This window comes from Myotis nattereri (genome assembly GCF_964212035.1).
Source record: "Myotis nattereri genome assembly, chromosome: 12".
In the NCBI taxonomy this organism is placed as follows: Eukaryota; Metazoa; Chordata; class Mammalia; order Chiroptera; family Vespertilionidae; genus Myotis; species Myotis nattereri.
This window is the reverse complement of record NC_138087.1, coordinates 65,490,090-65,562,178: the sequence shown is the minus strand read 5'-3', so window position 1 is coordinate 65,562,178 and position 72,089 is coordinate 65,490,090. Positions and strand designations below refer to the sequence as shown.

Genomic DNA, 72,089 nt, shown 5'->3' with positions numbered 1-72,089 from the left:
CCAGACCAGAACTTGGCTGGAGATCCTGGCTGGAGATCCTGGCTAGGCTGCTGATCAACTGAACACTGTCTCCGTGTCCTTCCTTCTTCGCCGACTCCGTCTACGCCTTTGGGAACCCCTGGACCTGCTGGGGTTGGACCCTGGCAACAAATGTGGGGGGTGAAGGGGAGGAGGACAAGCAAGGTAATGACCAGAGGCCGATAAAATATACACATTATGAATATTTTCTCCCTGCCTGTTGCTTTCTCAACAGCATCTTTTAACAAACAGAAGTTTTAAATTTTGATAAAGTCCAATTTATCTTTTTTTGTGTGTGGTTTGTGCTTTTTTGTCTTTTCTAAGAAATTTTTGTCTAGACCATGGGTGCAAAATTTTTCTCCTATATTTTCTTTTAGAGGATTTATAGCTTTGGCTTTTGCATTTATAGTTTGGCTCTTACATTAATTCTATGATCCATTTTGGGTTAATTTTTGAGTATAGTGTGAGATAAAGGTTGATGTATATACAGTGTAAGGGAAGGAATTTCAATAGCATAATTTATCACAAAGACTATTCTTTCCTTATTGGAGTTACCTTGGCACCTTAACAAAAAATCACTTGACCATACATGTGAAGTTCTATTTCTGAACTCTCTCTCTCGTATTTCATTTGTTTATTATTATTTGTATTTGATGATACTGCTGATGTAATCATCTGGGCAGCTAGACTTTCTTTCAGAAGTTGTTACAAATCCTATAGCTGTGAGCTGCTTCCCTGGCTTGGGGCCTTGTCCTCCTGGCTGGGGGAACAGTGATGAGTCTCCAAATTTGGGTGTGTCTCCAAATTTCTGTTTGACTCCAACTTTGGGAAAAGGTAGCCATTGCAGGGGACACCTGGTTAGGGAGATGCTGGTGGGAATTTTGCTTTGTCAGATAGCACATATTCCGTCCTCCCTCCACCCCCAGGCCTTGCCCAACGACACAGCTAGTTCAGTGACTGGCCAGGTCAGAGCTAGAGTTGTGCAGCCTCGGCCGAGCCCTCACCCTCTAGATTTCTCATCAACAATGAAGCAGCAGCGTTTCCGCGGCTTTTCCCTCTTCCAGCCACAGCCTCTCACGTTAATAGAGGGGCTCCCAAGGAACAACAACCCACCCCATCTCTGTATTGGGTAGTAATAATGGGACCCTCGGGATTTTGTCTCCTACCAATAACCATAATACTCACCAGCTGGAGTGCTAATGCTTCACCTCCCAGCAGCAGTTTTCAATTTGGTACAAAATGAATCGTAGCTGGTCCATTTGTTAAATACGTATGAGATTGGGACCTTCTCTATATTTGGATATTATTTTTGTTTATTTCAATGGTTATCGGCTGGAAGGGACCTTGTAAATGTGTGTTTAAGCAACCCCTTTTCCCAGAAGGGTGATATATTTTTAACTTATTTCTTAACTTTCTTGAACATTCTATTTTTAAAGTGATCTTAGGTCAGCTGAGCTCATCACTTGAGTGTTGTTTTCCCCCAGTCGCATAATTTCTTTAATCCCATATTCAATAGGAAGTTCAATGTTCTTTCCAATATGTTTGCAAATTCCTGGGAACTTTATTGACTCCTGGTCATTTCTGGCTCTGAGTTCAAGTTCCAGCTCTGTAAACACTCTTGGTCTCACATCCCACCTCCTGAAGCTGTTTTCTCTTCTGAACTCCATAGCTCAGCTCCTGTTCTGCAGTTCTTTGCCCAGCAACTGCCCCACAAAATTTCCTACAGGCACTTTTTTTTTATGGTCAATGTGTATGAAGGTTTGAGGTGATGGGGGATGGGGAGTTATATAGTCAACTTCCTGGACCCATCCCTCTCCCTGCTTCTGAAGGTCCTGGGTCCTTTCTTCTTAGAATCCCTCTCCCAGACCACTTCTGTTTATTCTCCTGAGCATAATAATGGCAACAACATTAATAATCATGATAATAAACATGAATAGAATTTACTGTGTTCTAGGCACCTCTAAAATACTTTACATATATCAATCACTTCATCTTCACCACAATCCCATGAAGAAGCTATTACAATTAGCCACACTTTACAGATAAAAAAAAAAACCCAAAACTGAATCCCATTTAATTTGCTCTGTTTAAAATGAGCCATTACAGTTGACAGAGGCTTTGAATTTTTGTGTATTTCTTCTCTTTTCCCACTAGTTTCTGGGAAGTAAGTTGAGCAATGTGGAGATTCATTTCCCCAAAGACAGGAATGATGCCAGTTCATTTTAAAGGCAAAAACAGACATAGTCAGTGAAGTTTTAGATAACTGTAAGATGTCAGCTGGGGTCACCGGACTCACAAGACTCAGTATACTCTGAAGTCCCCATTTTACAGTATAAGTTGTAGAAATCAATGGCCTTCCCCAGGTTTTTGCAAATGTTTGGGGAACCTACCTGCTCATGGTCACCTCTAAGATCATATTTCTGCTGAACACGTTTAGATTATGGACCATCTCTGACATGACACAGTTACTTTCCTCCCCCCGCCCTCCCCCCTTACACACGTGCTCTTTATTTGAGGAGCAAATGATGCTGAGAACTTGGAGAGATGGAGGAGTTTATGTCAAAACAATACTAAACTCAAATTCCAGTCTTGGAGATCCTCTTAAAGTCTCTCCCCACTGGGGATTTTACTGCATCACTGGCCTCTACCTTTGCTCTCTTTTTATCTTGCTTCTGTCATCTCCTCCGAGGAGTCTAAAATATCTCTTCTGTTCTCATAAAGCAATTGAACTCCCTCTTTGCTCTGCACTTCAGGGCCAGGTTTTACAACCTGAGAACCAACTTTGTTTATCTAAATGGACAATGAAATATTTTTTGAATCAAAGAGTGCTTCCATCCTAAGATAAACTTGGAGGCCACTTGTTGAGATCATTAAAAATATCTATATTAGACTTTCCTCTTATGTTATGTTAAAAGGAGATTTGATAGCTTCCGGCAAACGGACAACTCTTGAGGCCCAGCAGGACGTCCTTTGCCTGCTCTAGGCAGCCTAGCCCACAGGCAGGGGAGGTATATCCACGGTGCTCTATCAGGTCAGGGAAATGACGAGACCTTGGCATGAGGTCTAAGTGGGCGGGGAGAGCAGTGGAGCATTTATATAACATACAGCTTTTGACTTCCTGTATTATAAAGCTAAAAGGTTATAGTCAATAATAATATAATGCAATATGTAATGTGTTTGTGAATATATATTAGTGTTCTGAAACTAGATATAACTAAAAGAGCTATTTTTGTGAGACTGAAAGAAAAGCCTAGAAAAGTTCTATGTCTGTACATTGTTCAGTGTATCACATACACTGTATGTATAAACCCTATTCAGCACATTATATAGGTAGGAAAGACTTGGGTAATTTAAAAATAACATTGGAAAATTTGGTTAGCCATTTGGAAGAAAATAAAATTGGAGTCATTTTGCACTTGCTAGAAGAATATATACTTGAATATTTATATAAACTTGAAAAAAAAGAAACATTTTTTAAAAAAAGAAATCTTTTCTAATCATGATATTAAAGACACTAAAATAGATTTGATTGCCACATCAAAGCAATGCTCTAGGGGTGGTAGGAGCCTGAAAGGAATGAGCCTCATCTGGGGATGGGAAAATGTAAAAGCTGAAGGCATGGCCTCAGGACCAGATGGGCTCCCACAAGGTCAAGTTCCAAAGGAAGAGAACTGAGACAAAATTCACAAATACCAACAGGTCAGTACTCCTTCTTGCACAAGTGCATACACACCACACACACCACACACACACACCACACACACACACCACACACCACACACCACGCACCACACACACACACACACACACCACACACACGCACACACACATGCACCACACACACACACACACACCACACACACACCACACACACACACGCACCACACACACACACACACACACACACCACACACACACACACACACACACACACTACTGAAGGGCCAAACATAGGGCATCAGTGTCCGTTTTTAAGTACCAGAGGCAGAATATCAAAGGAACCCAAAGACACAAAGAGGGGAGTAACGGAGAAGCCACTCACACCGCTGGAGAGCCGGACAGAAGACCCGGAGAAGCATCCCAGGAGCAGCAGGAGCTTGCAGATGGCACATGCCCGTACTTTTCACAGAAAAGAGAGAGCATGTGACCTCTGTGGGGGGAAAATAAAGGGCGGAGTAAATAAGTCAACTGAGATAAAACCAGGGAGCCAGGAGAGCTAAGAAAGCCAAATAGCAATGAACAAGTACATAGCCTAGAAATAGTAACCAGAGCATGCTTTATGCTGTGGTCAATTTAATGTGTGATGTAAAAAGCAAGTGTAAAAAATCACATACACTTCAGATGAACACACAAGGAAATCAAAGCAATTGGAAGAAGGAAGACAGGCAGCGAAGAGCCAGCACCTCCTTTAGAATGACGCTGTTGGTTGTTGAGCGAATGGTCGATCCCAACCCCCTTTTCCCTTGCTCAAGGGATGAAAAAACTATACTCAGTACAGGATGGGACAAAAACAGGTGTACAGTGCTAGGCTTTTCCTTCAGACTCACTAAAATAGCTCTTCTAGTTATGTCTATTTTCAGAACACTAATATATATTCACAAGTATTTCATTATTAATTCAATAATCAGTAAATAATAATACAAGAATAAACTCTGTGATTTGTATACTCACAGCTGTAAACTTACCTTTGCCCCCACCCAGTATTCCTACCTCCTCGGAAAGATATACATTTTCTGACTGGAAACCATGTTGAAACTACTTTAAGTGAGAAAAACAAGTTACAGAACTGTACAGAAAAAAATATTACTGTGTGTTATGGGCTGAATATGTGCCTCCCTCCATTCAAATGTTAACATCCTAATCCCTGGAAATCTAATACGATTAGTGTCTTTATAAGAAAAGGAAACTGGGGGAAGGACACCCACAGGGAGACCATGTGATAATGGGTAGAATATGGCCACCTGCAAGACAAGGAGAAGAGAGGCCTCAGAAGAAACTCACCCTGCCGACACCTTGATCTGACTTCCAGTGTCCCGAATTGTGAGGAAATAAATTTCTGTTAATTCACCTCGTCTGTGCTACTTTATTATGGCAGGCCCAGCAAACGAATACAGCATGTGTGTGCAATCAAATAAAACTGAACATTTTTTTTTTTTTATCAAACTCTTGCTGCGTTTATTTCCGGAGGGGTGGTTCTATAAGGGATTTTTAACTATACATTTTATTTTACACACTTTTAGTTAAACATATTACACTAAGTTCAATTTCTTTCTTAATGGAAATAAGAAATTTAAAAAGTTAGGTAGCATCGCCCTAGCCCAGTGGTCGGCAAACTCATTAGTCAACAGAACCAAATATCAACAGTACAATGACTGAAATTTCTTTTGAGAGCCAAATTTTTTAAACTTAAACTATATAGGTAGGTCCATTGTTATTAACTTAATTAGGGTACTCCTAAGGCTTAGGAAGAGCCACACTCAAGGGGCCAAAGAGCCACATCTGGCTCGCGAGCCACAGTTTGCTGACCACTGCAAGCCGGTTTGGCTCAGTGGATAGAGTGTTGGCCTGCGGACCGAATGGTCCTGGCTTAGATTCTGGTCAAGGGCATGTACCTCGGTTGCAGGCTCCTGGCCCTGGTCAGGGGCATGAGGGAAGCAACCAATCGATGTGTTTCTCTCACATCAGTGTTTCTCTCTGTCTCTCCCTTTCCCTTATATTCTCTCTAAAAGTCAATGGAGAAATATCTTCGGGTGAAAATTATAAAAAAATAAAATAAATAAAAATCAGGTAGCGTAAAAGAATGAAAAAAGTTAAAGTGCATACTAACCAACACATCTCTGCATGTGGTCACGAATTTGCCTCTGAGCTGTCAATGATGAACTCATACGTCTTGTTGATTATACAGTTCACCATGTCCATGAGATTAAAGCCCCGATCAATGGTTAAGAGGGAGACACCTAATGTTGATAGTGGTATCAGTCAAGAATCTCCACGTGTCCTCCCAGAGACAACACTGCAGGCATTCTTATCACTCCAAGTATGGCTGGGTCCGTGATGGCTGTTTTTCTACCAGCCCTCCGTATCACAGGAAGTGCAAGCAAAGGCATTTTTATGGGGCCAGCATCAAATTGTACCCTCCAGTTAGTTACACATCACCTGGCCTGCTTTACTTGTTTACATTCCTGTCTGCTCTCTGTGGATGTTTAAATTTGTGACCCCAGTCCTGGCTGGTGTGCTCAGTGGTTAGAGCGTTGGTCCACCATGCACCAAAGGATCCCAGGTTTGATTCCCGTTCAAGAGCACATACCTGGGTTGCAGGTTCGCTCCCCATCCCTGATCAGGACAAGTGTGAGAGGCAACCAGTTTATGTGTCTCTCTCACACCGATGTTTCTCTCTCTCCCTCTCCCTCCCGCTCCCTCCTTCCCTCCCACTCTCTCTGAAAAAGCAATGGAAAAAATATCCTCAGGTGAGGATTAACAACAACAAAACAACAGATTTGTGACCCCAGTGTAAACATGGATAGAGGCGGGCCTTATGGAGTGAGACCTTCTTCTTTCTTCTGTCCCTGATCAGCTGTAGGAAAACTCCACATCATCTACCTAGTAGTTTGATCTGGGGGTAAGAATTGAGGATGAGATACGTAGAGAAAAGAGTGTGGGTTTTTTTATTACCTAACATATACTGAGCACTTACGATACAGTATGTGAGTCAATTGTGTTAAAAGTGAATTTCATTTATTATTTCATTGAAGCATTACAACAACCCTGTGAGGTACATTCTATTATAGTCTTCATTTAACAAAGGGGGCAGCTGAGCCCGAATGATGTTAAGAACCCACATTGTCTGGCTCTAAACTGATGTTCTCTTAATCACAACACCTTGCATAAGAAGGCCTGGCTTCAAGTACTAGTGTGGCTACTTGCTTAGATGAATGATATCGTTTCCTGCCTCTGAGCCTAATTTTCCTCCTTGATAGAGAGAGGGGCTTCACCTCAGTGCCCTCCAAACACAGGCCTCTAGTGTAGCCATGCCAGGCTTGGGCCCACACCATCATTTTGGTGAGCAACCTGCATGGAAGACTTTACCAACAGATGTGGCCTTGGCTTCAGCACAGGATTTGGCTTAGCTGCGAGAAGGCACTTCTCTCCCGAGGGTAGAAGTAGTTGCCAGGGAAACTGTGGTGCCTCCTCTGCAATATCTGCCCAGGAGGATGACCCCTCCATGGCCAGGCTACGTTGCAAGATCTTGGAGTTCTTCTAGGGCCCTGCCTGCCCCCTCTTCCCTTCCCATCCCTACTTTTCCCTCTACTTCTCATCGCTGTCCTGCCCCGGTGACAGCGGATGCTGAAATGCCTGCAGCTCCAGGCATTGGGACCAGTGCTTCTGCGATCGGGAGAACGCCTATGAAAGGGCCACTTGCCAATGCTGCTTTCCATCCGAGACCTGGCTCCCTAAGAAGATGAGTGTCATCCTCACTCCGCCTGTGCTCCATAGCGCTACACAACCTACTTGGCCCTACTGAGCCACGCTTTTTCTAAAAGCTACTTTCTAAACAGTACTCCAGGGCAGGCCTCCCTCGGAGAAAGGGCTGTAGTGGATCTTCTTAGCCCAGCATCACTTCCACCTGCAATTTCTCTCCAGTGCATGACAAAAACTACCTGGGAAGGGAATGGAATTAAGGAGACAGCAATGGATGTTCCCCAAATCCAGGGATCTGTGTGCAGCATTTTAGGACAGGAGAAGTCCCAGAGATGAGGCAAGGAGAGTGGTGCACATTCATTTCAAGTCCATGCTGGGGCAGAGGGGTTGAGACTCTGTAGAAAGAAAGTAACAGGGTGGCATCAGCAGGTGAGTGGATTAGAAAACTGTGGTACATCTACACAACGGAATACTACGCTGCTGTAAAAAAGAAGGAGTTCTTACCATTTGCAACAGCATGGATGGAACTGGAGAGCATTATGCTAAGCGAAATAAGCCAGTCGGAGAAAGATAAATATCACATGATCTCACTCATTTGTGGAATATAATGAACAACATAAACCGATGAACAAAAACAGATCCAGAGACAGAGAAGCATTGATCAGACCATCAAACCTCAGAGGGGAGGCAGGGGAGGGTGGGGGCAAGGGGGAGAGATCAACCAAAGGACTTGTATGCATGCATATAAGCCTAACCAATGGACACAGACATCAGGGGGGTGAGGGCATGAGTGTGTGTGTGGGGGGGGGCAATGGGGGGATAAGGGCACATATGTAATGTCTTAATCAATAAAGAAAAAAAATTAAAAAAGAAAGAAAGTAACAGGGCGGAAGTCACTGAACTCCCCATGCCCAGGGGCAACCTTGATAGATTCCCTCAGATGTTCAGATGGGAAATTAAGGCCCAAAGAAGAGAATAGACCTGTGAACCAGTGGCAACCCTGGCTTCCCAAATGTTATTTCCAGGTCATTTCCACAGCAGCCCTTATCACATCTGGAAGCTGCCTCCTCCTCCTCCGAATGCACCATCTGTCTCCAACCGCAGGGCTTAGAAAAGGCCAGCGCCTGTGGATCCGGGTAGCATTCTTGTTTCCAGCCTTGATCTCTGGGATATGCATAGGCCGGGCCTTTCAGGACCTAAGTTGCACTTTCTTTACTTGCCCTTTTTATTTTTTACTTTCTTATTACTATTGCTTTGTGAGCAACCTTTTAAAAAATGTATTGAAATGTAACAAATATACTGTCAAATGCACGGATCTCAAATGTGCAGCTCAAGATCAAGATACAGCACTAACCGGTTTGGCTCAGCGGATAGAGTGTCGGCCGGCGGACTCAGGGGTCCCAGGTTCGATTCCAGTCAAGGGCATGTACCTTGGTTGTGGGCACATCCCCAGTGGGGGATGTGCAGGAGGCGGCTGGTTGATGTTTCTCTCTCATCGATGTTTCTAGCTCTCTATCCCTCTCCCTTCCTCTCTGAAAAAATCAAATATATATATGTATATATCAAGATACAGTACGTTTTCAACAACCTTGAAAGTTTCCTTTGGCCTCGTCAAATACTCAAAAAGTAAGCACTATTCTGATCCCCATCACTGTAGATCGTTACCCCTTTAATTTCATATTGCCAGATTAAAAAATGGAGAGCTATCAGAAGTTAGATCACAGCCTATACAGTTTAGTTAAATTACTGAGCACCAACTTTTAAAAATAATTTAGTCGCCGAAACCGGTTTGGCTCAGTGGATAGAGTGTCGGCCTACGGACTAAAAGGTTCCAGGTTCGATTCCGGTCAAGGGCATGTACCTTGGTTGTGGGCACATCCCCAGTGGGGGATGTGCAGGAGGCGGCTGGTTGATGTTTCTCTCTCATCGATGTTTCTAGCTCTCTATCTCTCTCCCTTCCTCTCTGTGGAAAATCAATAAAAAAATATGTTTAAAAATAAAAATAAAAATAATTTAGTGGTTATTATACATTTTTGTAAACACAGGCGACTTTACTCTTTGCTCAGCTAACTTTTAGGATTCCCACTGACTACGGCTGGAGGGTCAAATCCTTTGCTGACTCTGCAACTCTCCGCCCACATTTCTAGTCTTATCTTCCACTCTCCCACCCGTGATGCTATCCCTCCTCCAAGCTGGACTTCATTCTTCTCCATGGACACACCCAGCCTTATCACCCCTCTGGACTTTTTGCTCAATGGCAGCCTCCTGTGCCTGAAATGCCACCCACCCGCTTCTTCACATCTCTAAACCATTCATACTTTCCAAGGCATAGCTTACAAGTCCCGCCTCCCTGAGGCCTCTCTGTAAATGGGAAGTGAGCTCTCACCCACTACTGAGCTCCCATCGTAGCCTGTCCATTCTTTTCTTAAAGCCGTCGCCCTTCCCACCTTGCAGCAGACTTATCTAGTAACCTTCCACCTGGACTGTGGTCTGTGAGGCAGGGTCCATGTCACATGAAGCGTCTTTGATTTCCCACAGCACCTAGAATCCATTGACGAGGAATGAAGCGAGGACGCCGCAGGACAGAGCATGAGGAATATACTGAGTGAACACCATGCTGGAGACGCTGAGGCATGAAACTTAAGAAGGAAGCACGGAGATGGAAGAGAACAGAGCTACTCAAGGGAACATGATGGTGGGGTGGAAATCAGTTACTTTAAAGACTCAGTGAGGGCACATAGGTAAGGATGAAAAGGAAGAAAGAAATAAGTACTTAAGTTGTGGGAAAGAGCTGCAGGCTGCCCATCCTCTCCTCAAATTCTCATTCCTATAAGACCCAAGTACGAGGCAAAGTCCTTGCTTTGCTGGTGATTTCATGGGGGAGGGGGGTGGTCAGTTGGGGGAGGAAGTACTTGTTTAGTAAGCTTAAATCCATATGCAACCTTAATTCCTCTTTCATTTGATATAACATATTTACATGTAACATAATATATCACCCCTAATCCAGGATTTGACATCTTGGGGGGCCTTATTCTCCCTATCACAGTTAGCCAACAAAGTGGGTCTGCCATGGAGAAAGAATCCTTATCCTTATTTTTCTTCTACTATTTTCATCCAGTAGAAAAACCTATGGATCCAAAAGAGAAAAATCAACACAGATTCAAGATGGGTTCAAGATGGGTGACGAAGCAGAATAGCTCTGGGCTCCTGGATCAGAATGGAATTCATCCCCAAATGCTGAGAATATAGAAACGAGATTCCATATTGCCCATGGAGAATTTTGAGGACCTATGGAGAATAGTCAGCCTGTTAGAAGACTAGAAATGGGCAAAACAATGCACTAACTTAAAAAGGGAGAATGTAGATTCCCTCACCTATAGGTGAATGAGTTCAACATTGCTTCTGAAATAATTTTGAATGAAACATGGGAAAGAATGGTTTACATACACCTAATAGGGTTTATTGTGAACATGGGTTCACTGAGAACAAGTCACACCAGACAAGCCTTCTTTCCTCTGATTACATGGTTTCCTTCTGGTGTGTCTAGAAGGGAGATAGACAATGCGCACCACCGGCTAGGAGGGCCTCATGGAGCTTCCCTAAGCCGAGACAGTAGTGGTTCCCCTGCCGCAATCAGTGTTGTGCTGGAGATGGCTCACAGGAGCTGACTGGGCAAATCTCTTCCCAACTCCGTCTACATTCAGTGACATCACATTGGTAGTTTGAAATCTGCCGATTTGGAAGTAGTTATGCCATGGAAATAAGCAAACACTACAAATCAGGGATTTTTTTTTCCCCTAGGGATTTGGCTGTTAAACATTTACCAGCACAACACTGCCTGTACTCTAAGTATCTAGTGCAGTGCCAAGACACAGCGGGTGCTCAATAACTGTTATCTGACCCTGACCGGTTTGGCTCAGTGGATAGAGCGTCAGCCTGTGGACGGATAGGTCCCAGGTTCGATTCCAGTCAAGGGCATGTACCTTGGTTGCGGGCACATTACCAATAGGAGGTGTGCAGGAGGCAGCTGATGGATGTTTCTCTCTCATCGATGTTTCTAACTCTCTATCCCTCTCCCTTCCTCTCTGTAAAAAATCAAATATATATATAAAATAACTGTTGTCTGAAGGAATAACTGTTTATATATATATATAACTGTTTATATATATATAAAATAACTGTTGTCTGAAGGAATAAGTAACTTAAATAAGAAATCTGACCAAGTCTCCCATAATATGATGGTGGTCAAGAAAGAGAAATTTTAACTGGATGCCAGTGCAACAAAAATCAAAAGGAAAAAGAAAAATGGAAGGAAGGAAGGGAAGAAAAAGAAACCTATGTCAAGTTGACAGGCATTTTCTAAAAGTGGATTAAAGAGCTCTGCCTTTTTCCTGTGAGCCTTGAGTAATTTTTTTATCAACATGAGAGAATGAGGATGTTGTATGATGCAAAGAACCCTTCTCCATCTGGAAGGATGAGCTGAACTGAGCAAGATGGAATTTTACAGGGACAAATAGAAAGTCCTGTTCGTGGATTAAGTGAGAACTAAAATAATAAAACAAACTATGCAAGTACAGGATGGGGGTGGGGGTGGAAGAACATTGCAGTGTGAGATGTGAAAAATGAGTCTAATGTCTCCACATTGGTCAGATGATGCGTGAAAGCCCTGTACCAAGATTCAATTGAATATTCTAAGAAGAGCAATTAGAGTGATAGGAGACACAAAAGTTGTCATGAGAGGCATGATAGGAGAAACTTGGAGGTCTTCATTGGAGAAATATTTGGGTGACTATTACATAGCCAAGACCATCGCCTTGCTCAACTCCAAGGAGGCACCATTGACATTTTAGTCTAGATCAGTGGTCAAACTCATTAGTCAACAGAGCCAAATATCAACAGTACAACGATTGAAATTTCTTTTGAGAGCCAAATTTTTTAAACTTAAACTATATAGGTAGGTCCATTGTTATTAACTTAATTAGGGTACTCCTAAGGCTTAGAAAGAGCCACACTCAAGGGGCCAAAGAGCCGCATGTGGCTCGCGAGCCGCAGTTTGCCGACCACGGGTCTAGGTGAACTGCAATACCCAGAGCGCTGCAGTGCATATCTGCACAACCAGAAGAGCCACTCCTGCATGTGCACAAGGGATTCCAATTCCAAACAGTAGAAACCCCCGAGAGTTCTATTTGAGCTCAATTTCAGCAAGAGCCTCGGAACTCCTGAAGAGGATTCTCTCTTGCCTTGGATAGATTCAAAGCAGAGGCTGGGTGACCAGATGTCTTGGGCGCGCAATAGGGGATTCTGACAAGAGAAAAGCAAAAGGAGGGTGTCATTTGGATGAACTGTAATATGTTTGCAATTCTGAGAGCCACTAATCCCAGGGATTAGTGAGCTAATCCCCAGGATTAGGGAACTAATACCTGTGCTATGCATTGTATTAGATACTTTAGATATATGATTTGATCTTCAAAACCACCCTAAAAAAGTGGATGCTATTATCCTTAATTTGCAGGTGAAGAAATTGATACTCAGAGATTATTTGTCCATGGTCAGCCACTTATTAAATAGCTCAGCCAGGATTTAAACCTGGGAGTATGTCGCCTCTTCATTCTTCCTGCATCACTGGAGACTGGGAGGAAAGCTCACCACTCCACTCACCCCGGGACTATTGGGGAGCAGGGTGGCCAGTGTCAATACCAATATTAGGATCAGGGCACTTGTGGGAGGAGGCTCACTGAACGGAATGTGGGTGGAGCTGTGGGTGCTAATGACTGGCCACGCCTGACAGGTAAGGTTTCATACCAGAGCTAGCCCTGCTGGCCAGGCCCTTAGTCTGCTCCTCCCCGTGTGCTGTCCTCATACGTACATCACGCCCTGAAGAAAATGAAGATGCTCAGAGAAGCCCAGTTCCTGACTGAATGTTGCTCTTTGGATTAACAACTGTGAGTCAGGAGTCCCCTTATCTTGCCTCTTCACCTAAGATCCTGAAACTCAGGTCCTGATGGTGACTCCGTAGGCTCTGAATCAGCCCCGGGATTGTTTGCGTGGAGCCACAGACAGACTGGAACGACCCAGGAACTACCACGTAGCTGTCAGACCAGGAAGGCTGATCTTTGACTCATCCGTTCATTACACAACTAATGGGCACTGCAGCACTGGGGTGTGCCCCGTGCGTCACCACAGGGCAGAGCCACACCGCTCCACGGCTGGAAGAGCTTGCCTGGCTGGCTCCTGAAGCATCCGATGTTGTTGACTTAGAAGAATCCATGCCTTTTCCATTATCTAATGAGCTATGGCAAGACCGGCATTCCTGTTTGCTAGTAATTCTTCAGGGTGAGAATTTGGTGTGGGCTGATGTTGTGTCTTGGCCAATTACTTTGAATTTCTCTGGAGCCACCCCTGTTGACATGAGCTGTACTCACAGCTAGGACTAAAGTCTGCTTCCGAACAGAAGGCAAACACCTGTCCTCACAGTGAGCACAGCTGAAAGTATAGGCAGGTACTCAGATCTCACTCTCGGTCAGGCTCTCAGAGCACCCGTCATTTTGGTCTTGCTATTTTTCTGTCTCGGTTATCTCCCTGCCATCCAGGTACTCTAGTATTCTGTTGCTCTCTCTCTCTCTTTTTTTTTTAATCCTCCAAGGATATTTTTTCCATTGATTTCTAAAGAGAGTGGAAGGGAGGGGAAGGGAGAGAGAGAGAAACACCCACGTTCAGTGTGAGACACATCAATTGGTTGCCTCCCACACGTGCCCCTGCCAGGGCTGGGGAATCTGCAACCAAGATACATGCCCTTGACTGGGAATCAAACCCCAAACATTTCGGTCCGTGGGCTGACGTTCTAACCACTTAGCAAAACTGGCCAGGGCCCCTCTTTGTTCTTTTCATGTCAGTAAATTTACCACAGAATCAGAAAAATTGGCACTGCAGATAAAGAAATAAAGCACAGGAAGGCTCATCCTACATCAAATAGCAAGTGAAATGCTCTTTCCATCCAAGTACCATGCCCCCTTAATGTGTGGCAGGACTGATGGGAAGGAAATTGGTAAAAGGCAGTGAATATCTTTATTTTTCTAGAAGACTCTAATATTGCCTTGGAATTCACCAAGCTCAGAACTCTACAGATTTGGCAGAATGGGACATTGAGAATGACGGAAAGGGGCTCTAGCACATGCTGAGTGACAGCCGCTCCTTCAGATCATTCCAGCGATGACCCTAAAGCGGAGGGGCAGGTTGGGTTTAATTCTCTGTGGACAGCCCATGTCTCCTCAAGTGACCCAGTGTGGCCGCACCGGGAGGTCTGTCTCTTCTACAGGAGCCAATTGCTGTGAGTCATCTTTCTGTACCCGCTCAAGGTACAGTGCTTGGGCACTCAGTGTGGGAACAGCTGAATGAGGCTGGTGCTCTGACTCTGGCCTCAGGGCTCTGAGTGTGCTCTCTGCTGGACCCCTCCTCTTCGAGTGGCTGTATTCATACAGACGTGGTCACCAACGGGGGTTGTAAAGGTTCTCTGGCTAGAGGACTCCCTTCCTGCTTGAGGTCAGAGCCAAAGATGACTTCATTCGCACAACACTCTGGCATTTCCTGTGCAAGATGATTAAAGGCCTGTATGGCAGTTGGAACGTTTAATCACTTTTGGCTCAATATCTCCTATTACATGGTATCAACCCTCTCATCCTCCATCATCCATCAGAAAGGCAGACTAGTTGGTGAATAGTTTGAGTTCTTCAGCAGCAATCCACAAGGGATATAGTGAGGTGCTATCTATGTCATTCTATTGAAGAAATCAGGGCAATGTTTGATGGATGGAGATGTCACCTACCCATATCCATTTTCAATCCAGACAGGCTGCTGGCTGCACACTGGTTATCTCATATCTAGGGCTGCTGAGAATTCCAAAGGCGGCTTCTTCCTCTTAGAGCCATCCTGAATGGAAACCTCCTGAAAGAAAGAGATTAAAAATAAAATTCACCATATGCATGAGCATAGCTGTAGAATTAATTCCTAGAAGTGGAACTTTTAGGTCAAAAGGCATGTGAGCTGTCGTCTTCATACTGAAAATTGTACCAATTTATACTTCCACCAGCAATGTGGGAGAGTGCTTGTTTTCCTATACCCTTGTAAACTGTGCCAATTTTATCGGTGAGAAAATAAAATACAATTTTTTACTTAGCTGTGAAAAAAAATCCATGCTAAGTTTTCTGTGAGTTCCTTGATAATCAGGCTCAGCCAGACTACAAGGGCTAAATTAGCCTGTGGGTGGGAATTCTGAAAACAGTGGAGAGTTCACATGCAAGAATCCCTGGTTGATTTATCATCTGTAAAAGGAATATAATCATTCCAACCTCATGAGGTTGTTGAGAGGAATAGAGGCTCATGGATCTGGCACGATTAGATAGTCAAATGTTACTTCTCTCCTTTCCCATTAAACAGAGTGAGAAGCTAAGCCTGAGAAATGTTACTTACAGAAGTAGCTTGCTTTGCAGAAGTGCAATTTTTGAGGCTCTCACAACAGAGGAAGTTTAGGAAATGCCAAAGTCAAACTCGAATCCACACAGATGAGGCACTATCATGTGGCATCCGGAAAGATTTGAGTTTGATAATTCTTCCAGTCAAATACCAGAAAAATAATTCATAGTGACTTGTAATACAATAGAAATTGTATTAGAAAACCACGTGAGCCTGGCCTGATGTGGTTCAGCAGTTGAGCATCAGTTCAGGAACCAAGAGGTCACTGGTTCAATTCCTAGTCAGGGCACATGCCTAGATTGTAGGCTCCATCCCCAGTAGGGGATGTGCAGGAGGCACCTAATAGATGATATTCCTCTTTCATCAATGTTTCTATCTCTCTATCCCTCTCCTTCTCTCTCAAAAAAAAAATCAATAAGAACATATTTTTTAAAAAATAGAGAGCCCTGGCCAGTTTGGCTCAGTGGATAAAGCATCAGCCTGTGAAACGAAGGGTCCTTAGTTCAATTTCCGTCAAGGGCATGTACCTGAGTGGCAGGCTTGATCCTCGGCCCCAGTCAGGCCCGTGCAAGAGTCAACCAATTGATGTGTCTCTCTCACATCAATGTTTCTCTCTCTTGGTCTCTCCCCGCCCCTTCCACTCTCGCTAAAAAAACCCACAACAAACTATGTGAGTTTTCCCCCAACATTCAAACCAGGAAAGAGACTAACCCTGTGACAGCTCTTCACCAAGAACTCAGTCTCGAGGGCTCTGAAAGTGAGATACTCTGCTACCCAGTGGACATACATGTATAGACATGCAGTACTGTTCCCTTATATGGCTCACTTTCAAGTCAGTGTCTCCATGGATACCTTAGTGATGGAGTCCAGATTACCTGGTTATGCCACAGGTGACAAGAAAACTAGGAAAGAGGGTTTCTTGGTTTTTAACTTCGGGGGTCAGTGAGATTTATCAGATGATAAATTCCTAAGACATAGTAAGGATGCTCAAAAATTGCTGGACAGCCAGGAAAAGTGATGAATATCTACAGCGTTGTCAACTGATTTATCTAACACATACAGCCTTCTTGCATATGTGCGGGCGATCTGTACTCTTTCTCTAGTTCTATCTGGATTCTGTCTTTCTATCCTGTAACCTATATATTATATTTAAAAGATAACCAGATCACCACAAACCTCCATATAAATTTGGAAGGGAATCGAAAAAAAAGCAATTAATTATGACACAACAAGGAAAAAATAACAGTGTATAGTATAGCCTTCGGCCCACAATTCATCACATGGTCTTCTTTCCTCCACCATCCATTCCCTGCTTCTTTCTCCCTGGGAGTTAGTATGTTGGCTGGATGATGCTATACATGCTTTTCATTGAAAACATTACTTAACAAAGAAGTACTGGGATATTGTGAAATAACTAATATGTATATATTGGTCTCTGCCCCTGCTTTTGACACAGAAGTCTTAAAACCTTTGTAAATTCCTAAGCACAGTGGGATTGCCCAAGCCAGTTTGGCTCAGTGGATAGTGTCAGCCTGCAGACTGAAGGGTCCCGGGTTTGATTCCAGTCAAGGGCACATACCTCAGTTGCAGGCTCCAAGGCCTGGGAGGCAACCAATGGCTGTGTCTCACATAGATATCTCTGTCTCTCTCCCACCTTTGCACTCTCTCTAAAAATCAATAGGGCGGAGGATTCCCCAAGTGAGGATTAGAAACAAAAAACAGTGGGAGCACTTTTATCTAATGAGGGGACTCTGGGCGGGCTCCTGGATAGAGGGTGGTCATCAGAAAGACCAAGGCATAATTAGAAGCTTGGCATTTTCATCCCTCCCTCCCTCCATTCTCCAGAGAAGGGAGCGGGGAGAGGGGTTGGTAACTGGCCATGCCTATGTGAGGAAGCCACCCTAAAATCCCAAGAGTATGCGGTCTTGAGGGCTTCCAGATTGTTGAGCACATCCACCTACCAGGAAGGTGACTCACCCCAATTCTACAAGGACAGGAGCTCCTACTCTTGGGACCCTGCCACACCTCGCCCTATATATCTTTTCATCCATAGCCTTCGTCATATCCTTTAATAAACTGGTGAATGTAAGTAAAGTGTTACTCCGAGCTCTATGAGCCCCTCTAGCAAGTTAATGGAACCCAAGGAGGAGGTTGTGGAAGCCTCTGATTTATAGTGATTCACAGGAGACAACCTGGCCTCGCAATTGGCATCTCTCTGAAGTGGGGAGGGATCAGCCTGGTAGGACTGAACCCTTAACCCGTGGGATTGAGTTGAATTAAATTGTAGGACTCCCAGCTGGTGTCTCAGAGAACTGCTGGATGCCAGGAAACCTTCACAGAAAACACAGGAGGAAGAACTGGTTCTTTCCCCTTACAGAGGTAGAAGTTGTGTCCTGGGTTTCAGACATACCTCCTCCCTACCTCCATTGTGTAACAGCAGCCCAAGTTCTCCTTGATAATCAGGACCAACCATTCTAGTCGACACCACAACCCACTTTGGCCTGCTCTTCAAGTGGGATGGGGAGCCCCAGTGGCCAAGTGACGGTTTCAGCTTCTGCTTCGGTGTCATCCTTTTTGTGTCGCTGGTGGAAACATTCCTCTAAACCAGCAGAGCTCATAGTTGTGGAAATGAGCTCCAACATTTTCCTAAGTGGGTCATCAGATGCAATAGTGAAAGATGCCTCACCCACCGTTTCATCTTTTCCTTGCTGTCGGTCCTGCTCAGTCCTGGCAGGATAGAGGGTGGTCATCAGAAGGACCAAGGCATAATTAGAAGCTTGGCATTTTCATCCCTCCCACATATGCAAGAAGGCTGCACGTGTTAGACAAACCAGTGGACCACGCTGCAGATACATTGCAGGCCATGCAGTAAAAGGGTCAAGCCAGCATGCTCTAATGCGGTAGACAAATCAAAAGAGGTCTGCCAAGCAGGGTGCCTCTTTCTTAAAGGCAGGAGTTGCATCTGCCTCCTCCTTTGAAGGAGATATCCAACTGGGATTGATACCTTAATGAAGTGGTCGCCCCTATATTTTCTTGGGATACACCTCTTACGTTAGGCACATATGCATCTTACCCATGAAGGTATCTAAAGCACCTGCTGCCTGGCTGGTGTGGCTCAGTGGTTGATCGTTGACCTACAAACTAGGAGGTATCTCTCCCTCTCCATTTTTCTCTCAAATCAATAAAAATATTTTTTTAAAAAAGCACCTGCTACATCCTGGCCTCTAAGTCCTATTAGTCTGATATCATCAATGGGCCAACTACATGTCCATATATGACATTCTGGGCTAAGGATCACCCTGGGGCTTCAGAGGGGAGGAAGGTCATTGCAGGCCAGTAAGAAGAGCAGGTGTTCAGTCATGAGAAGTTTGCCATGCCCTATAGATAGGTCAAAAAGATTTCTCTCTGATAATCCCTTTTAATTAGGCAAGGCCCCTAACTGGAATTGTTCTATGTAGTTGAGTGTGGGCGGGGGTGGAGCAGAAGTTTCTCTTGAGCCTGCAGGGTCTCGGTTACCTTTAGCTCAAAACAATCCACATACCACAGAGGCATATCTTGGGGTGACTCATTCTGAACTCCCATAATATCATTGTGGGTTCCCCCACAAAAAGGGAGGAAGAGTACCTGTATCAGTGAGATTTGGGGTACTTTGAATCACATGAATCCTTCCCAAATTCAATGCTTAGGGACCTACATCTTTCTGGTCAATGCCATAACTTTTGCAATAGTCCCGATGAAGCTATAAAGTCAACTAAAGTTTTAATTGAACATCTGGCAGAATCAAACTTTGAATATTAGGTCGCTGCAGGGAAAGCCAAGCTGGTCATCAAATCTAAGAGTGACTAGGTGGTGGGAACAGGGAGATAACATCAACAGCACTGAGAGCCCGTCATGCTCAGGAAGGAACTGAGGGACGTCCTGGAGAGGTGAGGGAAAGGTTGGGAGTCAGGGGAAGTCCGCTGTGATCCCGACGTGGACTTTCCCTGAGTCTCAATCTCCTGGGACTTTGAGAGGTCAGACCCTCATAAAGACAGACAAGAGGCTCCAGTATTGCTGCTAGTCCTGTGATGGCCTGATTTTCTTTCCTTTGTCAATACTTGTTCTTTCTGGCTGGTGAGCATTAAATTTATCCTGGAAACTCACAAATTTCACCAGGACACTCTATGTGAGTGTGTCTTTTCATTACACCCACCGGGGACTAGGGAGTCCTTTATATCAAAATCATCGACTTTAGTTTTCTTCTATCGCCTCCTTTCTCTTCCTGGAACTATTATAATTAAGCTATTAAGTCTCCACCTAATGGATCCACTGTGTCTGGTATCTGTGCATTTTTCTTCATATTTAGTTCTGTTTTGCTCAGAGCTATTGGGATGCTCCCTCCCTCCCTCCGCCAACACTAATTTGGTTTTCAGAAGTAATCATCCTCTTTAACTTCTACATTGAATTTTTAAATTTAGAAGTCATGCTCTTCAGTGCCATAATTTCATTTTTTGTGCTCTACTTCTGTCTTCTTAAACGTTCTCATTATGTTCTTCCCGCTCATTATATTTTAATTGAATTTCTCTTCTGTGTCTCCCCTTATTTCTCCCTCAACTTACTCTCATCTTCTGGCCATTGAGTTTGGTCTCTTTCCTGAAAATGACCTGTTCCCTTTGTTTGTCATCTCTCTTGCCTGATAATCTGGTGGCAAGTCAGCGGTTGGAACTTCTCAGGCAGTGGTGGGCTGGCTGCGGCTGTCATATGGGCCAGTGGCAACTGGGACAGGAAGCAGGGGCTTTCCTGTGGAGGCTTTTGGGGGCGAGGTCTCTGTTCTCAGAGGCAAGAAAGTGAAACCTTCTAGTGCTGCTGGCATCAGTGGGACGATGTCCGTTTCCCAAGAGATGGGCCCAGCAAACAGGCAAAGCGGCCAGATTTGGATTCTCGCCGTGTCTCAACTTCCTTTCGTGGCTGAGTTGTCCTAGCTGGGAGGACTGAGATCTGAAGAGTCTATACAGGTTGTCGTTTCCCCAGAATTCCCTAAGGATGGGCAGTGCAGATCTGCTGGCCCCAATCAGTGGGGACCCTGAGGGCAGGGACTGTGTCCTACAGGCACTCTGCAGTTTTGACTCAATCTCATCACACAGCCACGGTACTCCCCTTCACACACACCCCTCCCCCTTGGGCTAACCTATGGAAACAGAGTAAAAAATTTCAGTTCCAGTTACCCTGGTGACAAAGTTCCAAACTGCCGTTTCTAAGAGAAAAAAAACTTGTTTTCTTCCCATCACTTTTATTTTTCCAACATTTTCACAAAAAATGATTTCTGACAAATCAATAGCTAAATACTATTTAAGAGAAATGCTTGTGCTAACTTTTCAACCAGCTTTCCTCTGTCTCCGCTTCCCCTGTTACCAGAAGAGATGTTCGCCAACCAGCATCTGTCGTCCCATCTGGCCTGCTCTGCAGATTCCTTTGTGTTGTCGCAACCTCTGGTGATTACACTTCCTTGGGCCACTCTGTGGTTCCTGATCCAAATTCCAACGTGCAGAGGAGGAGGATTCTCCTCATGCCACCAAGCCATGCTCAGGGCCAGCTGGGTGGCCAAGAATTCAACTCATTTCCGACCCTCTCCACTGGAGAGCGCGTCAGATCCCACAGGCTGGCTCAGGGCTCAGGGCTCCGGCCTCCAAGACGGCCCCTCCCCCACTCAGATGCTGATGGCAAGTCCGGGTTGTCACCTGTGCTGTTGACTGATCCGCTATGGATGGGGGTTGGTACTGCACCCTAAATCGGCTCGTAGAGCTCAGAGAAACATCTTATGCACTAGATGATTGGCTGCTGACAAAAGGATGTGAGCCAGGAAGGCCGGATGGAAGAATCACGTAGGGCAAGGCCTGGGGAGAATATCTCGGAGCTGCCGTGCCCTCTCCAGAGGTGCTTCTTTCCCCAAATCTCCACGTGTTCGCCAGCCGGGAAGCTGCCTGAATCCCATCCTTTGGGTTTGTGTGGAGGCGTTATTACATAGGCACCGTTGATTAAGTCATTGTCCACTGGGGATGGATTCCACCTCTCGCCCTTCTCCTATCCCCAGAGGTCATGCAGTTTCCACCCCCCTAGTCACATGCTAGGCTCTCCTGGCATGTAGCCTCCATCACCGGTGCAGTCCAAAAGCCACCTCATTAGCATCACAACAGGCATCTTGACCGCCCTCATCCTTTAGGAATTTCTAAGGGCTTTTGGAGCTCTGTGCCAAAAAGGGGACAGATACTAAATACATGTTTCTTAATCATAAATCACACCGTCACAGCCACTTCACCTAGAAATCAAAAAATAGTCCTAAAAGCTGAGCCTCAACTATCCTGCTCCCAAGGTCACCACCTGCACTACACGGCCCTTGATTGTGCAAAATGCATTCCCTTGTGTGCTAACCTTCAGCATAATGTTCCTCAAGATGTGCTAGAAAGTGCTTGCATCAGAATCTTAGGAAAACTTACAAAGGTTTAGAATTCTTGGTTTTACCACATGGTAGTGGAGCACTGTCGTTGGCGTTTCAGACAGTTCTCATTCATCTTGGCTGGTGTGGCTCAGTGGGCTAAGCATTGTCCCATGTACCAAAAGGTCACCAGTTTGCTTACTGGTCAGGGCACATGCCTGGGCTTCCGCCTCCATCCCCAGTAGGGGACATGCAGGAGGCAGCCCATCAATGTTTCTCTATCATCAAAGTTTCTCCCCCTTCCTCTCTCTCTCTAAAATGAATAAAAACGTGTTTTAAAAAAAAGATCAAAGAACTAAAATAAGTCTAATTCATAGGACTGTTTGGGAGCCACGGGAGCTACAAAGCCATGCAGAAGAAAATTCCCTTTCAGGTGACCAGTTCTAGAAAGACCTCAACCCCTCACACTCACTATTCAGTGTCCAGAGTCAGAGAACCTCAGAAATTATCTTTGAATTATCCCAAACCAGCTGTCTATTAAAAGAATAGTTGGCCTTACCTGGTTTGGTTCAGTGGATAGAGCGTCGGCCTGTGGACTGAATGGTCCCAAGTTCGATTCTGGTCAAGGACACATGCCTGGGTTGCAGTCTCGATACCCAGTAGGGGGCGTGCAGGAGGCAGCCGATCAATGGTTCTCTCTCATCATTGATGTTTCGATCGCTCTCTCCCTTCCCTCTCTCTGAAATTAATAAAAGTATATTTAAAAAAAGAATAGTTGGACACAGCCCAGCCAGGTAAAATTCTTCGAATGTTGCCCGTGCCACAGGTGCATCTCACTCCACACATGTGTGCAATGCCCTGCTGTGAACACCAAGCTCTCTCAGCCTTCAGATTCTGTGGACTATTCTTGCAGGAGTGCAGGCCTGTACAGTGAAGTCTTGCAACTGCTTGCTAGGCCTTGCAACTCAGCCCATTGGCTCTAGCATTCTGGACAGCATTACATGGGCCACAAAGGCACTACTTATAATCCGACTGAGTTTTCTCCTCAAACACTATTTACCCTGAAGTACCCAGGGATGAGGATCAGTTGCTCTAAAAAAGATCATGCAAACCCTCTCCACCAGACTGTGAACAATTCTTTTCTTCAGGCCTTGAAGTAAGAAGAGAGACTTTGTTCAGGGGGTAACCAAGCTTTCATTTTCACTTCGTGACCACAGCCTTGCACTTAGATCATTTTAGGAACATAAACCTGTTACTGAGAATGTGGCTTTTCATGTGCATTAACGCCTTTAATTCTCACACCAACCCTGACACATAGATAACACTGGGGGCACAGAGAGGTACAGGAAGCAAATGTTGATGCTGGAAAGCGCAGCCAAGCGCTCTGGCTCCGCGGCCTGCACTCCTCTGTGATTAGCTATAGGCATTAGATTAGTGATAAAGGCCTGCTTATCTTTATTTGTTCATTAATTGATTCAGGAGAATGGACTCGAGTCAGGTCCTAAGCTACGTGCTTGGGGCATAAAGGTGAGTGTTACTGACCGCCCTGCCCTTGATATTCCCAGTCTAATAATGAACAATTAAAGGGGCAATTAAAATAATTAGTGTTAAGTGCCAGGGAGGAAGTGAGGGGTGAGGCTGTGGAGGCACAGATGCGGCGGGGGGAGGGGGTCGGTATATACAGCCATGGGAAGATAAATCATGGAGTTGGCATCTGAATCGAGTCCCCAGGGTGAGGTGAGGGTCAGTTAGAGGAATAAGGGGATCTGGCTGAGGAAGCAACATGCACAAAGACCCAGAGCAGGAAAGGGAGGGAAGTTTACTATGAAGAGAGTTTATGTGAGTGTGTTTAGGGAGATGGCAAGAGATGAGGCTAAAGGGGTTGGCAGGAACCTAACCTAAATGGCCTCTCTGTTGTGAGAAAAGCTTAGGCTTTACCCTGAAAGTATTATCAAGCCATTGAAGTATTTTGAGTAGAGGTTTTCTTTATAGCAAGAAGATACTGGTGGCCACGGGAGGGATGGTCTTGCCTGCAACTGTTACCAAACTCAAGGGGTTCCCCATTTGATGTGTTCTATTCAAAAGCCAGACGTGGTTGTCACAGGGTAGTTTATTTACTTGCAGCAAGTAAAGGAAATAGTAGATTCACATCCAGTGAATGAATTCAGACAATATATCCCACGAAGCTTCAGAAGGAAATGAACTGTTTTCATCCATGTAAACATGGTCTTGTGGTATTTACCAATCTTCTCCATCAAATGATATACGTAAAGCATTTTACCTTCAACTAGCTTTATAGTAACTTACATTCTTGTTCTGCACGTTTAAATCTGGCTTCCTAGAACAATGTTTAAGAGTTGGAAGATGGATAGTTATTTAAAAACCTGTTTTGTTGTTTTTTAATTTTGGGGCTCATGTAACAAGTGGTAAAGCTGTTGGAGGCAGAACTTGAGATGTGGTCCAGTGGTGTGAGGTTCAACACTGGGGGCTGACGTATCAGGGGCCACTCCCAGCTCTGTGGGCAGCTGTCTGCGCACCCTTGGGATCACACCTTTCACAGTGGCCATCTCACCTGCTTTACTTTTAAGGGCGAGGGCTCTTCGAAATGTGCCTAGCTCTAAAATTCTAAGACTTACACTCAACTTTGTGTTAATCATTTCTTAAACATTAGGGTTTAACAAACTATAAAGGAGGAGCTTGATGCCTGGGTCAAGGTGTCGAGGTGGTGCCATGGCCAGACCCCTCTCGCTCTCCCCACACCCCTTCCCTGGGGCTGGCTCTCCAGCTAAGCGTATTCTTCTCTCAGACAGGTGGTAAAATAGGCCTGGCAGTGCCTCAGACTAGAAGCCTGGCCCTGGTCAGTGTGTGGGTGCCGCTTAGTCTACCTGGCATTTAGGTCTTCAGCTGCAATGCCATTCCATTCCTTCCTCTGGATCTGCGTTCCTACCTATTGGAGCTGAGCTCCGGCTGAGTCCTGGTGAGGGGGATGGGGGTGGGGAGCAGAGGTACCAATGGGTCTTTTCTAAATGTTTTATGGGCTAGTGCTTCTCAGGTCTGTCTGCACAGTAAACAATGAGCAGAATGATTAAACCAGAATCTCTGTGGGCAATTCTAACAGGCAACCATGTTAGAATGCTGTCCAAAAGCTGGACTTTGAGCCATCAGTCTGCCTGTAGCACTGGGAAAATGAAGATTTCAAAACCCACACCTCACAGAATTGTTCTAGTAATTCCGACGCAAATGGTGGAACATGTTAACATTATTTGTAAAAATACAAAAGGAAAGAGGAAACAAAAATGCAGTACTGCTCATGTTTTGATTGTATTCAAATTTTTATTTTTTGAACAAAAAAACATAAGGACAATGATCTTAAATAATAAGACATGGTATAGTCTAGATACTTTTAAAAAGACAGTTTATTAAATTTGGATTTCTACAGTTCTGTTGTGATGCTCTCTTCGACATTAATATTTATTTTTTTACCATTTTATCACCACTCTAAACTCGCTAAACAAAAAATCACTCTGTCTGCTCCCACGAAGCTTCACTTTAAAGAAATCCTCCACTCCCACATCAAACACACACAGAACAGTCATGATGTATTTACAGAACACAGGAAGTCTGTCCAGCCATTTTGGTTTTGTTGTTCCCTTACCCATGCTGACATCAGCAAAAAGCTAAGTAATAAGCATGATTTCGCTTCAGCAGGCCAAGGGTGGCATCAACCAAACTTCATGAATCAACCAACAAGTTACAAACATGGTCAGCAAAAGTCAACTTGTACAACAGTGATTTACAAGCATACACACGGAGTGGGTCACAACTAGACTGGCTTTCCCTGTGCAACTTTCCTCAGGGAACAGTACTACCCATTTCACATAGAAAGGGTGATGCATCAAAGCCTTTGTTCATGAAGAAGATGCCCTTCAAAACAAACTCATCATAAGGCAAAAGGAAAAAGAAAAAGAATGAAGTAGTTTGGCCCAGAGAGAGGCTTGCATACAACGTGTATACACAGTATATACACATTTATAGATATATTACAATTTAAACTATGTATATAGTCATTTGACAATTAAATGAATTGGCTCAGTGCAGTGAAAACGTGTTCATTTTCTACAAACTGTAGTTATTGCTAATATGCTACACATGATAGTTGGACATGGAAACTGAGTAACTTAGAATTAAAGCTGCCATATTGTCAGTGTCAGCCCCGCAGCAGGCGTTCATACGGACAACATGCCATCCCTGCCTAAAGGAAAAGCAAATATTCCACTACCAAAAAAAAAAAAAAAAGAAAGAAAGAAAGAAAAAGAAAAAGGCTTATGCACTGTCCCTTACATATTTGCCTATTTTTTAAAAAGCAAAAAACAAGTCCAGTTCACCACAAGCTAAGCACAACCTGACAAGCAAGTTTAGCGGCCTGAAGGGAGGGGAGAGGGAAATACGGCATGCATTTACAAGGAGCACTGTTCTAGTCTATTTTGTCATACAAACTGGAATACAAAAATCCAATTTAAATAAGACTAGACTAACTGTAATAGTAAAAAACCAAAAAAAAAAAAATAATAATAAAATAAAGCAGAAAACCAACCACACGCACAGTAGACTTGGTTGATACTGATTATTTAAGAGTAAAAGTCATCCTGTCCCCTCTTATACCCCACTGCAATTTATTTATTGATGGCTAGAAGATTTACTTAAAAAAAGATATTAAATACCTGTAATTACATTCTTTTTAACAATGAGACATACTGTTTAAGAAAATAGCTCGTGTGAAATGTGTCTGAAATGCATTTTTCCTCATAACTATCAAAACATCTACTCACACTTAAAACAACCCCTCCCCCCCCCCCCCAATAGTTAAGGACAGATGGGGTGGGTCAGGTGAGGGACAGGGAAGGAAAGGGTTACCAGCACAGTGTTTAACAATGGTTCAAGACAGAACCAACAAGAGTTGGTCAAAAAGATGCCTTCGATACATGGCTGATTAAAAACCAAACTCAACCACTTTGGGTTCATTGCAGTGACGCCAAAAAAAAAAAAAAAAATCTTCCTCACAGATTTATAGAAATACTAGACTCCAGCTCGTTCGTTATTATTATTTTGTAAAGTTTTTCTGTTTGTTTTTGCAAGGCCTGGCTACCTTGTTACACTTTTTATCTGCTCTGCAACAACTACGAGAGGTAGGCATAAAGCATGAAAAAGTTTCCCGTTAGTACCTCACTGTGGATTGTTCACTGCGCAATACCATTCACTTTAGTCTTTTCTGAACCCCAAAACAGAGCTGCTGCCATTCCATCAATGTTCTAAAAGAGTGTACTCATAAATAAGAAACTTTTTCTACTGAAGGATACTGTCAGTGTTTGCTGCAGAGCATTTGAATGAAAAAAAAAATTATATATATATAAAATTATATATATATATTCAAAAAACAACAAAAACCAGACCCAGGTTCCTAGAACCAATTCTCTTGATTCTCTACTTCCACAAAATAATGTATACCATTTGGCCAAGACTATAGATGTGTTTCTTTTTTTTTTTTTTTTTTCACAGATGCAAGTGCCATGCAAAAAATAAATTAAAGAACAGATACCAAAACATACATGTGATAAAACTACTGAAGGTAGATCTTTAAAAGCATTTATATAAACATAATTTATAATACTTCTTTTTTCTCCTGTATGTACAGTCACAAAGCTGTAGTTATACATCTAGGATTTCCTCTGCGGTGCCCCCACAGCGCAACCTGTAGCGGCCAGTTCTCCAGCTTATCGTAGGGTCCCATAATGCCGACAAAAAAATGTATATCGTCATGGATTCACGGATGAACCAAGCTACTGCATAATCAAGTTTTGAAAAACACAGTGTGCCACCCTACAAATTAAAAAAAAAGAATTGATTTACTATCAGACTAAAGACACAGTTAAAAAAAATAAACGTTTCTGAATTCACACTTTTAAGTACACTACACAAAAATCAAGTCTGTTTAAAAAAAATAAAATCCATTTCTTAAGATAACTTAACTGTGATGCAATATTATAATGGTAAAGAAAATGTTGCCCTGGCTGGTTGCTCAGTGGTTAGAGCCAAGGATCAAAGCGTTGCGGGCTCAAGGCACGTAAGTCAGTTGCAGGTTCAATGCTGGCACGTGGGGGCATGAGAGGGAGTCAATTCTCTCAATGATGTATCTCTCTCACATAGATGTTTCTCTCTCTGTAGCTCCTCCTCTCCTTTCCACTCTCTCTAAAAATCAATGGAAAAAATACCCAACCAGCATGGCTTAGTGGTTGAGAACTGACGTATGAACCAGGAGGTCACAGTTCAATTCCCAGTCAGGGCACATGCCCGGGTTGCAGGCTCCATCCCCAGTGGGGGGGTGTGCAGGAGGCGGGTGATCAATGATTCTCTTTCATCATTGATGTTTCTATCTCCTTCTCCCTCTCCTTTCCTCTCTGAAAGCAATAAAAATATATTTTTAAAAATATCCTCATACCTGGGGTGAGTATTAAAAAATATAATAAAAATTTTAATTATCTACATATATAAAAGCCTAAGCAACCATTCGACTGGTAGCTATGATCTGCACTGACCACCAGGGGACAGATGCTCAACACACAGGCATGGAAACAGGGAACAGACTGATGAATCCCCGAGGGAAGGGAGGAGGGGGGAGGGCGGGAAGAGATTAACCAAAGATCTTATATGCATACTAGAGGCCTGGTGCACAGATTCATGCACCGGTAGGGTCCCTCAGCCTGGCCTGTGGGGACCGGGCTGAAACTGGCAGTCCAACATCCCCCAAGGGATCCTGGATTGTGACAGGGCACAGGCCAGACCAAGGGACCCCACTGGTGCATGAATCCGTGCACCAGGCCTCTAGTGAGTAAATAAGCAGCATTAAAAAACTGCTAGCCTAATACATTCTGAGTGAACACTTTTTAATTTAACATCATTGTTATTTTTCTTTGAGCCCTAATAATAGTGACTGCATAACAACTGAAAGCTGAAAGTCAAGTTGAGTTTTGGGTCCACATTCCACCAACAAAAGGAATGTTTAAACTTGATATTAACCTTCAATGGGAAGCTATCTGATCTTTTCTACTTTTAATAAATTAAAAAGTGGTTTGTTTTTTTAAAATTCTCATGTAAAGACACGTTTTTATTGAGTTAATTTGCGAGAGAGAGAGAAACACTGATGTGAGGAGGAAACATGGGTTGGCTGCCTCCTGCACACGCCCTGACCAGGGACTGAACCTGAAACCCAAGTGTGTGCCCTGACTGGGAACTGAACCTACCACCTTTTTGTGTACACAGGATGACACTCCCACCAACAGAGCCACCGTTAAGGGCTAAATTAAAAAGTTTTAGTTCCATCAAATGACTGCCAATCTTTCCATACCTATCCACATACCTGGACACCCCTGAGTTGAATGTAGTCAAATATAAACCATGCCAGGCAATGACACATGAAAAATACCATAATATCCCATCTGAATACATGGTGGGCTGCCCATCCAATAATTAAACTGGCCACAAAGCATTCTGAAATCGGCTCACAAATTATTGTAGCAGGAAGCATGTTAATTCGTAATTTGGTCCACCTAAAAAATAAAAGGATTTTCTTAAAACAATAGCTTGGTTACAAGACTAAACCTTTCCCCCTGAAAATAATCAGTTCTTTACCATGTTATATCAAGGCCCACCTCTTCAAAGAGTATTTAATGAATCTCTTCTATTTTTATTTAGCATATAAAAAGGCTAGAAATTCATTTGTATGGTCTATATGAATAAAGATTATAAAATTCAAAGTATAGAAAATGAGAAAATAAAGACGAGCACATAAAAAATCGTCTCAACATTTCTTTTCTGAACGCTTTCTGTGTAACACAGTGAAGAAAATATATGTAGACATTAAATTAATTTTAAAAAGAAGCTAAACTTTCTTTTCTGGAACTGAAAAATCTGACTTTTAGATTTATTTTTAAACCAAGTTATACCACATAAAAATCACTCCCCTCCCCCCTTTTTTTAAACAAAGTATAAAAGGCAGAAAGCGGCTGACTCACCTGATCATTCTGGATTGAAACTGAGAAATGGAATATGAGCCAGAGTTCTGCATGGCAACTTGAGTGGACATCGCAAACCGCCAACCTCTGAAAGTTAAGACAGTTGAGCTGTGATGATGGACACATGCAAGTGTGACTGGCGATGCTTTAATCATCACTGTAAAGAGGCATCGGGGGAGCCTAGTCCTCAGGATTAGCACTCAGGGTACATCATGTGGATGTCTGAGCAGTTACGTGGGCTCCTGATAGTACCATCTAAGGGCTGGAAGAAGCTATAACCCCTCCGTTTACAATTTAAGAAACTTAAACAACAGGTATTCTCAAAGTTCTAAATGGAATGGGTTCTGTATATAATAGTTTAGTCTCTGGCCCAGTGGTTGAGCGTCGACCTATGAACCAGGATGTCCGGATCGATTTCCGGTCAGGGCACATGCCCAGGTTGAGGACTTGAGCCCCAGCGTGGGACTTGCAGGAGTCAGCCAACCAATGATTCTCTCTCATTGATGTTTCTATCTCTTGTTCCCTCTCTCTTCCTCTCTAAAATCAATAAAATATATTTTAAGAAAAAGAAAGTTTAGGTGGGAACGGCCGGGGAGAGGTCAATGGGGGAAAAAGGAGACATATGTAATACATTAAATAATAAATTTTATAAAAAAGTTTAGTCTACTAACCACAAAGGGGTGGGGAAGGGTGATGTGTGTGTGTGTGTGTTCAACAAGAAATGTAAACAAAAAGTGACATTATATATCTCTTGCGAAACACTATGAAACCACAAAACAACATGAACACCATTCATGAGAAAATTTTAAAACCCACTTCAATTTTTAAACCACTTCTTTAGTAAATTATCACACAAGACAAGGATCCCCTTTAATAGCAAACAGTATTATTTTGTGATAGGGAAATGTTAAGTCAATCATGTGAACCATTAGTTGGCTTCTTAGCAAAATCCCAAATAATCTGAAAATTTCAAACTTTGAAATAATGTCCTTTGAATTTTCACCTACTGGCTTATGACTACACTGATATTTTTAATTCTTCTAAAACACACAGAAATTTACACCCATAATAATGAACATTCACAATTACAAAGAAACTTCCTTTTAATCACTTCAAACCTCATTAATCTGAAGAATGTAGATGAATGAGAATATTTATGTCTTTAGAATAACATTATCTATGAATTTATAGAAATTACTTTCTAAAAATATTAACCTATCCTGCATTCACTAGCAAAAATGAAGAGTCCTTAATCCATGGTTTTAACAAATAGAATAAACCAACATAAGTTAAGTACTGATTTAGGTACTGAGCATACTGTAGCCTAATGTAATTTAGTTTTCTTACCGGTCAGCTATTGCTTTGGCCATAAAGTAATCTTCAGCAATGTATTGAGCAAAAGCTATAAGCCCTCCTGCTTGGTCTAACACATCCTTTCTCATTAAACAAGACATTCCTGTTACACATTTGAAACCAGTTACATGGGCAGAGATATAGGACCTCGGATGAGAAGTTCCAAAATATACCTGCCGAAAAAACAACCCAGAAACACATGTATACAATTAGAATTTTATGTATGGTGTTTATAAACTCTTATTTCTAATGAGTTTCCTTTAAGTATGACTGAATGAATATCATATTCTTATATAAATTACCTGAATAAAAATTGGTATAAATAATGTTTACATATGTCAGGCAGTCAGTAATTTCATTGGTTGACTACTCTTGCTATTATCTTATTACTTCTATTTTTTAAAATTTATTTTTATTGTTGCAAGTATTACAGATGTCCCCATTTTTTCCCCTCTGACCCCTCCACCTGACTCCCATCCTACCTCAGGCCTTCACCACACTACTGTCTGTGTCCATGGGGTATGCATATATGCATATAAGTTTTTTGGTTAATCTCTTCCCCTACCACCCCCTTCCCTCTGAGATCTGTTACGTCTGTCCCATGCTTCCATGTCTCTGGATCTATTTTGTTCATCAGGGAAAAGTATATTCTATTCTCAAATAAAAGTTATCTTCCCTAAAACTGCAAGATTCAAAGATTTATCCAAATAAAACTTAGACATAAAATAAGACAGGTAAAAATATCACCCATTGTTATATATAAAAATGAAGAAATATTTATCATCCTGCTTTCAGAATGTTCATATAATTATACACACACACACACATATATAATATATGTATATATGTATGAATACATATACAAACACCACCTATCAACCTAAAGGATGATTTCTTAACTCCTTTTCTTGTATCCGTTCATAGCTGGCTGCTTCCTGCCCCCGAGTCACTGAGCTTCTCAATTTCCCCAATTTTATTTTTCAACTTATTTTTCATAATCAGGGCAGACACTAAAATTCTGTCTCCCATTTTACTGCCCTTTCCCTAGATAGCTGTGAAGTCACGAGATATGCAAGCTGTTAAAATTAATGGTTCGAACAAGATGGTCATCACCCTACTTATTATACATAAAACCCTACTGATTATTTGCATCTGGGATATGCTACGTCTTCTAATTAGCTTGAAATAGAGAGCAGTGATCTTTCTCAATGGCAAGAGTTGCATACATGGCATGGAGTAGGGAATTATCAGGGCAATTAAGAATATGATTCTTGCTACCCACCCCATACCCAGACTGTAATGAAGCCCTTTGTGGTACTGAATAGGACCAAACTTCTAAGACCAGAAATATACATCTTCATTCCATAGGCAGTTATTAAGTGAGCTCTGAGGAACGGGATGGGACTATGGACTAGTTGGAGGCTCTACAGATTTCTTTACAGAATGGAATGAATCCTCTGGCCTATTTCTATTCATTCTAAGTCTGGTAGATTAAACCTAAACTACAGGGGTTGGTGCAAAATGGGAGGTGCTTACCACTGACATATAAATCAACCTGGACACTTCTAAAACAGAAACACAATGTGGCATATAAGAATAAGACATATTTCATTTTGAAGGAATTGAGAGTTTCCTTTTCTAAACAAAAAGTCGATTAGAGGACAATTCGTCCTTCCCAAAATGTCATCCCAACTCTCTGAATAGGCTCAAGCTTCTGGGCGAGGAGGAATCCGACAACAAGAAGATTATTTATGAGCACCACACTCACCTGTTCCAACGTGGCGGCAAAGCCCTGTCTGTCTGCTACGTACGGCAGCCCGTGAACCAGGCCGACTTTCTCTGTCATTTGGTTCACCATGTCAGTGAGTGTATCTGGAAGCACTACATAAAAAAGACAAAAAGGTGGCAAGGGGGAGAGAGAAAAACATTCTTTTTAGTAAAATGCCCACTAATGTAAAATATATTCTGTGAGTTACTAAATTACTAAAAAAAAAATAAAAAAAATTAAATTCTTTTTTTATATTTGGATCTATTAAAGGAATCCCAATCCCTTTTCTGAGTAGAATACAAAATTTCAAAAAGGTGTAATTTACGATAAGCTAATTTACTCTATACGTTGTTAGGCCATTATATACCTAATATGGATCTACCTTGAAAACCTTAACTACTCCTGCTTCAGATCCTCCAACCTGGAGGGATGGACAATGTGTCCTAGTCAAAAGCTGCAAGGGTTGAGGTCAAAGGACCCCAGTTCTTGGGCCTCCTCCTTCATTCTCGAACCACAGGAAATGAGCCTACACTTTCTTGGAGGGTAGGAGATGTCCTAGCTCATAAAGCTGCTGCCAGGAATCAAGTAAGATTATACTTGACAGAGATTTGTGCACCGGAACCATAACACATTCATGATGGTATGTAACTTTCGATAGTAAATGTGTCGAACATAGTCTCTGATAGACATGTAAGGGTCCTGACTTATGAGGAGTGCCACCCTGACTTAAACACAAATAATCGAAGGCAGCAGTTCTGACCTGCTGCCCCACAGGGGACAGCTGGCATTATCTGGAAACATTTCTGGGTGGCACCCTGACAGGGGTGCCACTGGCATCCCGTGGGTGGAGGCCAGGGATGCTGCTGAACAGCCTCAGCAACAAGGAATTACCAGCCCAGACGTCAACAGTGCTGAGGTTGAGAAACCCGAGGTAATTAGAATGCAACAGCATAGCACAGAACTCTAAAGTTACAGTAAGTATGAACCTTTAAAGATGCAAGTTGAAATTTCAGTATAGAAAAGGCTTCCTGTTAAAATCATCTAAGTGAAAAGCCCTAAATGTATTCTACTAAAATATCTATAATTTCTGTTCCTTTGTGTGAGATAGTGTGGTTATTGTGCCACGAACAGATCAAAGTAAAAGTGTCACATGAAAAAGTGGAACTTTACAGCTGTGAGAAAGTTTATAGAATGTATAATGGACCACAACTGTACTTTTTTAATGGCTGAAATTGTCTCTTCAAGATGAAAACATTTTTATACATGTAACGTTCCAGGGTAGCATAAAAAAGTCAAAATCTTAGTATAACTTGACACATTACCATAAAACAATGATAAAATGAATTATTTTATTAGGCTAACAAAAAGGGTTGATAAATTTGTTTTCAGACTGCTTTTGGAACTTTTTTCATCAAATAAATAGTTTTATAAAATAAGAAAAGCCTCACCTCTTATTCCACTATCACAAATCCAGATAAGATCATACTTTGCAACTTCATATCCTGGCATTAGATTATTAATTTTAGGATTAATGCCAACCTTTTTGCCACCTAAAAATGGAAAGGCACAGCAATGAAAAATTCATTCAACACTGAAAATATTTTCTATTATACAGACATATGGTAGAGAGAAATAAGAAGTACTTGCATATTTAATAATTTAAATGAACATGCTTTAACATTGTTTTACATTTCTTATTCACAATGATATAGTTAGAAAAAAACTGTCCGTTCTCAAAGGAGAATTATATCATTTATCTTTAAAGTTTTATTAGTTTCAGCTTTCTAGTTCGTAAGTTCTTATATTAATAGTAAGCATGGCCTGGCCGGTGTGGCTCAGTGGTTGAGTGTTGACCTATGAAACAGGAGGTCATGGTTTGATTCCCGGTCAGGGCACATGCCCGGTTGCACGCTTAATCCCCAATGGGGCGGTGTGCAGGAGGCAGCTGATCAATGATTCTCTCTCATCATTGATGTTTCTCTCTCTCCCTTTCCCTTCCTCTCTGAAGTCAATAGAGATATATTTTTAAAAAAATAGTAAGCATGCCCTAAGGGTTTGGCTCAGTGGATAGAGCGTCGGCCTGCAGACTAGGGGGTCCCAGGTTCGATTCTGGCCAAGTGCATGTACCTTGGTTGCAGGCACATCCCCAGTAGGAGGTGTGCAGGAGGCAACTGATCAATGTTTCTCTCATCGATGTTTCTAACTCTCTATCCCTCTCCCTTCCTCTCTGTAAAATATCAATAAAATACGTTTTTAAAAAAAATAGTAAGCATGAATCAATATATATTGGAAAATAAACCTCTACAAAAGTCTTTAGAATAAGCCTTCATGCAAGCTTTTGGAAAAATATTCCTTTTGCAATAAAATAAAAGTGAATTCTATGCTAACTCCCAATTACAATGAAGGAGATACAACAAGGCCACAAAGTGAAAATATTAAAGAAGCAAATGAGCAGATTCTTATGTCTGATTGATGAGTTAAACATCATTTGGGATTATTTTTTGTTACTTTGTTAATCCCAGATATGAAAAAAACCCTTTGTTTTTATAACTGAAGCTTTCTCATAAGAATATAAGCACCTTTTGCTGCTCCAGTAAATATGCATAAAGCAAGCATGCCAATAACTTCGATGGGTGGCTGACATCTTAATCAATAGTCTAAAGCCAAGATTACTGCCATCTAATACTATTACAGCAAAATGGCTTTTGGAGAATTCGTGGCTTACCTATAAACAATCTGGCATCGACATTTGGATATTTTCCAAGAAGCTTCTTACATACATCAATGGCTGGATCATCATGATCTTGTACACAGAGGAGTACTTCATACTAGCCAAAGAACACATTTTATGTAAATTAATCTCTTTACAAAAAGAAGCACTTAGTAGTATTTACTGATTGATAAAAAAGCATTAAGAAAATCAAGCAATTGTACACACAAGTTAAAAGTTAAGAGAGTATTCATAATGGATGCAAGCACTTATGATACTAAGTGCTGGCTGTGGATCAGAGCAGCTTCCCCAGAACAGGGCCTGTGTGCAAGCAGAGGGAGAATGGAGAGACTGGCGGTGCCCACAGTTGAAATCTTGCCATTCCCAGATAGGCATAGCCTCGTCATCAGATCAGATCGCAAGCGTCTCCGTGCCCTCCATCACGAAGATTTACTACATGTTCACACAGTGCCAGCAGTGTAAAAAGCAACGTGGAAAGCAAACCAAATAAACACAGCCTCCATTCTCTAGAACTTTGTCTCTGAACTTAATACATAATAATTTTTTAAAAATAAAATAGAATTTGATTCAAAATGTATCATCTTGAAAAAAATGCTTAGCCTTTCTAAAAAAATGTTATTGTTTTAAGAGAGAGAGAGAGAGAGAGAGAGAGAGAGAGAGAGAGAGAGGGAGGGAGAGGGAGGGAGAGAGAGAGAAACATCGATAAGAGAGAACCATTGATGGACTACCTCCTGCACGCCCTTCACTGGATCCAGCCGGTAACTTGGGCATGTGCCCTGACCCGGAATCAAACCAGTGACCTCCTGGTGCATGGGCTGAAGTTCAGTTACCGAGCCGCACCAGCCAGGGTGAATGCTTAGCCTTTAACCTATGAACATACTCAGAATTTTTTTTCCTCTCAGTGCTATGTTTACTCTTTGATAGTAAAGTAAGGAAGTAATTTCTTAGCACTTGACTGTGTCAAAGTTACCCTGTTACGTGTATTTTCAAAAGGGAATACCAGGCCCTATTCTTAGATTTTTGAATCAGAATCTCTGGGGTGACATGTTTATAAAATCTTGAGCTCTAAGTTACCATTTAATAAATTATTAAATTAAAAACAATGTTTGCTTCCACATACAAAGATGCTACTTTAGTATTTTGTGGGGTATTTTTTCAAAAGTGGTGATAAATTCATGCTGACTCAATGACAAATTTTCTACTAATCCTCTTTCTGAAATAGGTTGGACATTTTGAAGCAAAAAAAAAAAAGGGAGGTTAATGATTTCCATGAAAAAATAACAAAGCTATGTTTTGTAAAAAATAAAGAGCTAAGGACACAACTTTTTAAGTGCTAACGCGTATAAAGGGAAGGACTATTTACTTCCATTGATAAGCAAACACAAGTAAAAAGTGAAAATAAAATGTTTACAGTGCCCTTGAGCACAATAATTACTATTTGCTCAATATATACTATCTCAGCAAAAACTGGCAGTATAGAAATTAGTGGTTTGAGCACAAGAGAGAAAGGACTAAGGTCTATGAAGAAAGTAACAGGTAAGATTTATTTTTCAGGTTAAGTAAATGTTTTTTCACACATTCTACCCGGTATCTACCTTTAACACTGACCAAACTGCCACTCAGGCGGCAGTGAAAACCACTATACAGCTACCTAGTCTCCAGAGATCAAACTCTGAGAAGGGAACGGCCCCACTCTTGCCACACCCCTAAGATTTCCCAAAGGGTTGACTCTGAGTTCTAGAAAGTGTCAGCCATCAGCCTAACTTGACTTTCAGAACAACGTTTGGCTGAGCTGCCAAAAGGTACTGACCTTAGCAATGACGATTAGAAAGGTTAAGTGACTTTCTAAAGGGTAATGGTGACAATTACCTTTCCCTACTATAGTGGGCTGCTCAGCCAGGCTTGCTCTACAGAGTTCCTTGTTTTTGCAAACATAGCATAGTTTCCTTAACGTTTTTATCTTTTATGCTTTTTGGCAGGTATGAGTGAATATAGTGAAAGGAAATATTTATAAGCAATGCGATTCCATAAAATAGAATTAAAAAGCTCACTTTAGCCTTTTTCCCCAGCAGAAAACTTTGTAAAATATACTAGAAATGTACTCAATGGGAAGAAAAAAAAAAAGTTATACTAGGTTACAGCAAACATCTTTGAGAATTATATGGTATTAATGTAAGTCAGGGAGTACATATAGTTTACCTTTGTTCAAATTCAAGGTTTACCTTTTAATTAGCCTTGGTGCAAATAAAACTCAATTCATATTATCAAAAAAATGTTCGGACTTTTATTATAAAACACAACTTTTGCTTAATTGTTTCTGATGTTGAAAAATCATATCCATTTGGAGGCAGCATTCCAAGTGTTATCTGAAGTATCAGATTGAACCAGGAGCCTCCAGCTTTCAGCTATGATAATCATACCTCTGTCTTCACAGTTTGATCAAACATTTATTGGTTACAGACTTTCTTAGCAAACACAAAATACAGTGTTTATTAAAAACATATTTTATGAATATCTCAAGAAAACATGTACTTCACAAATCTGGAAGTGATATAAGTAAATTCCACTATAAGTGGGTACAGCATGAAGACATGAGATCTAGAAATAAACCCCAGAATACTTTAAATGAGGTTCGCCTCCATCAAATCTCTACTAAAGGCTGCTATACAAATATCTAAACTGACTAATTCCCCCCTTTTTTTCAAACAGTGAGATGACTAAAGAACTAAAGAATGAGAGGTACAAAAAACCCACAAATTGTGACTCATCCCTTTGCTATTTAAGAAATGAATATCTGAAACTGCAATAATCACGAAGGCAATTTTTCTGCTTTATGATTAAAAAGTAATCTTAATTAAATAATATTAGATGTATAAATAATATTAGAAAAAAGTTCCTCATTGATTTAGCCCTATCAACATTAGGAATGCAAAGTTTTAAATATAGTAAACAACATAAAATATCCTCTTAAACATAAAAATGTTTTAATATATATTAATCAATTATATTGCATAATGGATAGGAATATCTTGAATTTTTTATAAATAACTAAATGTCGGGTTTACAGAAAAATCTTATGATGACATCTGGATTACAGAAGATCATTTGGGGAAAGAATATACTTAGACCCCAAATGCCCAGAACATTCTCTGGTGCCGAGGAGGAGATGAATGTACTTATTAAGCTAAGGCGCTCATCCTAGGGCAGCCTTTTTAAAAAATATTTATTTTTTTCAGTTTTTTAAAATTTATCTTTATTGTTGAAAGTATTACAGATGACTGCTTTATTGTTGTTGTTTTTTTCCCCACTGACCGCCCCCTCCCAGAACTCACCCCTTAGGGAAGCTTTAAGTAAAAGACAAATGTCAGTCAGGAAATGTTTTGCAAGAGAACCACTCTGAATTCAAAGTTTTGACAATACTAAATACTTACCTATTTTTTTAAAAAAATATATTTTATTGATTTTTTACAGAGAGGAAGGGAGAGAGATAGAGAGTTAGAAACATCGATGAGAGAGAAACATCGATCAGCTGCCTCCTGCACACCCACTACTGGGGATGTGCCTGCAACCAAGGTACATGCCCTTGACCGGAATCGAACCCGGGACCTTTCAGTCCGCAGGCCGACGCTCTATCCACTGAGCCAAACCGGTTTTGGCTATACTTACCTATTTTTAAGAAGTAGGTAATTTATACAGTTTTTGAAATTTATTTAAAAGACCACTAATCTTTCTGACTTAGTAGTTTTATTACATATATTGTGCTTCATCTTTTGATAAGTGATCCTATTTTCAATCTTCAATTCTTTGTTGGAAGACTGGCTAAAAAACATTTCCTCTCAGGGATAGCTACACCACTGGCAATAAAGAATTCAAACACGCACTGGACTTGTAATGTTTTAAACCAATTCTGTATTTGCAGAAAAGAAAAAGTCATAAATGCCATAGCCTCATTCTGTTAATAACTCTGATCATTAATTACAAATTCTTCATATGGCCAGAACTCACTGAAGTAAAGCCATCAGTCATGTTAGATGCAGATTACTGAGTTTTCCTGCTACTGGCTGACTCTCTCCCCAATGCCTTCTATGCTGATGCCAAATGAGTACTCAATTTTATGAAAAATGAACTGTATCACTTTTCCACTCTTATATATTTTCCAAGGAATAATTTTTTTAAAAAATATACCTTATTGATTTTTTACAGAGAGGAAGGGAGAGGGACAGAGAGCCAGAAACATCGATGAGAGAGAAACATCAATCAGCTGCCCCCTGCACACACCCCACTGGGAATGTGCCCGCAACCAAGGTACATGCCCTTGACCAGAATCGAACCTGGGACTCTTCAGTCCGCAGGCCAACGCTCTATCCACTGAGCCAAACTGGTTAGGGCACCAAGGAATAATTTTTAATCAAGGAATACATATAATCATAGAAATCTTTCAAGGCAATTAGTATAGTAATGTCACCGAAATTTAAACCTAAAAATTCAGAACAAGTTCCAGTAGTAAATCTTGCACATGTCCAAAATTAAATAAAATTTTAGAATTTCAACGTATGTTTTATTTTTCTCCCAAATGGCCTATAATGTTGCACATCAAATACCAGGGGAAGGAGTTATGTCCAGAATAAAAATGTTTCCATACTTTTTAAAACAATGTTCACACATGACAAGATGAAATTATTACAGTGTATTGGGCCTGGCTGTCACATGAATGTTCATTTCATGACTACCCGCCTCCTTGTCGATAGAAAGGGCTCATCTATTCACACTCAGGTCTGGGTGATGTTTCAGTGGTTTAACTTCAGTCTCTGTGGAACACTGTCATTGTGTTTTTTTTAAAAAGCAAATAAAAAGCCACGAGATCAAAATTTTCCTTTAGATGGCAGGTATTTTGTGCTTTCCCTCTGCTTTCTAAATTTTTTATTTACACAGCTAACAATACTTTTGTAATCAGAAAATAAAACTGTGATCAAAGTATCAAAATAGCTTTCTCCTCAACCAATTTAAATGCCTGGTGACATGATTTAAGTGGAAAAAGAACTAAGTGAAAACTACAGCTCTTGAGATAATCCCGAATTGTAATTTAAAAAAAAAAAATCAGGATTAAGAAGTCAATTATTGATTCATCCCAAATGTTCATAATTAATGGCTACATCTGTTCCTGGAGTTATTTTTAAAAACTCTTTCTACAATTAAAACCCACACTAACTTCCGCAATCATTTAAATTCCATGACTATCATCTCACATGAGCTACAATATAGAAATTCTATAATTAGGTTTTAAAAGTGGTTTAGTGAGAAAAGGGGGAAGGGTAGGCTGATGGTTAAAAATTGAAATGTGAGACTGTTTCACAAGAATAAATTTATACGATTCTTCTTAGCTATGCTCTGAGATTTATTTGTAAACAATGAAAATATTCTTTCATTATAAAAATAAATTCTCCTTTGCACTTACTTATATAATGGAGGTCTTGAAAAACTTCCATTTTTCCTATTGTAGAACTTATTTTACAAATTAATTGTATTTATGTAATTCTTTCTGAATTATAAAAGGCCAATTTTTGCATTTTCAGTTTGAAAGAAGATCAAGTACAACTCAGCCATAAAAAAAGATATTTGTAACATTTGTAACATGGATGGGTCTTGAGAGTATTATGTTAAGTGAAGTAAGTCGGATGGAAAAGGACAAGAACCATAGGATTTCACTCAAAGCAACAAATGAACAAACAAAACTTACAGATGCAGTCAAAAGTATAGTGGTTACCAGAGGGGAAGAGAGTGGGGGAGAGGATGAAGAGGGTCAAATGTATGGTGATGGAGGGAGACCAAACTTCAGGTGGTGAGCCATTTCTGTCCTGTGACTACTGTTACTACAGCATAAAATTTGAGGTTGACATCATCATGAATTCTTCGTACCTTTACCTTATACAGTGTCAAAATGTCTATGTATTTACGATGAGAGAGAGAGAGAGAGAGAGAGAGAGAGAGAGAGAGAGAGAGAGAGAGAGAAGATGGCCCCATTTCTAATGAGGACAACACTACACTTACTTTGGGATAATCCAATTCAAAAAAAGTTTCCAAGTTGTTGATGAGATTGGGATCCACTCCTTTCAGTGGTTTCAGAAGAGACACGCCTGGGAGCTTGCTATATGGCTGTTTGTCAGTTGCCTTCTTGTTGAGGTGCAATCGGCTACAAAGCAAACAATGTATACATTATTTCTGGAGAATATATTAGCGCCAAATCTATATATAACATACACCAAGTTATCAAGAATTACTAAATTCTAAGTTAAATAATTTTTAACGGACATTTTTCTAAAGGGATATCTGAAAATGAAGGCAAGTAGAACCAGGGAAGCTTCCAGATTAAGGAAAACCAGAACTAAGCAGAAGCAATACTCCAACGAAGGCCGGAACTTAAGACTGTTGCCGATTGCTGTCCTCGCAAGTGCCTAGAACTATGCTGGGCATACAGCAGACATTCAATAAATACCCGGTGAGAAAATGAGTAACAGTGTTAGTCCGCACATTAACTGCCCTTCCTCCCACACTGCCATCAAACTGGCCAAAAAACTATCAAAACAGTGTGTGTGTGGGAATCGGGATAAGTAGCAGAACTCCCAATATTCATAAGCCGCAAATGGTAGGGTTGGGTCAGGGGGAAGTTGAAAGTAAGAAAAAAAAATCTCAGCGATGAGAAAAATGTCTACTAATGACACTGGAAAATATGCCAGTGTCATCAATTCCCAGATAAGTTGGTCGAGGTTCTCAGGGCTGGCCCATCCCAGGGGTATTGCAGCACAGGGCTCCTAATGAGGGAAGCCATGCCATCAGCAAAGAGAGAATGTGCCCCAGTGACTGTCAGGCTATCACAATAAAGAAATGAGATGCCATTCGGCAGAGTGGCGAAGTTCTAAGGGAAATCACCACAGGCTGCCTCTCTCCTTCTCAAAAGCAAGTCTCCAAACTCTCCACAGAGGCTAGAACCTTCATGGAGCCATCTGCAAGCTACGGTAAGACACATTCTTTCACATTTCAGTCTCTCTGAAATCAGTGGGATCTCACAATTGCTGGCAGCCAGACAGATGGGAGTCCTGAGGCTGTAGCCTGAAAACCAACCTATGAGACCTGTAGCAGACCAAGAGAACACCAGCAGCAGCAACGCCTCTTAGGTTGGATGAAATACACCATTAATCTATGGATGACTCCTGGAAGTACACCAGTGCCACCTTCTAGAGCAGTCGGCCACAGGCTTGCTCCCAGCTAATTAAGGCGGGGAGTTACCATAGTAAACAACTAATGTTTCAGGTAAGGCCATACCAACGTCCTTACAGAAATAAAGCAGGTTACCTACAATGAAAAAAATTTACACATGAAGGACATTTCAAAGTCGGTGTATAGATCTCATAGCCACACCACCGAATGCCAAAACCAGTGGAGCGCGGCCTACCGCAGTGCTGCCCAGTGCGGGCCACTGTACGCGGTGCTTTGTATTGGTCTGTGATGAGAAGAACTAGAGAGAAATCATTTAGAAACTTTTACAGCAGTTTGACATGGCCAGGCCATCCAAACACGTGATCAATAATTTATTTTTACTGTAGTTTATCAAAGTTGTCAATGCATAACAGATAGGAAAATTCTTAAAGGACTGATCCTTTGCCACCAATAGGTTGGAAAATACTGATCTACAGAATTGATCAAGAGGGCTGGATAGAGGTTCAACCATGAGCTAAGATGTATATAGCCACAAAAATGACCACTATTCCATTTCTAACAAAATAGTAGACTGAACGTCTAGAGAGAAACCCATCCAGTACAGAACATCTAGATTGCTGGGGGGTGGGGGGGGGGGAGTTTTAGTAATACTTAATTGAACTGGTAAGATAGCCACCACATGGTTCAAATCACAAAAAATATTAAGAAGTTCATGTAAGTCTCCCTGTTTCCCATCTACCTATTCCTATCACTACCTCCCCAGCACTAGAAGCGTCTTGCTGATCTTTCTAGAGGTTTTCTTAATATATATGCAAGCCAAGGCATGTACATATATATAAAGCCTCATATAACTTTATACTGTTCTCCCTCTTTTTAAATACAAGCGCACTGAAAGCATGTCTTTAAATACATGACTGCACTGCCAGGAAAACAAGGCTAGCCTCCCAGACAGAAAGGAGAAAACTCTACGTCAGTGAGTGCTGCACACGCTACATGCCCTGGGCTACCTGTTGGTCCCTGATGACCTAGGGATGGTGACAACCTGAGACCAGATTCACAGGAAATCTGTGAAACGCAAAGTAGAAAAACCCTGGCCCACAGAGGGAAGATGGGGAAGCGGTCTCTTTCGGACTCAGTCTTGAGCGAAGAGGAACAGAAGGGAAACGTCCCTCTGGAACACCTGACCACGTGGCTCTGGAACCCAGGATGCAAACTTCCTGTGTTGCTTGAACTAAACAATGAGAGACCATCATCTGTGACGATGAATATATGAAAGAGACCAAACGGTGTCTAGAAGTAAAAATTAGGATCACTGACATTGGAAACTCAGCAGGAAAGACAGAAGACTGCCTATTTAAAGGAGAACTGGAGAATAGGAATCTAGACTTGAAGAAATTAGCCAGAGTGCAGTCCAGAGAGAATGAGCTACGAAGACACTGAAATCATGGGAGAGTGAGAATTTTTATCTCTTGGTCCCACTGATGATCACTAGCTGCTATTAAGCTGTATCGAAACATGCACCCGCGGCGATGACCAGCTACAGAGAAACCTTGCCCACCAACACACTGCACTCAGCAAGGTTTTAGATGAAAAACAAGGCTAATTTCAACAGTGCTCAACAGCCCAGTGCTGATCCTATTGCTCATCCCTTCCCCTTCTTCACTAAGACATTTTACTTTACGTGCTAATACAGACATGCCTCCTGACCCTTGAAGAGCTTCTCCTATCAAGCATGCAGAATTTTCTCAAAGACTCATTCTGACTCGCCAACAACAGTGAAGCCCGCAGGTGTGTGGTGAAGAGAACTGATGACAGTACCATTTACCTGGTAGCTCGAAAGTGGCCTGGGTGGTACCGTTCTCCAAATGGGCCAGTTTGATGAGTGGCTCTGCTAGGGCCAGACGAGGCTGACTGCTTTTCAAGCCAGTTTTTATTTAAGTATCTCAGGTCACGGTTCTGCAAGACCTGAACAGTGTGAACTTGAGCTTACTGCACCCACACATTGCACAGGACTGTTCATGGATGCCCATTTCTACCCTTATCTTCTCCAGGTCCAGCAAAACAACGATACGTCGTATGTTCTCAATTTTAAAAACAATGTAGAGTAAATGGAGAGTAACTAAATAAATAGATATTTAGCGCTCAGAAGGTATGGTTAGTCTAGAGATAAAAATACTGGAACCATCTACTTTTGGTAAATACACATAAGCTCTCCCAAGTACAACATGCCCTTAGCAGGTGGCCACAAATCAGTATCACAAATATCATAGAACAGTAATGCATGAAGGAGACTAACAGTGAGTGAGTGACCAGAGAAGTGGGAAATTTGGAAGGGTTCAAGAAAGAACAATATCGAATGTCAAGACAAGAACTGAAATGTCGCCCTGGCTGGGTGGCTCAGTTAGCTGGAGCATTGTCCCGTATACCAGAAGGTTCCAGGTTCAATTCCAGGTCAGGGCGTATCTAGGTGGCAGGTTCGATCCCCAGTCCAGGAGCATATGGGAGGCAACCGACTGATGTTTTTCACATCGATGTTTCTCTCTTTTCCTCCTTCACTCGCTCTCAAAGCAATAAACATATCCTTGATGAGGATTAAAAAAAATGAACCAAAATGTCTGCTGGACTGTATGCGTGGTGACCTCAGAGCACTCTGCGCAGGAGTAGGTAGGTAAATACATGTTAAGAAGAACATGAATGGGAGGTGAGATGTGATAACAGTGAATAAACACTAGTTTCTCTTGAAACCTGACAGCAAATACAAGGGCCAGAGACTAACTAGATGGAGAAGGGGTTTCCAGTTCAATTTTTCATTATTTTTAACTTTTAATACTTGAGTATATATGGTAAGGGGAAAGAGCTAGCCAAAGGGTAAAGAGAGAGAATACAGAATAATGAATGACACATTAGGATCCACAGTGTGAAGTGGGAGTGACGGTAATCCGACCAGCACGAGGGTAGGTGTAGAAGAGGTTCTCCCAGCCAGGGGTGACAGAGCTAAGTATAGACAGGAAGTACTGCCAGGCACCTCTGTGGGCTTCGCTGAGATCCGAGCCCATGAATGTGCAGTAGTACTAATCCAGGGCTGTGCGATCACCCTCAGCGAGACTGTGAACGTCAAGAAGCTATAAATTGTGAGGTGGGTTCAAGATCAGAGGGCAGGTGACCTGAGGTGGGGCAGGACAATGAAGTGATGAATTGTGTGTTCTGGGCCAGGTGGAGAATTAAATGAAGCCACAGGGCGGAGGCTACCACACCGTGAATAAACAGCCTAGGGCTGTTGCTCTCAACCTTGACTGCACCAAGGAAATCACTAGGAGAGTCTAGAAAACAAAAAATTCCGATGCCCAGACCAATTAAATCAGAATCTCTAGGGTGGAGACTCAGGCAGCAGTGACCTCTCAGTGACCCAGGAAGACTCGATTCCTGAAGGATTGGAGAGGACTGAGAAAGATTAGCAGTCATGGGATGGATGGAAAATCAGAAGCCCGTGAAGAAACAGGACCAGAGGTATGAGAACGTGGAAGAGCAGAGAAGAGAATGAGTAGGGGCTCTCTCCATAGTGATCTAAATGTTGCCAATAATCAGAAACTTAAGATTCAGAACTGTAGAAATTCCTATACGCATGCCCCTATGGATCACTTCCGGGTTATTCTTAGGGTACCACACCACAGGCTGTATATTCCACACTGGCGTAAGCGCCCCGCCCGGAGGCAGACTGTCTGGATTTCTGTACCAGCGTCACAGCTGTGCTGTCCTTGGGCACGTTACTTCTTTACCACAAGTCTTTGCTGGTGTTGCTGTTTTTCAAAAAGGTGGGTAACACTCCCTACCTCATAAAGCAGTTGTGAGAAATGAGATTCAGCCACAAGGTAAACATTCAAGGACAGCTATTATTGGTAATTTTTGAAAACTCGGCTAATTTTAAGGACATTTTCCACCTAATGTAACTTCTCTGAATTACCAAAGTCCTGATAAGAGATTTAGAGATGTTGACCATCGATGAGACTTATATACCAAAATAGAAGAACTAGAAATTTATATATTTAAAGATTCATATAAATTAAAATGTTAGGCCATAATATTGATTTTTCAAAAAACAATAAAGCCGAGTCTTGTGTACTAAGAAAGATTAAAAGGGGAAGGGGGACTTGTCAAAAGCCCTAAATCAAGGTAAAAACAAATAACAGTCAAAACATGACACAGAACACAGTTAACACAGAGATAAATTACATGCAATAGTTAAGATAAAATTATATTCAAAGTTCAAATTACGCCTAATATTTAGGAACCAATTTAAAGTTCTACAGACATCATCCAAAATGTAAAAACAATGCAAGGATGAGAGTGAGAAACATTAAATATCATAACTTATTATCCAGTGAAAACGACCTGCTACTCGTAAATTCCTTTTAGCTGAGCTCTCCTTTTAAACTATGAGATGTATTCTCATTTGGACAGTGGTTCTGCATAGTCCTGGCTCCTCTTAATTCCTGTTCTTCAGACTCTGACTAGAAATATTGGGTTCTGCAGCCACAACAATCCCCATTCACGTGGCTCTGCTGGAGGGAGAGGCTGTCACTCCCAGAGCTGAGAGGCAAAGGTAAGATCATTTCCACAGGTACAATGTATAAGGTACAGGTACAGGTACAATGTACAAAGTACTGTAATTACTAGTTACTCTGTAATCCAAACAATACCACCTTCTAGTAGGGAGATGCTCTGAAGGCTTCCAGAGAGAGTGTATCCTGCCATGAAATCACCACACCTACCTCGCACAGGCCCCAGAGCAAAGATTACAAGGGAACGCCCCACCCCACGACCTGGCAAAGGCTCTTAATCCGTGGCAGCAGGTGCCAGGCATCAGAACCAGCAAAACATACTTTGGAATTTTAATAATCATCTTAGCCCTCTTGAAACAGAATCTGCCTCACATGTACGTCCATTTTGACTTTCAGAAATTTGATTTTGTGACGTTTTCAGGAACACATAGAGTATAAAAGGAATGGATCTCCGACCTATACGGCTAGTCAACTGTTTTGATCTGTTTCCTTTTTAAAGAATGAAATGATCCTGAAATGTAAGTGAGCAATTTTCAGGAGATAGGAAGCACAGTAAAATGTCAGTATGTGTCATTTTCCAGAGGAATTATTTCTAAATTGCATTTTAAATCAGGAGCTGGAATCACTGTCAAATGAAAAAAATCCTATTCATGTAATTGAGGCACCTCACCTCCAGGAGGGAGGGGGAGGGGGAGGGGAGGGGGTGCTCACCGCACATGGCTGCCGGGCTGTGTGCCCCCTGCCAGCAGCAGGGCCAACTGTGCAGGTACCGTTCCAGTCAGGGTGTTTCTGAGAAGTAACTTAAGTCCAAAAGATCATCAGGGATGAATCACAGACAAAAGAGAGAGCCTTCGGGGTACTGCTTTGTCTGGTGCCCTAGAAGGTTATCTCTATTCAGGGAACACTTCAAAGAAGTATCGGGGTTGGTTCTGCGGGATTTAAATGCTTTAGCTTGATGAATCCTAATCGCCTCCCTGCAACTTTCGAACTGAGGGGATGGTCTCACTCATCCTAGCTGATGTTTACCTTCTAACATCTCGGTCTCTAAAACAGTTACTGCCTTTTTCATCATTTTAGCTTCTTGCTTTATGCTTCTGATCTTTTCACACACCTCCCCACTCCTCACACAACAGTTTGAACCATTTTTCAGTGCTTTGTTTTACAGTTTTGTGTTCTAACTGGGTTTTGAGCGGGAGGGAAGCCTGGTAGGAAGGGAAGCCCTGCAGAGAGAGGGTGCGCTGTGCTCTCCCCTGCAGCCTTCACACCGCGTTCCACCTCCCACAGGAGGCACAAGACTCGCTCCAGGCTTCTAAGAATATGGATTCCCTGAGGGCAAGGTCCACCTTGCTTAACAGCCCCGGATTGTGCTGTTTTTACAGTTCTGCCGCGTGATTCACTTGAAACAATTTATCTGACTCTGGGAATTTATCTCCGCTGCATGCAACCAAGCTTGTTAATATTTCATGTGAAATTAGGTTGACTGCTCTATCAGCAGGTCCCCGGCTTCACACAGTCCGCGCCAACCACTTCCAACGGCGAAGGGCTGCTGTTGTTGTTACTCGTGACTGCGCCCTGGAAGGCTGTGGCTGTGTGTGTGTCATCGGCGATGTGTCACGACTGATGTTACTTCCACGCAGCCCTTTTCTTTTCCAAAATGCTACTGCGGCCGGAGGGGCTTCGCCAGCAACACAAGATTCCCCAGAGAACACAAAATAACCGATAGTGACTTAGGTTTACCGGAAAACACAAACTATTTCTACCAGACGGCAGGCATACATACTACAGAATACAGAAGATTCCTCACCATGGAAAACAAATAGGGAGGAGTTCTTTAATAATTCTGCTCCCCCTCCCCAATAACCCACCCCCAACTCACTACCCCTTTGGTGACAATAGGAGCCCTAGTGTAAGGAAAAGAGAGCATGATGCTTTGCTAATAGCAACTAAATAAGAAAGGCACTCGGCAGAAGATGCGGTCCCAGCAGGCCGTGCCCCCAAACACAGAAGACCCTCAAACATACCATAAACTCAAAATCCCCTCTTTTCAAATCAAGAGGAAATTAATGGGACTGGTCCGATCTTCTTCTACACAATTCCCCAAAGCTTCCCTTTTAAAGCCGAAAGTAATGTCTAAATTAAACTATTTTGTGTCTAAAGCAAATTTCTGTAGGTGGAGGAAAAGTGGGGGACACTCATTATGATCTGCATGTCAACCAACTCAGGATAGCCCTGGGCTCCACATTCCCCAAAGGACAGATCTAAGTGTAAGGATTAGTGATAGCAAGACAGCCATTCCCTTTGGAAAAGCTGTCGCGGGGGGGTGGGGGGGGGGGAGATGGGGGGGAGGATTCAGGTTTTTAGGTAAACAAGTTATTGCTAGAGCCCTGTTTCTATTTACCTGGCAATTAACTAGAAATAGTTAGATAAAGATTCCCTTTGGTCCAATAAAGTTCATTAAAGTTCATGGCCATTGAAAGCATCCCAAATTCTGACCATCCACCTCAAATCACAGTGGCCAAATGACAGCGAACTTATGAATGAGCAAAATATCCACCATTTCTACTAGAAAAAATTCAAAGATCACTTATTCAATAAGTAATAATGAGTGCCTGGTTGACATCGGACATACAACAGTAAGTAAGACACTATCCTTACCCTCAAACACTTACAACCCAGTTGGGAAAAGAGACAACTGAACACATTTACAATTTAGATGGGTAAAAATCAAGGTGCTATGGAAGGACATAACCTTGTAAGGAAGTAAAGTCTAAAATTGCTTGAATGAGTAGGAACGAAACAAAAAGGAAGGGGGCCAGGGTGTGGGGCATAGAAAGGAAAGGAAAGGAAGGAAAAAGAATTCTAGAGAAAATACATTGCATGGTTAGGGGAATGCCAGTCATTCAATGTTGCTGGAGATGCAGGCACGAGGGGGTGGCTCGGATCCTGAAGAACTACACATGTCTTATTAGGACTGAACTTTAACCTAAAGGCAATGGGGAACCATGGTAAGATTTTATGCACATGCTCTCAGATTAGTGCTCCGGTAGGATAAGGCTAAATAAGAAAAATAAAGTAAAAAGGAAACAAGGCTGTAGGAAGACACACCAGTAAGCAGAGATAGTTTTAAATAATCTAGGGTAGAGATAACGTGTACTGAACCAACATAGGAAAAATGCAGGAAAAGGGAGGGATGATGAATCCACAGTACCATTATTGAATAGTAACACTGAATTACAACTTTCATTTTGCTTATTGAAAACAGTCACAATCTAGTCCAATTGGTATCTTCCCAGGCTCAAGTCAAAGGAGGTCAATTTCCTCATGCATTCGCCAAAAAGTGGTCCTGGTAGCAATGATTTACCAGGAATTTTTAAAATGAGCAATACTTAACTATTTAGTCAAGGGCACTGACCTCTCCCCTTAGATTGTCAAATAAATAATGTCAGCCCGACCGGTGTGGCTCAGTGGCTGAGCACTGACCTATGAACCAGAAGGTCATGGTTTAATTCCCAGTCAGGGCATATGCTGGGTTTTGGGTTCTATCCCCACTTGGGGGGCGGGGGGGGGGGGGGAGCGTGCAGGAGGCAGCCGATTGATGATTCTCTCTCTCATTGATGTTTCATCTCTCCCTCCCTCTCTGAAATCAATTTAAAAATATGTATGTATTTAAGAAGCTATGCAGCGGGTAGTATAGTATAAAAGCTACAATACTAGAAAAGTTAGCAAAGGCAGAATTAATTTGAAAAAAATCTCCAGGAAAAGGACCTCTGGTTTACTAGAGGGTAGTTAATATTTACGGGTCTAAGATGTATTTCCACACAGGCCTGGCACCTCCAGTCAACTAATAGAAAAGATAGCGCCTAACACTAAACATTAGGACAGGAAGTACAGAGGGGGGAAATGATCATCTGAGGAAGGAGAGGGATGGGGAAGAGAGAGGGGAGGAAGAGGGGAGATGGAGGAGAAAAAAGGCAGGGGGTCTTACTTAGACCCTCTTGTCATCCAGCAATATGCCCCCTGAAGAGCTAAAAAAGGAAGAAAACCACTGTTTCCAAGCTTTTATATTATTTCACCACAGCCCCCTCCCCACCCCCCCAATCAAACCACATTAGCTCTCAATAAGGGGAATAACTCATAAAGGTCACTTAACCAACTCTGCCCTCTGAGGCTGTAATCATTGTTATTGCTAGGAAATGAGAAATCTTGGGAATAAGAGCCTTGAATTTCAAAGGCTCTAATCTGCATATTATTATCTTAAACATTCTAGCCAGAAATCCCACAAAGGGGGATTTCTAAAATGTTATGAAATGACTAAGCATCAGTTTAATATTAACACTGGGAAGGAGCAAAGCAGTAGGTAAAAACATCAGTGAGTAGATATAGTTTCAAAATATTAAAAATCATTTTCTAGTTTCTAAGTGACCTCATTATTGTAACTGCAGGCTTATAGAAACTCTAAAGTGAAATCTGAACAAATAATTTCATTGACTAAGAACTGTTCATTGTGTTAGTCACATTCAGCCTCATTTTTCAATACAGATCAATACTTTGCTCTTTATCTCATTTAAGAAGATACACGACAATAGAACATCAAATCTAAATTAACTAGATACCATAACACACTGCATTTAATCTTTAAAAATAACCAACCGGTTATTTTGATTTTTCTCAGCAACTTTACTACAATATTTGCATTAAACACTTTTTAACAATCAGGAATCTACAGATGAAGCATCTTGATCTGAAAACCAGATAAGGAGCCATATAAATTTTTTAAAAATAGGCTCAATTTCCTCCAGGTGCAAACACAAGGTTTTCTAGGAGAGTATAGATAAATGCTTATTTCAATTTATTTATACTTTAAGTTATTTCAAAAGAATTTGAGAGGACATAGAACACAGGTGTAGAAAATATTCTAAAATAAAATGCAGAATGTTTAGCACCATATTGTAAGCAAAACTGCCATTGTTCTTTAACTTTGCTTGTCAAAATATTGATATATCAAATTTGCAATTTTACTAAATACACTAGAGAGAAGGAGGGGGAAAAAACCTTAGTTCTCTGCTGAAACATAACTCACATTAAACTGAGAAGTATCTTTACTTCAGTAAGAAAGGAATAAAATCAAATAATTTGGAAGGTGGGACAGAAGAAACTTATCAAAAATAAAAAGGTTAAGATTTAATTTCTACATAAGTTAAGCTCTTGATTATTTGCTTTATGTTCAGTTGTCCATTTCAGAAAGATATGCACAAGATTCCTTCAATTAGCTAGTCATTATAATCTGTTAAAAATGAATTGGATTTTCTTTATTCTATTTTCACATAATTTTGGGGGATCTTGTAACTGTCAATAAGAATAAGTAACTTTATGGGGTATTAGGAAATAAATACAAAGACTCTCTACAGTGTCTCAACCAAGGTAAATGTTTGCACTATTCTCAAAAGCTAGAAGTATTTTAAGAAAACTTTACTGGTTATCATTAAGAATATAACTTGAAACAATTCTGGAGCCGTCTCAAGCCTAAACACTCCAGATGGTTACTGGGGATATCAGGCTACATCAGTAGTGCTAACTTCAATTAAAGAAATGTGACTGAATCGTTATGTGTCCATAAAACAGAGGGAAGGGGATATATATCATGGTGCTATGCTGAAAGAAATCAATTTCTCCAAACTGAGCTGTAAATTTAACAATCCCAAATAAAAAACAAGATTACTTAGTGTAAATAGAAAGGTTCTAAAGTTCATTTTTAAGTAAAAATGTGTAAAAAGCCAAAAAAGTTTGCAAAAGTGTAAGATGGAGCTTGCCTTCATTAATTAAAACAGTGGATACTGGAGCAAGAACAGATCAATGAAACAGCATTGGGAAAATTGAAACATACCCAAGTACACAGAAGAATTTAGACTATAATAAATATGATATTTCAAAACTGTAGAATAATCAAATAATCATTCAATAAATGATCGTGGGAAAACTGGCTAAATATTTAGGTGAACCTAAAATTACGGCTCTAGATCTCTTAACAAAATAAAATATTGAGTACATTAAAGGGTGGAATATAAAAAAAAAAAAACCTGCCGAGGCCGGTTTGGCTCAGTGGATAGAGCGTCGGCCTGCGGACTGAGGGGTCCCGGGTTCGATTCCGGTCAAGGGCATGTACCTGGGTTGCAGGCACTTCCCCAGTGGGGGATGTGCAGGAGGCAGCTGATCGATGTTTCTCTCTCATCGATGTTTCTAACTCTCTATCTCTCTCCCTTCCTCTCTGTAAAAAATCAATAAAATATTTTTAAAAAAAAAAAATATATATATATATATATAAAAAAAAACCTGAGAAAACTAATACTAAAAAAATATATTTATCTATCTATATAAAAGCCTGTTCCCTCCAACTGTCAGCCCGGTAGCTATGACACACACTGACCACCAGGGGGCAGATGCTCAATGCAGGAGCTGCCATGATGCGCACTGGCCATTTAAAAAGAAACAGCACCAAGGACCTGGTGCCCACAAACCAACACCTGGCTTCCCCCAAGGGGAACACAGGCCCCGCCACCACCCCAGAGCGACAGTGCACCGAATTGTAGCTGAAGCTGCCAAGACCCCATGGTGCAAAATGCAGTCCCAGCCCAGCCCAGCCCAGCCCGGAAACGCTGTGGGTGCCGGGTAATGACGTCACATAGCGACACCTGGCTTCCTCTCCCTAGCGACTAGGAACAGGACTTGCTTTACAGTCAGGTGCAAACATTTCACACTTTAACCAAATGTCTGTGAAGCGTTTTCACGTGCCTCATCTCATTTGATCCTCACAGAAGTCCTGGAGTAGGTAGATAGGAGACTTGGTAGAACCGTATTTTCTTTTCATTAACCAGAAAACAGAGATTTAGAAAGTTTAGAAACTTGACCTGACTGAAAAGAAGAAATGGTGGAACTTGAAAATGACTTTAGGTTTTCTCACTGCGCAGAATATAGTCAAACACTGCTGCAGTTAAATATTTCACCCTTTGTTCTCCCTGAATGATCTACAATAATAATCTGCTTCATGTTGATATTTACTGCTGTGCTGCTGACAATTATCTGAAAGAGAAGTTGGGGTGCTTCACTGGGCTGGAAAAAGTTTAGCTAAATCAGAAAACAGGTCTAATTAAGCAAGTTTATCTCTCTATATATAAAACTCTCACTGGTACCAATCACACACATGTGTTTCAATCTGCCATTGTCGATTGTGAATTTGGTTGACACTTCTATTATAGAGAAAGGGCGAATGGCGATATTAAAATATTTCTTCTAATTAATTTCCTTTCAATGTGCACGAATCCATTAGGGACACTAATACTATAATAATGGGGGGAGGGGGGAAGAGAAGATATAAAAATTACACCAGAGTCAGAAAACATTAGAAGACTTGACTATGTAACACACACAGACACACACACTTTTCTCCATGTTAAATATGTATACAGAACTGAAAGAAAAAAAAAAAACCCACCAAAAAATACAACACCAAAAAACCCTGGGAAAAAACAGTAACAGAAAGAAACAATATTCATATCAAAAAAGTCAACTCAGGAATAGACTGTAGCACAGGCAAAGGATTCTCAGCATGTAATTTACAACTACATGTAACTAACATAAATATATGGAAAGTGTTCCATGGAATTAATAATTAAAGCAATGGGGAAAAAAACACACACAGAAAACAGTAAAAAGCCTGGTATCTAGTAAGGGAAAATGGGGACCATCAGTCAGTGTTACCAGGTCTATGAATAGATACAACTTTCCTGTACAGCAGTAATTGCCAACCTGTTTCATCTCACACACATAAACCTATTACTAAAATTCTGTGGCATACCAAATATATATATAATATATATATTGCCAATCAGACCCAAAAGAAAAGGTATAATTTTGATTCATTCACACTGGATGGCTATTGTTATGTTGGCTGTAGTCATTTTTTTCACTTGACAATCTAAGCGAACAGAGGTCAGTGCCCCTGACGAAATAGTCAGGTATTGCATGTTTTAAACATTCTTGCAGCAACCTGGTTGAAAATTGCTGCTGTAGAGCAAGATGTATGGCTGCTATAGAGCAACATGTATCCAATATGTATCCAATGTGCACCACCAACAGCCCAATAGTACATCTTTCAGAAATGTAAACTAAGGAGGTCATCTCTCAAACATCAAGGTTGTTTGTAAGCTTGATAAAAGAAACAATGTAAATGCCCATCAATAACAACAAATACATATTAGCCATCATAATGAAAATGCCATGCATCCATTCAAAATGATGCAGAGCTCATACATTTATTAATATGCAAAAAATATTCATGACATTTTTACGTGGAAGCTCCATGTGAAAAGCTGGATGTCTTGTCCTTCAATCTTATTTCCAGCACCTAGAACAGTGCCTTGTACAAAAGAGCCTACCCCAAAGCATTTATTCAATAGTTGAATTTTATTATTATTATTATTTTGTACATATTTTTTATTGATTTCAGAGAGGGAGAGGGAGAGATGGAAACATCAATGATGAGAGAATCATTAATTGGCTGCCTCCAGTATGGCCAGGATGGAGCCGGACACCTGGGCATGTGCCCTGACTGGGAACTGAATCTCGACCTCCTGGTTCATAGGTGCATGCTCAACCACTGAGCCATGACAGTCGGGTTAAATAGTTTAATTTTAAAAGCAGGTTACAGAATAATAATCATAATAAAGTTCCTTTCTCTCTCCTTCCCTCCCTCCATTCTCTTTCTCCCTGTCCCCAACAGAAACATAATTGGAAGGATAGTCACAAAAGATTAACAAAGTAAAGTAATTTTGATTGTGTTTAACTTTTTTCTTTATTCCTCTCTGTTGTGTCTAAATTCCTTATATTAGCCCTAGCTGGTTTGGCTCAGTGCATAGAGCATCGGCCTGCGGACTGAAGGGTCCCAGGTTCGATTCCGATCAAGGGCACATGCCCAGGTTGCAGGCTCAATCCCAGTAGGGGGCGTGCAGGAGGCAGCCAATCAATGATTCTCTCCCATCACTGATGTTCCTATCTCTCTTTCCCTCTTCCTTCCTCTCTAAAATAAATAAAAATATATTTTAAAAAACAAATTCCTTATATAGAAAGCGTTTTTTATTTTTATGACTGGAAAAAGAAAAAATTGTTCTTAAAAAACATATATATAAAATGAACTCCAGAATGTGTTTAGTGACTACAGCTAACACTTCATACATGAAGGTCAACAACATCCAAATGGCATGTTTTCTTTCATCTTCAAAGAAATATCAATGTGTCTTGTACAATGAAGCATCTTTCTCCAATACCAGGAAATGCCACACTATATTAATGAAATGCAGTATTTCCAAAAGAAAAAAAATACTTTTTCTCTAGTAAAAAGTGAAGAAAAAGAAACAAAAATTGATTTCTTAATGTCCTTCCCATCGTTTTATATACCCTATTCTTGTTGGTGGTAAAGATAACCATGTACAATCTTTTTTTTTTTTTCAGCTAAAAAAAACCAGTGAATCCATATGCAGAATATGGCCTATGCGAGTCTTTCATTTCTTTGTGAAGGTTGATTTCGGTTTGAAAACATGTAAATAATTGAAATATAAAAACTAGCTACATACCCCATAACCCTGTTTATTTTATTCATAGACTTGGATTGGAAATAACCTTATTCAGATTTTGTTATGTCCCTTCTGGAATGTAAGCTCTATGAGGACAGGAATTCTGCCCTGATCATGCCTGTGACCTCAGTGAATAGCATCTAGGCCTCAAGAAGTACATGTTGTTAATAATGAAAAGTGTGTGTGTGTGTGTGTGTGTGTGTGTAGGTGGCGCACATCTGAGCAAGACAATAAATAAGAAATTAGAATAAAAGGAAATAAAACCACACTGAAATGTATAAGCTGACATGATTCAAGGGTATAATGCCACCTCGGAGTGGACAGGCACTTGACACCTATCTGAGGGCATAGAGCTCGTTTAGGAAGAAAATCCACAGGGAGGTTTCCAGGTGGCTGTGTGCACCTCCCAGAAGATAGAAACGATCACCACAATAGAAATGTGTCCCAGGTCAAGGGGGGGGGGGGGGCGCGGAGAAGACACCATACATCTTGGCCCAGATGAAAAAGCACACGAATCCCCAACAGTCAAACCAAGCAAGCAACCTTCCGCCACACGTAAGAAGAGCATAGCTTCCTTTCCCCTGGCTGTGCAGTCGCCTGCAGCCCAGCAACCCCCTCCCTCGCCACTTTTCCCTCCCAAGGACCCCCCCCCCCCCCACACACACACACACCCTGCTGGTCCAAAGGGGGAGAGAATGGGGGAAACACTGAGAATTAGCTCTCTGTACCCCCACCCAAGCCCAATCCCCTCCAAAGCGCAATCCCTCCCACCCTCGCCTGTGCCTGAGGCCCCGCACCCGCCACAGGCTCCTCCAGCTGCCCCTCACTCACGTGTAGATGATGGACATGAAATGCATCAGCCACAGCACCAAGAAGAGGGAGAACCCGAATAAGGCCATTCCCTCCAGGGCCAGGTCCAGCAGCGCCATCCCCCGGCCCGGCCCGGCCTGCTCCGGCCGTCGCCGCGGACAGCGCTCCCGCAGGAGGAGGACAGGGTAGGCGCCCGCGGCGGGGGCGCAGGAGGGGAGAGGAAGGTGGGGAGAGGAAGGGGCGGAGTGGGGTGGGGACGGAAGGGGCGGGCAGGGCCTACGCGCCCCCGCCCGCGCGCACTCGCCCGCGCGCTGCCCTGGGCGCGCTCGCGACGGCGGGCGCTGCTGTGGCCGGGCTGGGTGGTCAGCGTGGCCGTGGCTCCGCGCTCCGGCTCGCCTCCCCTATGCCCTCGCGGCCGCCAGCCGGGCCCTGCGCGCCGGTGCCCCCGTCGCCGTCCCGCCGCCTGGCTCCGCGCCGCGCTGCTCCTGCCCCGCTCTGCCCTGCCGCCGCGGCTCCGTGCACTAATCGAAACCGGCGGCTGGCGCCCCGACTCCCCGGCGATCCCCGCCCCGCCCGGCCCCCGCCCTCCGCCACCGCGGCGCCCGCCCCTCCGAGGGGCGGTGCGCAACGCCCCTCCCCGCCCATCTCGCTGCCTTCGCGCCGGCTGCGTCACCAAGGCGAGCAACCCCCGGGCGGCTTCTCCTGCGGGATGCTGGCCGGGCTTTCCCCTGGCTTCTGTCTCCGCCGCCGCCTACCTTCCCGCGTCGGGCCGAGGCGCACGGGGCGGCCGGCGTTGCAGCCCTAGGCCACCCTCCCTCGGCGGCGGCGGAGCGTGACTCTGTGTCCCACTTGGAGGCCGCTTTCCCTCTGCCCGGCTCTGGTGTTCCAGAGAAATACACTGGGCTCCAAGCAGCCGCCGGCTGTCTCGCAATCCAGTTCCCAACGCTGCGTCCGCAGCCTGGCCGCGGGCATCCCTCCGAGCGGCGGAGGCCCTCCTCCAGGCCACGTTCCTGGGCGCTGGGGTTTCCCGTCGCCTTCCCCCCCACACGGCCTTTAATGCTGTGGAGCCTTGGATCATAACGGACCTGAGTAAAGTAATCTGCTTGTGCCTCGCTGATCTCTAAGCATCTTAGAGGCTGCGTGTAATAGAAAAGAAACTCTCAAACACAATGTAAAGAGTCCGTCATTATTGAATTCCCTAAGAGTTACTGTTCGGGTAGCCATAGGAGGCTAATGAGCGCTGGAAATGTGGCTAGTACCGAACTGAGATGTGTGATGGGTGTAAACCATACACTAGAGGTCTGAGACCACCTTCTTAGTAAATTTTAAATTGATTACGTGTTGAAACAATAATATATTTGATATGTTGGATTAAATCAAATAAGTTAGTAAATTAATTTCGCTGTTCTTGTTTAACTTTTTAAATGTGGTTTGCTACTAGAAAATTTTAAATTACACAGGCTCTAAAAAGCAAAGAAAAGGCACTCTGGATCATAAGGTAACAGTATTTATCTTAATTTAAAATCAGTCCAAGGAGTTGTTTTAATCTAGTACGAAATGTTTCTGTTTGTTTCTTTAGCCCAGATGAATTTATATTGTTCCTTGATTGTTTCATGTTTAGACAGTGTTTATTATTTCAAGTGATTTCCTTTTAAATAATCCATTACCCCCTTGAGAGATTTCAGAATTGAATTCAGTTTTGAAAAGAGTTTATTTTATCAGTGAAGTTTATAGTAGTTAATATTGATTAAATGGGCTACCTCAGTCTCCGGTTAAATGATAAACTACAATCAGGAAAGAGTTTAAATTAAGGTCCCTATTGAGAACCAATCCTGGACTCGCTGTACTGTTTGTTTTATCGGCTTTAACATCAGTGAGAAAGAATAGAGCTTAGAAACCAAACTCCTATTGTTGATTGTTATTGATTGATAAGTTAATGTTACAACAGGGTAGTGTATTAGTATTGAAATAATATTACAAATGGAAATTTTAAAACCTCACTGTTGCAGCTAATCACTCCTAAGACATTTTTTTAAAAAAACAATTTAACCTGTTTTAACATTTCTAAAATGGAAATGCATCTCACAGTCAATAAAGTCTTACAATTAATTGGTGGGTGTGTTTTCTTAATCATATATAAAATCTCATACATTGCATTTTACAATTAATACCTTCATAGATTTGATGAACTACATCAATTGGTTGATTTAAGCATTTTGTTATATTCTTCATTTCTCCAAAACGTTTTTGGGAACCTCCTGACAAAGGATTTAATGCAGTATGATCAATTACATGGAAAATGAAGCCAAAGAATGGTGAAGAAGCAGATATTCTTAAGGGTTAACAGACTTGCTATCATTGAGCATAATCGGTAGATTAAAGATCAGCTATGTTGTACTTGAGCCTAGTTAAACTTGGTCTATCTGAAACTGTTGCTAATTTTAAAGCTGCAGTTTTAGAAAACTAATGTTAATTTTCTAAAGATACAATAACAGTGTAAATTTCTTCCATGTAGTGCTGACAGGAGTCTAACTAGCAAAGACCCTGTCCACTCCTCTCACCTTTAGTAGTTAACATTGTTTCAATTGTCTAAAGGGCCTCTCTTTTAGAAAACTAATGTTAATTTTCTAAAGATACAATAACAGTGTAAATTTCTTCCATGTAGTGCTGACAGGAGTCTAACTAGCAAAGACCCTGTCCACTCCTCTCACCTTTAGTAAACATTGTTTCAGTTGTCTAAAGGGCCTCTCTTTTAGAAAACTAATTCTACCAAGTTCAGGGCTTCTGACTTTTTCCAATGGAAATCCAATAACAGTATATATTAGAATTCATACAGCTTAAAGAGCAATGTTTCTAGAGGCAAACAAAATCCAAATCTGACTGTCATTGAATGGCCCTAGATATTTTAGTTTATAAAATCTAAACACGGAAAGAACCCAAAATGTCTGGTTCAAATCAAGTAATTGAAACACATTATTTACTTGAACCAAACTCAAACCCAAACAATTTAATTATAGCTGATTCTAAACTGAAACTGAAATGAAATTGTATTGGTTCTTGTCCCATGTTCCAGAAAAGAGCAGCAGAAGGCTCCGAGAACACAGGTCCATAATTTACTTCAGAGAAACAAAGCAATTAAACTTTGGGAAATTGATATCCTTAGTTACATTTTATTCAGAATGCCTAAACTGTATTATAAAAGTTCCTGTTACATTTTTTTTAAGTTATAACATTTTTAATAATCATGATTCTTGACTTGGGTTGTATCTAAGAAAAACATCACCTTTGGTGAGATTTCTAGATAAATCAAGTTTAAATGTGACACTGAAAAGCTATGCACAGAAAAAAGACGGAAAGAAATTACACCACACAGCTATGAGTATTTGTCTTTGAGGAATAAAATGTTGATTTTTTAAAATTTGCCTATTATATTGTTGACTTTCTATAATGAGCATTATTGTTTTTATGATGAAAGTGACCATTTTTCTATTTTATAAAAAAGTTAATACATGATGAAAACCATATAGAAATTTTGTATACTTTATTTTTTTAAAGTATGAGTGGTGCCCTGGCCAGTGTGGCTCTGTTGGTTATAGCATCATCCCTTACACCAAAAGGTTGTGGGTTCAATTTCTGGTCAATACCAGGTTGCAGGTTCAGAAGGCAGCCAGTCGATGTCTCTCTCCATCTCTCTCTCTCTCTCTCTCTCTCTCTCTCTCTCTCTCTCTTTCTCTCTCTCTCCATCTCTCCGCCCCCCCCCCCTTCCTCTCTCTAAAGTCAATAAAAACATATTTTTTTTAAAGGTGTATACATTGTCCTAGCCAGTTTTGCTCAGTGGATAGAACATCAGCCTGTGGACCTAAGGGCTCGATTCCAGTAAAGGGCACATACCTAGGTTGCAGGCTTCTTCCTGGCCCAGGCCCTGGTCAGGGCACATGCAGGAGGCAACCAATCAATGTGTTTCTCTCACGTCTATATTTCTGTCTTTCCCTCTCTCTTCCTTTCTCTAAAAATCAATGGGAAAATATCCTCCAGTGATGATTTTTTTTAAAAAAGGAACATACATCAAAACCCATAGAATGTACAAGCACCAGGAGTGAACCCTAATGTAAACTATGAACTTTGGGTGATGCTGATGTGTCAATGTAGGTTCATCAACTGTAACAAATGTACCACTCTGGTACAGAATGCTGATGTTAATAGTGGGGGAGGCTGTGCATGTGTTGGGGCAGGGAGTATCTGTACTTTCTGCTCAAGTTTACTGTGACCCTACAACTGCTTTGAAAAATAAAGTCTATTAAATTACTGAGTGCTCTGTTAAAGGAAAATTAGTGGAAATGCTATGTGTCTGAATAAGTGAGATAAACTAGTTTGTCATTAGCTCCCAGGGCCTTGCACCTTCTAGGCCAGCTATTTTCAACCTTTATTATCTCATGGCACATATAAACTAATTACCGAAATTCAGCAGCGCAGCAAAAAATATATTTTTTGCCAATCTGACAAAAAACAAATAGTTATAATTTTTATTCATTCACGCCGGACAGATATTGTGTTGGCTGTTGTCATTTTTCCATTTGACAATCTAGGTCAGTGCCCCTGACTAAATTGTCAGGTGTTGCATGTTTTAAAAATTCTCGTGGCACACCAGTGTGTCTGCCGAAGCCCAGCAGTTCAAAATTGCTGTTCTAGGCACTCCCGTATTTGTTGAACGAGTGAATAAATTATCTGTATTGAGGAAAGTCACTGGAAAAATTGCTCACTTTTCTCCTTCGTTTGCTAATACTTTAACCTTTTCTTGTTGAAAACAACCCCTCTTCTGTGTTACAAAATTAGATCAGAGTCAGTGTGAGAGTAACTACATATTAGTTCACCTAATCACAGCCTGAAGACCTGCTGCAAAGCCCATGCTCTACTTGACAGTCAATAGCATATTTTATGTCAATATTGGACATAGTTTCCATGTTTGTCATTATTTTAAAGAATCTTTCATATATTAAACATTTTAAAGATCACAATTCAGTTCCTGTGGTTAATGTGTTATTTTTAAAAGACATGCATACTGCAAATTTTCAGCTCTATAAAAACTTTTGAAAAAGCAAGTTTGTTTTTAAAGGAGATCCTCAAGGAATTGGGTGAATTTGAAATTTCAAAAACAAAGTTGGAATTTATCTGAAATTTGTGGTGCTAATGCCAAAAGAAGCTATTTAATTCTTGTCCTTTTCCCCTGAAGCATTTTTGAAATTAGAAAAATGTCTTACCTACTTATCAGCTCAGGTGCTTAACTTAACATTAGTTTTGTTACCCATGAAATGGTAACTTTGTAAAAAGCCTTCAGATCCTCAGATACTGTGTTACTGTGAGTCACCTTCTAATGCACAAAGCTTCTAGGCAAATAGTTCAGGGCCTCATCTGATAAACCACTGTTATAGTGTGTTGGCATGTATGGGTGTGGTCCAGGGGAGTGCCTAGAGTTCACTAGAGTTCATTTCATTCTCAGCTGTTTTGCCAACTCATATCCAAATGACTAATTAAAATGTTTTACCTCATACTCATTTGTCTTTTTTTTTAAATATATTTTATTGATTTTTTACAGAGAGGAAGGGAGAGGGATAGAGAGTTAGAAACATCGATCAGCCGCCTCCTGCACATCTCCTACTGGGGATGTGCCCACAACCCAGGTACATGCCCTTGACCGGAATCGAACCTGGGACCTTTCAGTCCACAGGCTGACGCTCTATCCACTGAGCCAAACCGGTTTCGGCTCATTTGTCTTTTCAGATGGTATATTTGATTTTGTTTTAATCCAAAGTGTGCCAGGTTGAAGCACTAGTGTACATCGTAAAGCAAGCTAAATTTAAATATTTAAAATATTTCCAAATGTGTCATGTGTAAATATCAACTATTTTCTTGTTCAAAGTGTTTTTAAATTGCTTTACTTTTAGATAAATATTTATGACTCAGTTCAAATTTTTAAAGTTTATAATGTTAAAACGTTTACCTAAGCTGTGAATGTGTGCAAACAAACTTGGTAACTTTATTGGAGAGAAGCTCTAATATTTATTGAATACAGGGAGATAAGTTGTATGCCAAGCAAAGTTTTAAAGTATTAACTTGATTTTTAAAAAAGTGATGAAATGTATAACTGGAAGCCAAAAAGATTAACTACTCAGGTGACATATTTGATGACTGAGGGAGCTGGAGTTTGGACTTAGGACTATTCTAATCCTAAGCCAATGCTCTTTATATAAACAAATACAGTATTAAGTCAATTTAAAGATATATGGTAGATGATCAATCCTCAAAGTTCAGATTGCAAAAGTAGATTCAGCTCAGTGTTTTTCAGTTTGGTGACCATTCTATAGAAGTCAATTTTACCACATGAGACATAGGAAAATATATTAAGAATAGATCATATATTTTATGCTAAGATGCACTGGCAATTTAAGCACCTGGCTCTTCTTTACCGTATGTTTTGCTTCAGTTAAGAGGAATTTCATGAAATATACTGTCATTTCAAAACAATTTACCTAAAAGAGTAAACAAGTAGAAAAATTAAAAAACAATAAGAAAATGAAAAAAAAAACTGTGTCCTTGTGTATTATCCCATAGTATTAAAGACACTATAATTAAAGTGTGAATTTAACTTTTACTAAGGAACAAAGGCTGTAGATAACCTGGATCTCCTGAGTTTGGGATCTCTACAAAGCACCTTCTATCTTAAGAATGCTCTGTTTAAAGGTACAGTGTAGACTACTGGTTAAGCACATATCAACTGACGGTTTGAATCCCAGTTCTACCATTTCTTAACTATATGAACTCTGTTGTGAGGACTAAAGTGAACATGTAAAATATTTAGAACAGGTCCAGGCAAATGTAAATTCTATGAATGTTTTATTATTATTCCTTAATAGAGTTCATTCATTGTAATTTCATCTAGATCATTAACTTTTGTTTTCTCCATTTCTCCCTTTACTGTTCCTACCTATACAAAAATAAAATTAACTATACTTATAAGTTATTTTTAAAGCAAATCAGTCTCTCTGTGACAGAAACATACAACACTCACAATTCTGTTTATTACATAAACCAGAATGTTCTATAAAAACCATCTTCTTGATAACATAACTGGCTTAGTCAATTAGGTACAAATGAAGTTAGATGACAATTGTATGGAATAGAAAAATTATAATTAAATAGTAAAGAGTAATCAAAGATACTTTTATTCCATAAGAAAAATAAATTCTAGGCATTGAAATAAAATATTCTACACAAGCAAAGCATAAGATTTAAAAAGGTATTTATATATACTAGGGGCCTCTGACATGTAAGAAACATTGATATTAAATAAGTGCTAATGCTATTTTTGGTATATGTAATATACTCAGAATACAAATCACCAAGATATCAGGTTTAACAGAAGGCAACGTTTTCAGAGTCTAGTTTACACAATAGATGACAATATTACTTCTTAGCTCAGAATTGATTTAAAAAAAAAGTAACATTTGCCTGAATGAGTACCAAACTCACAATGAATTTGTGAAGATGAGTCCTCTACCAAGCCTAATAATTTCACATTCAGAAACCATATCAGATTATTTTTAAGCCTTTACTTCATTGTGGTTATAAATTTGAAGTGCTATCTCCAATGGGAAGAAGCATGAAACAGTACATGGTGCAAGTCAAGGAAATAAAAACAACCATTGGGGCCTCTTCTATACTAAGTTCATCCCTGAATTCAATCACCTGTTTAAATTATTTTGAGATCATTTGGGTTCGTGTGCTATCATTAATGGTTAGTCACCATACAATGGAAAATATTGAGCAGAATTATTTGAACGGTCTGTCAAGATGACAAAGTAAATGAAGTAACAAATCCAGTTACTCCTTTTCCTTTATTCCTCAACAAATTTGATGAAAAGCAAGTGTGTTCCAGGAGCACACTGTCCTCATGCTTTGGATACAAAGTTAAAATGATAGAATTTTTTTTCCAAAATAGATATTAGAATGCAATGTTATGTTCAAGAGATATGAGGAGAACTGTTTGGGACTTGGGAACAATTGCTTTTCTTTAGGAAAGTCTAGAGAGATTTCATGGAGGAGTGCTGGATCCAGACGAAACAGTAAGAGGTTATCAGGTAAAGAGTGAGAAGAAAGCAGGGTGTCCTCTGTGGTTACTTTTTGAATATAAGTATTTGAAACAACTGAGCAATCCGGGGGAGGAGGCTGGGAGACAATCAGAAAACAGTCTGGATGAATACAGTTTGCAAAACAGTGATGTTGGTTCACTGATAAACTCATTGATAGGTATGTAATTGAAAATCCAGTTACAGGGATTTAAATGATTGTCTAAATCAGGACACTTGAGAAATAAAGGGGCACCACTAACAATCAGGCTAGGAGAACGGTGTAAATGGAGACATCCTAGGCAAATTAGCTGATCAAATACTATTGGCACAGGAGTCAGGCAAGGCTCAAGCGAGGCTCTTGCTCCATCCTTCTGGCTCTGTCAGTTTTGTCTTCATGGTTGTAGATGGCAGCTAACAGTTATCTGTACCTAATGGTTTTCCCTTCGCACGCAGGAAGAGAAAAAATTCTTATTCACAACCACCTAACAAAAATCTTAAGTCTCTCTCTCCCGCAGCCCCCAACTGGAATGCTCTTGATGCCACTTGCTAACTGATAGTAAGGATGGTAGTAAAGGTAATTACCCAAACTCATGGCAGTGATATATATACTGGGGAAAAATCGAACTAAAGGGATAATAACCACATACTATATTGAGTTTTTCTAGTTAGTCTTAAATATGAAAAATCCCAGTTAACCTCTTTCAGTGTTTGTTATTTATTTTAAATATCAGCTTTACTGAAATATAGTCACTTAACCATAAAATCCACTCTCTTAAAGTATACAATTACGTGATTTTTATATCACAGAGTTGTACAACTATTCCAACTTAACTTCATAACTTTTTCATCACTGCAAAAAGAAACTCCACACCTATTAGCAGTCATTCCTCATTGCCCCCTCCCCTAGCCCATGACAACCAGTAATTTAATTTCTGTCTCTATAAATTTGCTATCCTGGACATTTCTTTTTAAAATATATTTTTATTAATTTCAGAGAGGAAGGGATAGGGAGAGAGAGAAATTTCAATGATGACAGACGATCATTGATCAGCTGCCTCCTGCACGCCCAACACTGGGGACAGCCCAAAACCCAGGCATGTGCCCTGGCTGGGAATCAAACTTGGTCAATGCTCAACCACTGAGCCACGCCGGCTGGGCTATCCTGGACATTTCAGTAAAATAGAATTATACAGGCCAGGCTGACCCACTTTCTGTATTAGCTCCATTTCCCTTCCACTTCCAAACTTTGGCCAGATATGCTGACATTGCCAAGGGTAATAACATTTATCACCTTTGTTTATCATAAGTAGTAATTCTCTGTTCTGTGGTACAACATAAAACCAGAGTGACAGACAATGGTCAGATCATTTAGGGCATAAATTTTAGTCTAAATTTTAACATAGATCTGAAGTTCTGGTCATTGTTGCAAGATGCAAAATAGAGATAAAAGGTATAACTTGGGGAACGGGTCAGAGAAGTTTTAAATTATTTATTTAAAATACATGTTAGGCAATATAAATGAACAAACAAAACAGAAAGACTCAGGCACAGAGAACACACTGATGGTTGCCAGAGGGGAGGGAGGTAGAGGGACTGGGTGAAAAAGGTGAAGGAATTAAGAAGTACAGAATGGTAGTTACAAAATAGTCATGGGAGGTAAAGTGCAGCATGGGGAATATAGTTAGTAATATTGTTCATAACTATGATTGGTGCTAGTTGGGTACTGGAAATATCAGGGGGAGCACTTTGTAAAGTATATGATTGTCTAACCATTTTGCTATACACCTGAAACAAATATAAAATAATACTGAATATAAACTATAATTGAAAAAAAACACATTTAAATACATGTTAGGGTACAAATCACATACTTATTAATTCAATCGTATTTATTTTACCTAAATCTTCTGACCTTATTTATTTTCTTTCTACTTAATGTTACTAGTTGATAATGTTGACTTAAAATTCCAGTTATATTTTTTGTTTCCACTTTATTTTGTATTTCTAATCACTTTTTATTTATATATTTTATACAGTAACATAGGACATGAAGTTCAAATGAATTAACTTCTACCACATACTTGAATTTACTTAAAAATCACAACTGGGATGGTGCATATTATTTGCTACATTTTTAAATAAAGTAAAAAATTGAAGCTATAGATGTTTAATTGGCTTGCCCTCAGTCATTATGTAAGTAGTGGAAATGGGATTTGAACCTGGGTCAGTGTGGCCCCAGAGCCCTTGCCCCTCCCCTTACCTTTTATTCCATACAACCAACACATAAACTCATTCTCAAAAGCCCAAGGTCTGTGTTCTTCATCACATTCTAAAGATGGTGAACATATTTATTTCCTTTGGCATAATCTGCCTTCACTTGTTCATTTTCTGGCAGGATAGAACCCTGAGGCCCATTAGTTTAAATCCATCATAAGCTTTCAAAATACAGACTCTTATTCGCCAGGTGACAGTGGCTCCTCCCTCAACCCCTCTGAATGGTTAGAGCCTGTTCTTCCTGTGCCAATTAAACATGGGTGATTCAATTGGGATTAGGAGCGTCTCATCAGACCAGCTGGAGAAAGGGGGGTGGCCTGCCCTGGCTATACCCAGGTCTCCTCCGCAGAGTTGCTCTCAGTTACTAAATATTACCCCACGTCTGTTCCACCTTCTATGCTCCCCATCTCAGTGAATGTCATCACCATCCATCCTGTTGCCTAAGTTAGAATCCTCTGAACCATTATTAATACTTCCCTTTGCCTCATCAGTACATACAGGAAATACCAAACCCCCTTTCCTTAACTTTTATGTAAAATTAATCCCCTTCCTATTTCAGGCCACCCCTTTCTTAGGGATAGTAATGCTAATTTTTTCTCCTTGCCTCCAGCCCATTCCAGAGTGGTCACTCCAAAATGCAAATCTTGTTTTTCTTTTTCTTGAGGTATATCTTATTAAAGGTATTAACTTAGTAAAGTACCCAAATCTTAAATGTATGACTTAATATTTTTTTAAATATGCATTCCAGATTAAGATACAGAACATTCTGGCACTACAGAAGGCTCCTCATGCCCTTTTGAGTCATACTCCACCCTTGAGGTAACTACAACTCTGGCTTTTATCACCACAGATTAGTTTTGCTCACTTTAAAAATTCATATAAGTAGAATCATATAGTAAGTTGTGTGTGTGTGTGTGTGTGTGTGTGTGTGTGTGACATTCAATGTCTGTGGTATTCATTCATATGTGGTATGTATAAATAGTTTATTTTTCTTTATTGCTATATAGTATTTAGTTCTATGAATAAATCTCAATTTAGTTACTCTTTTTACTGTTGATGGATATTTGGGTTATTTGTAGGTTTTAGGTATTATAAATAAAGCCATTATAAACATTTTTGTACATATCTATTGGTTGACACAAGCAAGAGGAGCATCATCAATTGGCTGTCTCCTGCACATCCTCCACAGGGAATCAAATCCACAACCTGGGCATGTGCCCTGACCAGGAATTGAACCAGCAACCTCTTGGTTACTGGGTTAACACTCAACAGTCAAGCCACACTGGCTAGGCACAAGCACTTATTTTTGTTGGTAAATAACCAAGAGTGTAATTCTGGGTCATAGAGCATTAATAGGTATCCTATATAATAAAAAGGTAATATGCAAATTGACCCTAATAGTGGCATGATCAGGAACGACCGGTTGCTATGACACACACTGACCACCTGGGGGCAGATGCTCAACACAGGAGCTGTCCCCTGGTGGTCAGTGCACTTCCACAAGGGGAGCTCTGCTCAGCCACAAGCCAGGCTGATGGCTGCGAGAGCAGCGGCGGTGGTGGGAGCCTCTCCCGCCTGCTTGGCAGCGCTAAGAATGTCCAATTGTGGCTTAGGCCCACTCCCTGGACATCCCTCGAGGGCTTCCAGACTGTGAAAGGGCACAGGCTGGGCTGAGGAACGGCAACCCTCCCCGCCCCCCCCCCCCCCAGTGCACAAATTTTCATGCACCAGGCCTCTAGTTGTATATAAGAATTGCAGTTACTCCACATTCTCATTAACTCTTGGTATTGTCAATCTTTTTAACTTTAACCATTCTGGTGACTTTAAAAATCTTTCTATGACACCCCACCTAGATAGAGTCCAAATTCCATGACATGATGGGCAGAGTCCTTAATAGTCCGACTTTTGCTTATCTGTTGAGCCTCATCTCTCATTACCTACCTTGACTTTTAAGCTGTAGTCATACTAAACAACTGTGGCTCCTTAAGTGTTCTTTGGTTGGTTGATTTTGTTCTCCTGGCCTTTGCACTTACTCTTGTGTCTTCATTTCATTTGGATAAGTCCTTCTCACCCACTGAGTCTCAGCTTAGCCAGTAATTTTTAAACTTTCCCAATTTCCAAGGTTCAGTTAAATTGCCCTTCAATGTTCACCCAGTTTCATGGGCTTACTCTTTTCTTGATATGCATCACATTGTATTGTAATTGCCTGTTGACTTGTCAGTTTTTCTGAGGGCAGGAACTGTATCTTGTTGACAGGTATGGACACATAATAATTCGCTGAGTTAATGAACAAATTTAATGAAGGAAATAACTGAGTATCAGTGGAATAACTCAAATTATTATTAGAAACTAAATTCCCAGGATGCTTCCAGGTTAATATGTTGATTTCTAAATTTCCATTCCTTAGGTTGTGTTTTTGATAATCGATAGTGAGGGAACAATCACAGTAAGTACTAAATAATTAATCCCATAGAATTAGATCATCTTAAATCTCATCTTATTAAATGATTCAATAGGGGATGAGCATTTTTCAAAACACACATGCCTCCAATGATTCAGTTCTTGCAATTTGCAACTAAGGCAGAACATTAGAATAATCTGTAGTGTTTAAAAAAAAAATACTGATGCCCAGAGATCGCTCTGGAGTTTCTGATTTAAGCCAGAGTCAGTCTTTCTGAAGCTTGCCCACCGTAAAAGAGAATAGGGCCACAGTCAGAAAGTTCTGGGAAGGAAAGTGATTTATTGACATGAAACAAGTATAGGAAAGACAGTAATAGTATTCTACAGGCTTCTTGAGAGCTGTGAAACTGTGGGGTCTGTATGTTTGTACTAAACTATGATTTTCAATGGAAAACCTCCTTTAAGGTAGAAAGAAGAGAATTAGGTAGGAAGAAGAGAGAATAATACACTGACCGGGAATCAAACCGTGACCTCCTGGTTCATAGGTTGACATTCAACCACTGAGTTCTTTCTTGTTGTTGTTCTTTTTGAGCAGTAAGCATAATAAACTTGAGATCAAAGAAAGCAGAAAGTAAATGACAGATAAATTTAAGGGCTTCCAAATTTTTTTCTCTACGTTCTGTAGCTAAATCTAAGGTCAGTGTAAGGGGTGAAGGCAAATTGGGAAGGCAAAAAGTGTGGGAGATTTCCTATTTCTTTTAAGAAACAGGTTTCCTAGGCACACAGCTTCATAATTTTGGAATATCAGAGTCTCTTCTAAGGACAAACATTAGTGCATAA

At 41.1% G+C, this 72,089-nt stretch overlaps 1 protein-coding gene across 1 annotated transcript; it reads right to left on the bottom strand.

Moving 5' to 3' along the window:
* Positions 1-27,773: 27,773 nt before the first annotated feature.
* UGCG (UDP-glucose ceramide glucosyltransferase) lies at positions 27,774-59,024 on the bottom strand. The gene is made up of 9 exons (XM_081103279.1): positions 58,471-59,024; positions 42,288-42,429; positions 36,234-36,336; positions 34,957-35,058; positions 33,509-33,621; positions 31,735-31,913; positions 30,388-30,474; positions 29,733-29,922; positions 27,774-28,195 (listed from the first exon to the last, which is right to left on the bottom strand). The coding sequence occupies exons 1-9, from the start codon at positions 58,566-58,568 to the stop codon at positions 28,025-28,027; spliced, it is 1,185 nt and encodes a 394-aa protein (XP_080959405.1). The 5' UTR covers positions 58,569-59,024; the 3' UTR covers positions 27,774-28,024.
* Positions 59,025-72,089: the final 13,065 nt, after the last annotated feature.

What these genes read in the sequence shown, in the direction of transcription:
- UGCG (XM_081103279.1), bottom strand. Translation starts at nt 58,568, where the DNA reads ATGGCGCTGCTGGACCTGGCCCTGGAGGGAATGGCCTTATTCGGGTTC. An exon ending in TTGAATTGGATTATCCCAAA is followed by an intron (nt 36,337 to 42,287) that starts GTAAGTGTAGTG and finishes TTCTTTGGCTAG; the next exon opens with TATGAAGTACTCCTCTGTGT. An exon ending in CGATGCCAGATTGTTTATAG is followed by an intron (nt 35,059 to 36,233) that starts GTAAGCCACGAA and finishes TTCCATTTTTAG; the next exon opens with GTGGCAAAAAGGTTGGCATT.